This window comes from Lactuca serriola, chromosome 2 (assembly GCF_051521515.1).
Source record: "Lactuca serriola cultivar US96UC23 chromosome 2, Lser_US96UC23_V15, whole genome shotgun sequence".
In the NCBI taxonomy this organism is placed as follows: domain Eukaryota; kingdom Viridiplantae; phylum Streptophyta; class Magnoliopsida; order Asterales; family Asteraceae; genus Lactuca; species Lactuca serriola.
Window position 1 is genome coordinate 200,837,472 of NC_136409.1, and position 72,089 is coordinate 200,909,560.

Here is a 72,089-nt window from a genome sequence, read left to right on the forward strand (position 1 = left end):
TTCAGGAATTCATGATAATGTTGCCTGATATGTGATGCCTGTAGCCTAGGGTCCCTTATGGGATGTTCTCAGTGTTCCTCTAGTGGTGAGGGTTGATAGTTGTTATGCATGTTCCCTAGGGTATTGTGGTAGTACTTCATACAAATATGGGTAGGTGTGGAAGGTAGTATGGGCCCGTACTACTGAAAGCACAGGACCCATACGCGTATCAGGGAAACCATGGTCTCTAGGGTAGGGTTGCGAGAGTTGGATCCCAGGATTTTGGGAAGTGTTTGAGATTGGTAGGGTGTCTTCATTATGGAGATCTCGAGGCATGATGATAGTGGATCCAGATCGGGATCGGGAGCTGGAGAGCGAGTTCCGGGTGGATCAGTGCCGTCGAAGGTTATCGATCGGACGAGCACGAGCGAGCGAGATGCGAGGATTCGTGAGATCCTGCGTGATGGGGTTGTTGCATTGTCCCGGGCTGAGTTGCCGGAGTTGTTTGGGTCGATCCAGACCGCCATGATTAAGTATTTCGAGGAGCGATATGCGGCTCTTGCAGAGACGGTTGCCGCGGCGGCTACAGCGGCTGTAGCAGTGGCAAGGGGAGGAGCTAGTCGGGGTTTTCAGTATCGGGACTTCTATTATACGAAACCTCCCACATTCGATAGGGTTCAGGACCCGATTGTTGCTATGAGATGGTTATCAGACATGGAGGGGTATTTCTCCACGAGTTTATGCCCTGCTGATCAGAGGGTGAGGTGTGCTCTGAACCTGTTGAGGCTAGGAGCGAAGGATTGATGGAGATTGACTACGAGGTCATTTTCCGATGCGCGGAGGGCTGCGGTTTCATGGGATCAATTCAGAGAGATGTTCAGTACTCGCTATGTTCCGCGGGATGAAAAGGAGAGATTGGCTCGGAAGTTCCTTGAGCTGAAGCAGGATTTGGAGTCGGTGACTGAGATCACCAGGATGTTTATTGAGAGGGCGATGTTTTGCCCTGAGTTCGCTTCGGAGCAGGCTCAGATGTCCCGATATCTGAGTATGCTCAAGAGGGATATCAGACAGTTTGTGTCTGCGCAGAGGTGTGAGACCTTGTTGGAATTGCAGGAGGTCGCCATGTGGCGTGAGTTAGTGGTTGAGTTGCAGTTGCGTGAGCTGAGGCAGGCCCCGATGCAGTCGCAGTCGGCGCCGAAACGGTCCAGGACCGTAGACGTTAGAATGGGGGATCGGAGCGGTCACACTTGTGGGAAGTGTGGGAGGGATGGCACTGGAGCTTGTTGGTCCGGTGGTGCATGCCGCAAGTGCGGAAAGAAGGGGCACGGTGCACGAGATTGTCGGCAGTCAATGCCAATTCGGGATTTGAGGATTTGTTATCAGCAGGTTGAACATTTGAGGGTCAACTGTCCACAGCTTTCTGTAGGACCGGTGCAGGCTCTAGCACCGGCCACCTTGAGGAGTTCAGGAGGAGGACAGGATGGAGCGGAGCCCCAAGGGCTCAGGGTCGTGCTTATCGGCTTGCGGCAGAGAGAGACGGAGCAGTGCCGGAGGCAGCTGCGGGTATGAGGCTTTCTTGATGTCTTGATTGCCTTGCGTTGATTGTGGCGTATTGTTCGTGCTGGTATCTTGTGTGGATTTCGATGCGGTATTCGTTATTTCGCGGGTTGGGCATGGTTATGGATTGGTGCTTCAGATTTTCGCTTTGGCATTCGTTGTTCCCTGATGGGTTGGTATGGTTATAGTTTGGTGTTTTGGTGCCGGTAGCCTTGTGCGGTTTTCGATGTGGTATTCATCCTTTGGCAAGTTGTGGGTTTGGTTACGGGTTATTGTTGGGAATTCCGTTGGTTATCGTTCGTGAGAGTTGATAGTGGTAATGCGGCACTGGGTTGAATGTCGGGTAGCATCTGCAGTCGTGGAGTGGATAATTGAGAGACCAGATTCTTTTGAGCGGATTGATCAAGGAGGAGATGTGCTTTGCTGAGGGTTGCTTATGCTTGTGGGAAGCAGTCAGTGGCTAAATGTTCTCTTGTGCAGGATTGTTCTGAAAGGTCGTTAATGACGATCGGTGGCAGTTAGCCAGTGCTTTAGTGGGGGAGAATTAGAGAATTCTCCGGGAGATCGATGAGTATGTGAGGGTGCTTAGCTGTTGGGATTCAGCAGTGTTTGTCAGCTCAGAGTATAGGCCGACGAGAGCGAGTGTCGGGTATGCGGGGCGGGATACAGACCTAGGGCATTTGATTGTGGAGGCCTGAGAGAAGACCGGGATCGAGCTTGAGTAAGTAACCGGGGTTATGCGATCAGGGTATTTGTATTCTTGATGTACGTGATGGGTTGTACTGCATTAATCCCACGAGATTATGTTGTGCATGTTTCTAGAGCTGGAACCGGAAGGTTCCCAGAGTTAGAACCTGAGGGTTCGCAGAGTTTGGGTGTACGGACCCACAGAGATATAGCCTCGAGTGGCTAGTATGTGTTATGAGAGTCGGTCCAGTCATGCTGGAGACTCTGTTGGTATTGCTGGAGCAGTTTGAGATTGCGGATTGTGTATGTTGCAGTGTGATTGCATTGGAAGGTCTGGCCCCGGGTTAGTGATCTTGTTTAGCTGAGACAGTGATTTCTATGAGTGGAGAGAGTGCATGGGAGTGAGAGCCCCTACAATGAGAGCCAGAGTATGTGAATAGCGGTTACGCAAAAAGGGTGGTGTCGCTTTGGGCGAGCACCGTGACACTGGTTGGAGTGGCATTATGGCCAAGAGGGTTCCTTGGAAAAGGAAAAGAGAAAGGTGTGTAACTCCGAAGGGGAGTGCAAGTTCACGAAAGTGAAAGCTGCAGAGCAGAAGTTATGGTTAGAGTATTTCGAGTAGGGCTTTGAGCATCGTGTTCGCGGCAGCGAAGTAGGAACCCATCCGGGTTGGGGATGTCTGCTGAGGCTCAGAAGGGATGCAGGGGGAGAGAGAATCTTAAATTCTCAGTGTGATTCTGATCAGAGTGTAGGGTGGATGTAGTGGTTCATCTTGGGAGATGTTCGAGGATATCATCAGTGTATCGGGTCTTCCAACCTGCGGGTGTTGGGGCTAGTTCAGCATGTGTATGTGATGGCAAGAGGAGAACTTGTGAGAGTTGCTATGAGAGTGAGAATGGATCTCTCAGTCGGTCCGGAATGGACAAAGTGGGTTTTGGATCGGGGATCCGGTGGTTCATGATTTCCTAACCCTTATGGGTCGAGTGATCGTTGAGATTTAGAGCAGAGATGCATCTTGAGTAATTTTCGGTTACAGAGAGTGATGTGCAGTACAGAGATCGGGCTTCAGTTGACAGAGCAGATTCAGCAGATGAGACAGAGGTTATTGACCGCCCAGAGCCGACAGGAAAGTTATGCAGACAGACGCCGGTCCGAGCTTGAGTTTCAGGTCGGTGACTTCGTACTCCTGAAGGCCTCTCCTTGAAGTGGAGTGATTCGATTCAAGAAGAGGGGCAAGTTGGGGCCCCGGTATATTGGGCCTTTTCATGTGATTGCGGGGGTAGGCCTGAGGGTCTACCGGTTGGAGTTGCCCACGGATTTGAGACAAATCCACGATATTTTTTTCATGTGTCACAATTGAGGAAGTATATAGCCGATGAGTCGGCAGTGGTTCCATTAGAAGACATTCAGGTGGATGCAAGCCTGAATTATGCCGAGAAGCCAGTGGTCATCAGAAATCGGAAGATCGAGGCTATGAGGTATAAGGAGATACCTCTAGTATTAGTTCGGTGGCAGCACCGGAAGGGATCGGAAATGACCGGTGAGCTGGAACGTGAGATGCGAGAGCAGCATCCGGAGCTATTTTCAGAGTGAGACTTCGAGGGCGAAGTCTAGTTCTAGTGGGGGAGAGTTGTAACAGCCCGGAATTTCAAATGTTGATATAATTATGATTTTGGGGGTGTTCTAAGAGGGGACTCGGCGAGTTGGAGCCTAGACTCGCCGAGTAGGATCGCAGATCGGGTCGCGGGTTCGCGACTGGACTCGACGAGTCCAGATATGGACTCGGCGAGTCTGCGCTGTTTGGAGAAAACCCTAACCGTTCAGGTTTGGGACGTATAAGAGGCACTTATAGGCCGTCATTGTCCGTCTTTAGTCGACTGAGAAGAACCCTAAACGGCTGTGGGCATCTGGAGCAAGATTGAAGGATATTAGGGCCTTGAAGGAATTGTTGTGCAAGGAGGAGAAGAGTTTTGGCTAAAGGAACAGCAAGGGATTCGAGTTCTGCGGGTTGGGGACACAGAGAGTGCGTTATTCAGGTATTATCTCGGATTCTTTCTGTATTGTTGATGTGTGCATGGATTTAGGGTTTATGGAACCCATTTGGTGATTAAATGAATTAGTACATTGTTACCCAAACGACTATAACCCTGTATTAGGACCTTTAGAGGTCCAGAAGGTCCCATGCTTGTGTATTTCGGGGCAAAACTTATCTCAGGAAGCAGTTTGATCGACTGCATGGCATGGACTCGACGAGTCTGATGAACAGACTCGGCGAGTAGCTTGAAGAATAACTGGGACTCGTCGAGTTGTTCTTCAGACTCGGCGAGTTGAGTCGGGGTGGCCCCGCGATTCTTCCAGGAGGAACTCGTTGAGTAAAAAGGGGATACTCGACGTGTAGAAAGGGAATCTTAAGGAATCGGTGAGTCAAGGGCGAGTGGACTCAGAGTCGTTGAACTCGGCGGGTCTTGGGGTGACTCGGCGAGTTAGGTCGCGAGTTAAGTGAAGTTCTGAGTATGGGGACTCGGCGAGTCATAGGGTTGACTCGGCGAGTAGGGTCAGTCAGGGGTTGACTTTGACCTTGTCTTTGACCAAGGATTGACCAGTGGTTCCAGGGGTATTTTGGTAATTGTTGTTTATCGTTTGAGTTCAGTGCATTGGTGGCTATCCAGAGGTGGAGATCGTATCAGTGATCGGAGCAGCTTGAGCTATCTGTTCAGTCGGCAGTTTCGAGGTGAGTTATCCTCACTATATCGCTAGGGTTTATGGCACCAATGCCAACCCTCTTATCGGATGGAAATCCGGGTAGTTGTCAGTTGTTATATGTTATGGGCCGGAAGGCAATACATGTTATGGGTCGGAAGGCATTACTATGTGGACCGGAAGGTCATGGCCTGGAAAGGCGTATGTATGCATTTAGTATGTTGACTGATTCATAGAGTAATGTTATGATAGTGACCGGCTAGACCGGTATCTTGTTAGAGTAATGCTATGATATGTGATATGTATGCTATATGTGGTAAGTTATTTGTTATATGTGTGCTATGTATGTCATGGGCCGGAAGGCGATTATATTATGGGCCGGAAGGCAATATGTTATGGGCCGGAAGGCGATATGTTGTGTGATGGACCGGAAGGTCGGCGTGGGTAGGACCGGAAGGTTTACCCAGCAGGGACGGAAGTCCCCTGAGACACATGGACCGGAAGGTCAGGGCCTGGAAAGGCGTATATGTGGTTGGTATTCTGGGGGTATCTCACTAAGCTTTCGGGCTTACAGTTGTGGTTTTATGTTTCAGGTTCTCAAGAGTTTGTGGCAAGGCAAAGGCGTGATCGTACCGTTCCACGCGTTGGTGTTTTATGATATGAACCTGGAAAATTACTCTGTTTAATAATGTATTGAAAACCTTTTTGCAACAATGTTAATAAAATGGGTGATTTTGAAAAGTTTTAATTGTTTTGAAATTTTGGATGTTACACATTCCGAGACCCGAAGCTCCGAAGATCCCTAGAGAAAGAGTTTCGAGCCGAAACTCTGCCCGCGAGAAGTCCGGTTTCTGAGAAAACATTCCGGTTTCACCGAAGAATACTACTCTTAGAGCTGTAGTGTTGTTCGATCATCTTCTGATCATGTGAGTGTGTAGTTACTTTCTTCTAACACACACACACACACACACACACACACACATATATATATATATATATATATATATATATATATATGAAGTATTTGCTATGAAATACGTGCTATGTGTTTATACATTGGTTGTTTACTTGAGATGGATGTTGAATTAATGTTCTATACATGTTTTAAAAGATTTAAACTGTATATGTGTTTGCATCTACAAATATGTTAGGTAGAACATGGGTAGATGAAATAGCTGATGTGAGACGAAATAATAAGTGATTTTGAACTCAACGTGTTCATTAGGTATTTTGAACTCTATGTGTTCACTTGGTGTATTTGAACTCTATGTGTTCATTAGGTATTTTTGAACTCTTTGTGTTCACTTGGTATTTTTGAACTCAAGGTGTTCATTAAGTATTTTTGAACTAGAGGTGTTCACTTGGTGTTGTTGAACTAAGTGTGTTCACTAAGTGTTTTAGAACTAAGTATTCACCAAATGTTTTGAATTAAGTGCTCACTAGGAGTATTAGAACTAGGTGTTCGTTAAGTATGTTGAACTAAGTGTTTACCGGTTGTAATTTGAGGACCTTGGCAGTAGTGGACTTTGTGTCAATTCCTTAGGTCAATCCTTAGGAATAAATGAATAAATGATAATTGATTCTTAGGGTAAATCCTTAAGAAATAAAGGAGATAATGAGGATGAGTAATTTGGATTGATTGATTGATGATTGAATATAATAATTATATTATTGTGGGTCGAAAACCCTATATGCTCACCAGGCTCCCAAGCCTGACCCACTCAGTTTTCTTTGCATTACAGGTAATGACACCAGAGTATAAGTTGGTGGACTTGTCGAGAGATTTTGGATAATAGACTAGTAGTTGTAAATAACTGTTGTAAGGTCGAATTGTATTGTTTATGCTTTTGGTCTGTATCGGAACATGACATCCCGAGGTTTTATTATTTAATGAAAATACATTCTCTTTGAGAAATGTTTTGATAAATTTTATCATATTTTGTTTTGGGAACGAATTCTGCAACTCTTTTCTTTAAATGATTACTATGATTTTAAAACAAAACATAAACAAATCGGTCTTTTCTGGCCGTGAAAATTGGGGATGTCATAGATTTCAAGCCCGGTCAAAAGTTCTTACTTTTCAACTCTAGAATGAAGCTTTTTCTGGGTAAACTAAACACACGTTGGTATGGACTATTAGTGGTTAAAGAGATTTTCCCTCATGGAGTCATCGAATTACACAAAGGAGATGGGACAACATTCAAGGTAAATGGCCATCGAGTGAAGCATTATGAGGAAGGAATGCCAAGGGAAGATATGGAAGTTGAGGTAGTGGACTTGGAGGCAACCGCTACAACATAGAATGGGAAGAAGTCCAACTCATGACTCCTCAGAAAGAAGCGCTTACGGGAGGCATCCTGCAATTTGCATTTTTCTTTTTGGTTTGTTTTTCTTTCCTTTTGGTTTATTTTTATTGGATTTTTGCTCATTTATCATGATTTTTCATTGTTACTGTGAGGGCAAGTAACGAACTAGTGTAGGGTATGGAAAAATTTTTGTTTAAAAATTCAGAATTCATTTTGGGTCGACAGTAGCTACGATGTGGCCTAGTAAACCTACGACATTGCTCGCTTATAAAGCCCGTTTTCTAACCAATGTTGGACCTCGACAGTGTGGCCTCGATTTCCCACAACGTGGGGCGTTTTTTACGAGACAATGAATTATAAACCCTAACTGGTCATTTTTTTCTACTTTTACCTCCCACGAACAATCCCATGCCGTTACCTCCTCTCTACAACTGAAAGTATCCATTTTTCTTGAAATTTCTTCAAGTTTTGTTCAATTCATCCAAAAAGGTTAGTAATTTCTTGTTCTAAACTCTTATTTACTACATGATTAATTGTTTTGGATGTTAGATTTCGATATTGAAGTCGATTTTGAAAGTATGAAAAATTAGGGTTTGAATTTATTTAGAAATTGGTTCGATTTAGAAATTTGTTGGGCGTAATTAGTAATTAATAATCTTAACATAGGCCCCAAACAAAAACCTTTTGAGTACATTGGCCGATTCGACAGTAGGAAGTTATAATTTTTTTGATCTCTTCTTGCACTAGGGCGTGGCTTCGATTCCCCACGGCGTTGGCTCTTGAGGGTGGAGAGAGGTGATGGAGGTTAAGGGTGTACAAATCCTAGCCCTCACTTCCTTTAAATAGGGTCACAAACCCTGGAATTATGGTTAATCACTCAGGCGGCTGCCACATCGTGACCATAATCTTGTCATGTCGTGGCATACAAGGAATGATACACGTTTTTACCACCATGGCCACATCATGACGTATCCTTCACCACGTTAAGGCCATCATAAAATCCACATTTTAACTATTTAATTGACCAAAACATAATGAACCATTTACCTGAAATAGGTGTTACACTCACTTTGGGGTCATGTAATTGTGGAAGAAGACACATCAAATCAACAGCCTTGGCAACCCTCTTCATGGCTAACTTGCTAATAAAACTCGCATCTCTAGTAATAGCACCCCCAATAAGCTTCACCCTTAATAACAAAGATCCAATGTCAACAGGGAATAAAACCACACGAAGCTTCCTACCATAACATGAAGGCCAACATAGCTCAACTTTCTTGATATTTAGTTCAAGCATGAAGAAGCAGACTGTAACGTCCAAAAATTCAAGACTAAAAATTTCTTTTAATAAAGTATCACTTAAAGTAAAATCATCATTTCAAAACATAAACAGAGTATTAGTTAAAACACATGTTCATTATCAGAGTAAAACATTCCTAGGCTGACTAATCTATGGTGTGTGCCATGCGATCATCCCGAGCTCCATCATCTGCTACCGGAAGTACCTGAAACCAAAACTGAAAGCCTTAAGCACGAAGCTTAGTGATTTCCCCAGATACCACATACCATACAAACTATTCATAGCCAAGAGCTATACATAACCGACTTATCCATAATTAAATAAGGTGCTATGTGCCAAACATAGTCTTGCCATTATGCCACGGGCCGCGCGTGGTCTTCCTGGTCAAGCCTGGGCCGCTCCCTGGGTCTTACAGACAAGTGCCAAGGGCCACCCCCTGGTCTTACAGACATGTGCCAAGGGCCACCCCCTGGTCTTTTATGCAAGTATCACAAAGACAACCGTACATACTACTCTACTTAGCTAAACATCATACAGTGTGCCAGAAGCCACCTTCTGGTCTTTCTTATATAATAACATACAATGCGCCAGGAGCCAACTCCTGGTCTTTCATACATATTGCCTAGGGCTAACCCCCGGGTCTTCCTATCATCCATAATAACATACTGTGTGCCAGGAGCCACCCCCTGGTCTTTTATGCATATTGCCTAGGGCTAACCCCCGGGTCTTCCTATCATACATAATAACATATTGTGTGCTAGGAGCCACCCCCTGGTCTTTCATGCATATTCTAAATGGGTCGGCATTGGTGCCTTAGACCCATACAAACAGTGAGGAGACTCACCTCGCACTGCTGAACTCTACTGATAACCTCTGGCTGCTGACCGAAAACTCTCTGAAATCCAGCTCCACTCGCTCCCCGAGCTACCAATGTCAAAGCAACACTGAGTCTAACTGACCCCCGAAAGACAACCAAGTCAACTCAGGTCAAAGTCAAAGTCCTGGTCAAAGTCAACCTTCCAGGTCAACCCTACTCGTCGAGTCACCCTACTGACTCGCCGAGTTCATAAGTCCAGAGTCCTTCCACTCGCGACTCTACTCGCCGAGTCAGTCCATGACTCGCCGAGTCTACCGATTTCCGAGTCCTGACCTGCCCAACTCACCGAGTCTCTAATCGACTCACTGATTCGAGTCTAAACTCGAAGGGTTTGGGGGTTTCGCGACTTGACTCGCCGAGTCTAAGAACAGACTCGCCGAGTCCAAGACAATCTTCATCCAACTCTCTGATTTGTTCTTCCAACTCGCCGAGTTCATACCCAACTTCATCCGACTCGACGAGCTGTTCATCCCACTCGTCGAGTTCCTCTTCATCTTCAAGCTACTCGCCGAGTCCACTCAAAGGACTCGCCGAATCCATCCGGTCCTTCATACATGCAGAGGACTTTTGAGTCATGCAGGGACTCAAATCTGTAGATCTACCCTTCCCAAGCCTATTCCTCACGTAAAGTTGCAAACTTTACGTGTAGAGAAAGAGATCTAAGCAAAATACACCATAAACTAGGGTTTAAGGACAAGGGGCTTCAACATTGACTCAAGGGCTGATACTTTATGCTTCTCTAGTCCATAACACACTTGGATCTGAAGTAGCAACTCCAGATCCGACTTCTAACTCGAATGGGTGTCAAACCATGGCTTAAAAGCCCCAAATCTCACAACCATGGAAGATCTAAAGGAGAGAGAGATGACTAATTACCTTCAATATCTCAGAAAGGCTCCACAAACTCCAGATCTATAGTCCCTTCTTGCTCCTCCAAGTTCCTTCTTCCTTCTCCAAGCTTTAATGCACCTTCCAAGGCAACAAATGGCTCAATCAAAGGTTATGACGGCTAGGGTTTGGTATCCAGGGCTGAAGAGGTAGTAAGGGAACCCTAGGAAGAAGATTAGGACATTTATATAGGCTCCAAGTCCCGAATTTAGGGTTTTCCACGCACAGACCAGACTCGTCGAGTCACCTTGGCCTACTCGCCGAGTCGGTCACTTACTCCTCGGCCCGGATCCCGCTCGGACTCGCCGAGTCCCCCTTTGGACTCGCCGCCGAGTCCCCCTTTGGACTCGCCGAGTCGACCCCTAAACTTAGGCTTTTCTTTCCTTTCTTGGCCTTCAAAACTTTGGGTGTTACAACTCTCCCCCACTTAAATTAAACTTCATCCTCGAAGTTTGCCATGGCCCACCGCCTGCGATCCGCCTTCAATAACCACCAATTATCCCAACACCAGCTGCCTACCTTCGCTGGTCTTCCACCTGGTCATTATGACTAATGTATACCTCGCGGTTAAACCTCGGGTCAAACCTGACCCTGAACAACTCAGGAACACAACTTACTCAACCAATAATCCTTCTGGTACTCACCGAGTACTACACTGAACTTATAGGGGTTCACCCCTTCTTTCCTTGTGCAAATTTCTTGCCTTCCCAAGGCAAAGCTCCATATCCAACTATTTCCTCTGACACTGTGAAGGTCCTATCCTTCACCAACTCCATCACCCCCGCTATTCCCAGAATGGGTCATCACCGCCAGTATCCACTGGACATTCCTCTCTGCCAGAACTTGGTGCCGAGCACCCCTCGACCAACTATCTGAATTTCACCACAGACTGCTTACCAGCACTACTGCTGGCTGGAAATTTCTGCTATTCCTTATCTGCCTTCCGGATGAACTGAGACCACCTTGGTCCTTACCAATCTACCGATATCTGGATTACCGGCTCCCACCGGTCGCTAGCCCCAACTCAACTCCTAGTCGCTCCCAGCGACTTTCGAAGAAACTTTACCAATAACCGCTCAATCCACTCTGCCACTAAATCATACGCCTGACACATTCTCTCTAACGAGTAGGGACTGATGAATGCTACGGGCCACCCCGTAGTCTTACAACACTTCTACGCTGCCAGCCAACCAAAGCTACGGGCCGCCCTGCAGTCTTGCTAAACCAGTGCTACGGGCCACACCGTATCCTAACCATACTCACATACGATTGTTGCGGGCCACACCGCAGTCTTGCTAATCTAATGCTACAGACCACACCGCAGTCTTACTAAGCTAATGCTACGGACCGCACCGCACCGCAGTCTTACTAATCTAATGCTACGGGCCACACCGCAGTCTTACTAATCTAATGCTACGGGCAACACCGCAGTCTTACTAATCTAATGCTACGGGCCACACCGCAGTCTTACTAATCTAATGCTATGGGCCACATCGCAGTCTTACTAATCTAATGCTACGGGCCATTCGGTAGTCTGACAACACCTTCCCATACCGACTAGCTGCTAGCGGATGCTACGACTAACCCATAATCGATCATACAGCACAATCGAGTACCCCCAAGTGGTACTCATGCCCCAAATGGAACTCCCAACCGATTCCTATGTAATCCGCGACCAAAAATTTCGAGGATGAGGTCTCACAATTGACAAGTTTTCCCAACTTCCAATTTACACTATCCTCCAATCATACAGTCACCTGAGCCGTCTTTCTTACTGACAGGAGAGTGAAATTTATCCCAGTTTCAAAACCCCTTCCACTCCCATAACCTGATTGTTTCTCCCCCACCTAGCCTCAGCTAAGTCTTTACTGCCTGCGAAAACCCGAAGCTTTCCATTCCTTCCTTCCTTACACGATAGGCATGATAACCACCATCGCCCTATCCCTGCTAGCGATCCGTCTCTAGCCCACTCCAACTACCATATGATCACCGAATACTAGATGAACACCGCCTGCATCCCTGATGCTAAAAAAAATCCTCTAAGCTCTGACTACTGTCCTTACAGTCCGAATAACTGGGCACAAACTCCTTGGTGATAAGCCACTTTCCTTGATGCTTCTGAAAGCCATCCCGAACGCCCAGATTAGAACCATCAAACCCTGATGATGGTGGCTGACCACTTCCCGAACCATTTTCAACCGTAACCGAGATGATATTGGACACTTCGAACCCGAAGTGAAAGATGACCTACACTAGCTACTAATAACTCCTGATATGCAATTAGCATATGACAATCCAAAATACGATCCAAAAACAAGCAGAGAGACAAATCATACATAAAATCGCCTGAGTCCAGGGTAAAAACTTCCCTAATTCACATAGGAATGAAAATAGCCATAGATACGTACCTGCAACATTCCTTTCTGTAATCCAGATCTTCCGCATCTGTCACTGTATGGCACTACTCTCTCGCCCATCCGTAATCCTCATAGTCGCTGGGGCAGGCGCACTCCCTGCTCCTCCCCTCATCGTCGGGCAGTCGGTCCTCTTGTGGCCCACCTGATTGCAGTGAAAACATAATGGGCTTCCCCCCCCCCCCCGGTGGGTAGTCCCTGCTGACGTGACCATCACTGCCACACTTGTAGCAGCCGGAACCCCTGGAACGACACACTCCCTCGTGCGGTTTCCCGCACGTGCTGCACTGACGTCGGCCCTGCCGACCCACTAATCGTTGATCTGAAGTCTTGGGTCTCTTCCCGGGACCATCCAAAGTGAATGTCTGATCTGACTTCCTCTTCGCAATGTGCTCCAGATCGATCTCCCTCTCCCTAGCTCTGGCAATCATAGAGTCCAGGGTCGGGCATGCCGAGAAGCTGACATGCTCCCGAATCTCCGCTCTCAACATGTCATGATAGCGGGTCCTCTGCATCTCATCATCCCCTGCATACTGAGGAACTAATAGGGCCCTCTCCCGAAAGTTGGCGGTAATCTCCGCCACCGACTCTGTCATCTGTCTCATGTCTAGGAATTCTCTGGCCAGCTGCTAAAGCTCCACTGCCGGTGCAAACTCCGCCCTAAACCTGGTCACGAAGTCTGACCAGGTCATAGCCTCGACGACCGAAGCTCCCAATGAGTCTCCAACTGACTCCCACCAATCTCTAGCTCTGTCTCTCAAGCATGCCGCCGCAAAGCGGACCTTCGACCCATCCGGGCAGAAGCTCGTCAACTGTGCAGACTCAATGTCTGCGATCCATCTCCTGGCAGCAACGAGGTTCTTCACCCCGTGAAAATCCGGCGTACCACACCCTCTGAAGTCCTTGAAGGACAGCATGCACGTACTTGCCTGGCCAGACGCCAAATCACTCCTGAAAGCTCGGAGGCGATCCTCCATCAACTCAATGATCCCCTCCTTGATCGACCCGAAAATGACCGGGGTCGCCTCAAGGATGCCTCTCGTAATCTCAGATGCGATGAACTCGCGCAACCCATCATCAACTGGTTCGGATCCCGCGCCCGAACCTGATCCTGACCCGCCCACTGGTCTCTCCCGCAACGTCACCGTGCTGAAAATATAACACAACCACTATCAGAATACTGATCACTGCTGCGAGGCCAAGCACACGCACTACCAGGTTCCCGGTCTTGTCTCGGCCCTTCCCGAATCGAGTACGGATCCTCTACTTTCAGTAGTACGGGCCCATACTACCTTCCACATCTATCCGTACTTTCCTCAAGAACTGCCTTGACTCCACCAGGTCCCTTTCTACTGCTTCTACTTCCAGCACTACCTCATCCTAGGCTGACCCTAGGGAAACCTCTGACTCACTCAAACCAGTCCTCAGCTGTTGAAGGCTTCCTCGCGATGCCAATTAGCCATCACCTGGATACCATCACATGTGACGAGGCTCAGATAATCCTTTGAGTAAAAGACTCGTCCCTACAACGGTTAGACTCAAACGAGAGCTGCGCAATAGGGCCAAGTCCAGCACTCTGAGATTATTCAACCCTGATCACATGTGACGTGGCGTATCCACTTAATGGCTAACTCCCATCACTCAAAATCCCACAATGCACAGAGCAAGCAACATTCAGACAAGGGGAAAATCTAACCACAACATACTCAAGCAATCATACACACATAGCAAAAATCTGAACTAGCATACAACACAAACTCATAACTCAGGCATAACCTAAACAGGCTATCCTACTACTGTCTAATCAGCACTACTATGCAGCTCAAAAGCACAAATAACAGGCACATAAGGCATCATCCCTAGATCCTTAGTCCTATTCTAGCATGCTGTTCTATTAACTGAAAATCAAACATAGACTTGTATGAGTATTTTGGGGTACTTACTTGAGCTCGGCTGATTGCATGCACCACACCTCTTTTCTCTTTTCAAAGTTCTTTTCTTTCTGAATTCTTTTTGCTTTTCTAAAACCGTTTTCTTCCTCAAAACTCTCTTTTACAAAACTGTCTTTTCATTTTGAAAACTCTTATACCAATCCCTCAGTTTGAGTTCAGACATGCTCGAGAGCATGTCCGAATCCCTCAAACCAAGGCTCTGATACCAACTTGTAACGTCCCAAAATTCAAGACTAAAAATTTCTTTTAATAAAGTATCACTTAAAGTAAAATCATCATTTCAAAACATAAACAGAGTATTAGTTTTCAAAACACATGTTCATTATCAGAGTAAAACATTCCCAGGCTGACTAATCTATGGTGTGTGCCATGCGATCATCCCGAGCTCCATCATCCGCTACCGGAAGTACCTGAAACCAAAACTGAAAGTCGTAAGCACGAAGCTTAGTGAGTTCCCCAGATACCACATACCATACAAACTATTCATAGCCAAGAGCTATACATAACCGACTTATCCATAATCAAATAAGGTGCTATGTGCCAAACATAGTCTTGCCATTATGCCACGGGCCGCGCGTGGTCTTCCTGGTCAAGCCTGGGCCGCTCCCTGGGTCTTACAGACAAGTGCCAAGGGCCACCCCCTGGTCTTTTATGCAAGTATCACAAAGACAACTGTACATACTACTCTACTTAGCTAAACATCATACAGTGTGCCAGAAGCCACCTTCTGGTCTTTCTTATATAATAACATACAATGCGCCAGGAGCCAACTCCTGGTCTTTCATACATATTGCCTAGGGCTAACCCCCGGGTCTTCCTATCATCCATAATAACATACTGTGTGCCAGGAGCCACCCCCTGGTCTTTTATGCATATTGCCTAGGGCTAACCCCCGGGTCTTCCTATCATACATAATAACATATTGTGTGCTAGGAGCCACCCCCTGGTCTTTCATGCATATTCTAAATGGGTCGGCATTGGTGCCTTAGACCCATACAAACAGTGAGGAGACTCACCTCGCACTGCTGAACTCTACTGATAACCTCTGGCTGCTGACCGAAAACTCTCTGAACTCCTGCTCCACTCGCTCCCCGAGCTACCAATGTCAAAGCAACACTGAGTCTAACTGACCCCCGAAAGACAACCAAGTTAACTCAGGTCAAAGTCAAAGTCCTGGTCAAAGTCAACCTTCCAGGTCAACCCTACTCGTCGAGTCACCCTACTGACTCGCCGAGTTCATAAGTCCAGAGTCCTTCCACTCGCGACTCTACTCGCCGAGTCAGTCCATGACTCGCCGAGTCTACCGATTTCCGAGTCCTGACCTGCCCAACTCACCGAGTCTCTAATCGACTCACTGATTCGAGTCTAAACTCGAAGGGTTTGGGGGTTTCGCGACTTGACTCGCCGAGTCTAAGAACAGACTCGCCGAGTCCAAGACAATCTTCATCCAACTCGCCGAGTTCATGCCCAACTTCATCCGACTCGACGAGCTGTTCATCCCACTCGTCGAGTTCCTCTTCATCTTCAAGCTACTCGTCGAGTCCACTCAAAGGACTCGCCGAGTCCATCCGGTCCTTCATACATGCATATGACTTTTGAGTCATGCAGGGACTCAAATCTGTAGATCTACCCTTCCCAATCCTATTCCTCACGTAAAGCTGCAAACTTTACGTGTAGAGAAAGAGATCTAATCAAAATACACCATATACTAGGGTTTAAGGCCAAGGGGCTTCAACATTGACTCAAGGGCTGATACTTTATGCTTCTCTAGTCCATAACACACTTGGATCTGAAGTAACAACTCCAGATCCGGCTTCTAACTCGAATGGGTGTCAAACCATGGCTTAAAAGCCCCAAATCTCACAACCATGGAAGATCTAAAGGAGAGAGAGACGACTTATTACCTTCAATATCTCAGAAAGGCTCCACAAACTCTAGATCTATAGTCCTTTCTTGCTCCTCCAAGTTCCTTCTTCCTTCTCCAAGCTTTAATGCACCTTCCAAGGCAACAAATGGCTCAATCAAAGGTTATGACGGCTAGGGTTTGGTATCCAGGGCTGAAGAGGCAGTAAGGGAACCCTAGGAAGAAGATTAGGACATTTATATAGGCTCCAAGTCCCGAATTTAGGGTTTTCCACGCACAGACCAGACTCGCCGAGTCACCTTGGCCTACTCGCCGAGTCGGTCACTTACTCCTCGGCCCGGATCCCGCTCGAACTCGCCGAGTCCCCCTTTGGACTCGCCGAGTCGACCCCTAAACTTAGGGTTTTCTTTCCTTTCTTGGCCTTCAAAACTTTGGGTGTTACACAGACGCTTGTAATTGTCTCTAATTCGATGTACAGGTGGGTACAATACAAAAACACAAAGAAGTGGTCCCAAAGGGTCGCTTTGCTGAACTTCAATAGTAGACCAAATATGCTTATCTCCTAAATACAACCTTACTGCCTGCCCATGTAAGGATTCAACCCACAAAGAAATGGAAGGGAAACTCATCCTAACCTCATGAAGTAAGGCATATCTATCCATTAGATTGAAGGCATTCGATAAATCCACAATAAGCATTGCAAAAGACCCATCATCATGACGTTCACTCAACACCCTATTAACAGTATGCAAAATGGCTTCAAAACCACTCGACACACGTATTTCAAATTGAAAATCATTAAGGTATTGTGTCATTTCTTTACCAACGCTTTTCATAGCAACATTCAAAACCAAACGCCTCCATATAATGCCTATAACACTAGGACATATTCCATTGTAAGGTTTAAGGAATGGAGTAAGAGGTGCATGCACTACAAATTCTGACAAATATGATGAATATCATCCCCCTAGACACATATTAACCACCGCGGTGATGACACGTAAGAGATTTGTGGCTATAACAGAACCCTCCCCACATAAAAGCATCCAAAATGTGCTGAGCTTTCAAGTCGTCTCTCACACACGAAGTTCCTTTAGGAAACTATTTAATGCAACCAAAGACATTGTCAATTTGTACTATAAGTGGAGGCCCATATAAATGGTGCTTGACATGGATGTGGGTGGCTTCTATGGATGCTTATCCTCTAAAGCTTTGATGATACCAGTGTTGTATGAAACAACACCCAATGAGCATAACACTTTCATTGTTGCTGTAAAATGCTCATCAACAATCTTATGGATACATTTCTTGATGTTGGTGTTGCATTTTGTTCTATCCTCCTCTGAAAGTGATCCGCACCTTGGACACTCTTTTTTACTTTATTTATCATTTCCGCTGTGTTTAAATTCAACATAATTTTTAAATTACCAAATTTTATACATTTTATTGAAAGTTGAAAAGTTACAATAATATTTTATATATAATACAAGATTTAGAATAGAAAAAATACATTCGGTAGGAAGTCGAAATTTTTAAAATGGATTATATAACTTCATTTGCCAATTTACATGCATTTAACGGGCGTGGTTATTATAACTAGAAAATGGATTAATTTTAATGATTTTGAAACCATAAGGACCATTAGTATCGATTTTTTACAACTTGAATTAAACTCCTGAAAAATACTAACCATATTACCATACCATAACATTAATTTACTCTTCAAATAATAAGAAAAAAGATTATAAAAAAACATCAAATTAATATTATTCAAAATTAATATGTATTTTGAACTATAAAACCTTAAAAAGACAAGTCTCTACTATATTTTTATAGAGATGATATTAATTAATTACTTCATAATAGTTATAGTACAATGATCAAAATTAATTAATTATTATATAATCTATGCTACCATAAACAATCAGTTCAACTCACATTTTTTCATATAAGCGAAACTAAAAAACTATAGTTAATTAGAGTAAGAAATTTTGTTAGAAACTAAAGTAGACATGTGGAAAAGTTGGTTGTCTTATTGAATTAAGATACCAATAATCTTTTACGACATGTTTAAAAGTTTTAATAACAATAAGGTTAATATTTTACGTGCTTAAAAGTTTTAATCTTTAACTTATTAAATTAAGATAAGCATTAACATAATTGAGAAAAGAATCATAAATAATACTTCATTTACACAAGTTGCAATGAAAAACTGATTTGGTTTGGTTTAAGAATGAGTGCTTCTTAACAACGTCCAATCAACAATATAAGATCAAGTGGTGTCCAAAACGGGTAAGATGGCTCATCGAAAGCCTACTCTTTTTGTGTTCAATTTATTGTGATGATCTATTGCTGAACTCAACAATCTCTATATTACTTTTTTAGGTTTTTGTTTGGTTTGTAAGAGGTGTTGTTTTCTATGTCCCCCAAGATTCAAAAGGGTTTACAATCATAAATAAAACCCTCTTTGTCCTTTTGTTTTAATGGGTATTTTGAAGTTATTTCTTATTCATCGAAAGGATTTTCATTGATATATTATATCACAAGTGTTTTATTATGTCACCAAAGTGTAATACACTGCCCATTGGGTATATATATGCACTCCACATGCCCATTTGCTATCATCTGAAAACAAAAGAAAAGAAACATTGACAATGACCTGTGTAACAACAAAAAATGATCACATCTTATGAGAAACAATTTGGAAATTTTTTAAGTTATGATTGGATCCTATATACATCAAGGTCCCCAAGTAGTTGTTTGAGTTTATATTTTATATTGAGTGATTGGATTTTTAAACCAACAACTAATAGTCTTTTCATACAATAATTGTTATGGCCACTGAAATACAAAATCATATCAAAGGTTGTCATCATAGTCGATTTAAATATCTTTGTAATTGTTTTGTAAAATAATACAAATATAATGATTATTCAATCGTCCCGAAAAAAATTACAAATATAATGAAATATCTTTGCATGCCAAAACGGGATAATAAAGAGTTAAGCCAATAATATTTAAATAGTAAAAAGTTAAAGGTAAAAGTAAAAAGAATGTAACTCTATAGGGGTGAATCGTGAGAGTATCAAATTTCAAAGATTCAGGAAATGACATATTTGCCCATCCTCATAAGTATTAAACTCTAGTTTAGGGTTCCTTTCGACGGCAATATTTACAGAGGGCGAGAGGAAGAGGGTTGTGCGCCGCCGATCTTAGCCGGAACAACCACTACGGTATGCAATTCTCCGTCATCCTACGCCATAAACTTACTTACTCTTTAGTATAATTCAATTTCTAAACTTCCTCCAAAACTTGTGAGCATGCTGGTCAAATTGAAGGACAAATGGTTATGTGCACTATGATTTTTGAAACGATTTTCTAAATTTCAGTTTGGAGTTTTTGTGACAAATGCATATAATCTAACATCGTTTACTATACAATGTCATGTATTATCTTATCATATGGTTGATTCCTTGTTTGAATCGATGAATAATGTATGATGCTTTCGTTTTAAACGTTGCGCAGAATACAAGCTGAATATATAAGGGCATTTTACCGCTTTTGTTCTTAGGCTATGTTAGATTTTGTGGTTACATCTTTAAATCGTTTACATTTCATAGACAACACGTTACAGTATTGGGATCTTTGAGATGGGTTCATAACATGTCTTTTTTGTGCATTTTGGATAATTGAAGGAAATGTTGGTAAAAGGTTAATTTGAACTAGAGATTGTTGTCATGGAACTGGATACCTCACTAATGATATTTGATATAAATAATCTTGTGCATATGTGACAATTAACCCTTCTAATGATTTTTGTTAACTTGATCAATTTTAGTTTAGGATAAACCACTAGAACAAGTTAAAAGAATGGGGCGTGTAGCCAAGACTGTTAAAAAATCATCCGGGGTGGCAATTGAGAGGTATTAAGTAAAATGACTCTGGACTTCCACACAAACAAGAAGATTCTGGAAGAAGTTGCAATCATTCCATCAAACACGACTTAGGAACAAGATTGCAGGATTCTCTACTCATGATAGAGCGAATCCAGAAAGGACCAGTGAGGAGGCATCTCGTGAGCTGCAGGAGGAAGAAAGAAGGCGGCCATTATGGACTTTGTTCCTGATGAATCAGCCATTAAGACTGATCTGATTGAGGTTGATAAGGAGACCATTGAAATGCTTAATGCTCTTGGCATGGGTGATCTTCCTGGTGTTGTGGAGGCATCTGTTGAGCCACAGGCTTTTACCATCTGTTCACTTTTGGTAGGGTGGTGGTTTGCAAAATGTTAAAAACATTATTTGGTTTTATTGGATAATTTTGTTATATGCCTTGTGGGTTTTGATCCAAGGTTCATGTTTTTGAAACGTGTTGCTGAGACTTGGTTTTAATAGTAAGGCCATGAAGCCTTAGTTGGATTTTTTGATAGGCAGAATGGGCATGTGGTTCTTTCATTGTTTGCTTAACTTCTTTGGATTTTTAAAAGGCGTTTATTTTTTACTCAGTTTGATTTGTTAATCAGTGAATAAGATAAAGTCATTGGTTCTATAGTTGAGTATGATGTTAGTTTTATATTTGGGGTTCTATTACTATGCCATGTCAGCTTTTTAAGGTATTAGCCATTTAGTTTGGACTTTGGACTTTCGAATGAACTGGCGTTGAAGGCTTGAAGCTCTAAGGATGTGGTGAAACCATCTCTATTCTACAACATGGATGGCCTAAATCAATTCCATATTCTATTATTTTTCTTTTCATAGGCCAATCCAACTATTTTAATTTTGATTTCCTACTTAATCTAAGTTTTATTTTTCTGCACTCCCAAAACTTGTACACACATGAACAGTAAAGGAAACCGTTTGGAAAATTAAAAACAATGCTTTTCCATGAAAGTAACGTGAACTCATTGTTGCAAAGTGTACGGATCAAGAATGCACAATTGTTGATTTTATGACTAACATATGATAGAAACAGCTATTGACGATGGTATGCTGATTTTGATGTTTTGTTTGAGGCATATTTCTCTCATAATTATGTAATTTACTCAATATAAGCTCATCTTTTTTTTTTTTTTTTTTTTTTTTGCGGATTTTGGACAACTTCTTGAATTACCCCGACATTAAATATGAAACTGAGAACATGTATATAAAGGAAGTACTATGTCGGTTATCCAGGATAATTTTTTTATATCTGATACTACTTTTGTGATAACTACTATGAATATGCTTGCTTTGCGTTAGTTTGCACGAAACTTGGAAGTGATCCTTTGTGATTAATGCCAGAGAGAGAGAGAGAGAGAGAGAGAGAGAGAGAGAGAGAGAGAGAGAGAGAGAGAGAGAGAGAGAGAGAGAGAGAGAGAGAGAGAGAGAGAGAGAGAGAGAGAGAGAGAGAGAGAGAGGGGTCATTTTACATTTCCCAATTTAATTGAAAGTCGATACGTCATAAAATGAGACAGTGTTGCCAGATACCAAAACTTGCATTTCATTGGTACATCCACATGAAAGATTTAAATATAAATTCTGATGAGTTACACAATATTTTTGCATAAACCTAATCTAGAGACGATCTAGAATTCTTATATTTTCTAAAAAAGATGTCGGAAGAGGTAAAGTTCCAGCCATTGGTATAGATCTTGGAACATACTCTTGTGTGGCTGTTTGGCAGCTTTGCCCGCGTTGGAATCATAAACGATCAAGGAAATCGGACAACTCCCTCTTTTGTTGCCTTCAGCGACACTGAACGTTTGGTTGATGATGCTGCCAAGAACCGAGCTGCATACCTTAACCAACACCATCTTCGGTCAGTTACTATATATATATATATATATATATATATATATATATATATATATATATATATATATATATATATATATATATATATATATATATATTTATTTTTTTTTTCAAAAAAAAAAAAAACTTTTACAAATTAGCTTTTGTCATTTATGTATTTAGCTCTAAAGGAGGCATGGTTTTGCTGGCTTACCTACAACAGATGTTAAACGGTTGATTGGAAGAAGAGCAAGTGATGAAATTGTTCAGAAAGACATGAAGTTGTGGCCTTTCAAAGTTGAGGCCGGAAGCGAAGACAAGCCAAAAATTGTAGTCACTTACAGGGTGAAAAGAAGGAATTTTCCGCTGAAGAAATTTCTTCCATGGTTTTAGTGAAGATGAAAACGGTTGCTGAGACATTTCTTGGGTCAGCTGTTGAGAAGGCAGTTATCACTGTTCCAGCTTATTTCAATGATTCTCAACGACAATCAACAAAGGATGCTGCAAAGGTTGCTGGACTTGAAGTTTTGCGCATGATTAATGAGCCAACTGCGGCTGCAATTGCCTATGCTCTTGACAAGAGAGCTTGCGTGGATGGTAAATTGAATGTATTGGTTTTTGACCTGGGTGGGGGAACTTTTGATGTTTCTCTTCTTACCATTGACGGAGGTGGACAAATCATGGTTAAAGCTACAGGTGGTGACACACATTTGGGGGGTGGGGACTTTGATAACAGAATGGTAGATCATTTTGTCCTAGAATTTAAGAGAAAGCACAAAGTGGACATTAGGAGCAACCAAAGGGCTTTAGGTAGGTTGAGGGTTCAATGTGAAAGGGCAAAGAGGATAGTTTCAACATCTATTCAGACTACGATTGACATTGATTGCTTGGTTAATGGTATTGATTTTTCTGCAAAGTTTACTCGGGCAAAGTTTGAGGAGGTTAGTATGGACTTGTTCAGGAAGTGCATGGAACCTGTGGAAATGTGTCTGAAGGATGCGAATATGAACAAGGATAGCATTGATGAAGTGGTTCTTGTTGGTGGATCGACCAGGATCCCCAAGGTACAGCAGCTGTTGCAAAAGTTCTTTAATGGGAAGCTACTTTCGCAGAAGATCAATCCTGATGAGGCTGTTGCACATGGTGCTGGAATTCTAGCAGCACACTTAAGTTGCATGGGTGATGAAGCTGTGCAGAGTCTGGAGCTAATTGACGTTACTCCTTTATCACTTGGCCTTGATGTTAAGGGAGATATTATGGCTGTGTTGATTCCTAGAAATTCACCTATTCCAACCAAGAAGGAAAATACATTCTTTACGGTTTATGACAATCAAACTTCTACGTGTTTTCATGTGTATCAAGGTGAGAGAGACATTGCTTCCCAAAACTATCGTTTGGGAAAACTTAGTCTATCTGGCATTCCAGCCGCGCCTAGAGGGGTTGAGATCAATGTATGCTACGAGATAGATGCTGATGGTATCTTGAATGTCTCTGCCAGAGAAATAACCACGGGCGCAAACAACACAATCAAGATAACTGACAATGGTAGTTTGTCCAAAGCGGAGATTGAAAAGATGATTCAAGATGCTGAACGATATAAGTTTGAGGATGAAGCCCACTTGAAGAAGGCAATGGCTCATAGAGCTCTAGATCACTGTGTTTCCAAGTTAAGAACAAAAATAAAGGATTATAAGGTAAGATTAAGCCTTAGAAAGATGGGGCTTAGTGTAAAAGACTTGGAAGACCTAGAGGACCAGATCGATGAAACAATTGAGTGGCTTGATTTAAACCCTGATGCTGAAGAGTGTGAGTTGGAGGACAAGAAAGCAGAGCTTTACAATATATGCACAGAGAAGAAGTTAAACCGTGCAGTAAAAGCTTCACTTAATAATTTATTTGGTTGTCAGCAAGATTATTCTCACGGTTTATGAACGCTGAAATATCTAAAACTATCAAATACCGATGATTCTGTATTGTTGCTATTTTACTATTACTAATGAATTTAAATGCTTAGCTACAATGTGAGGATTAAATATCTAAGGCAATGTACTAGATAAACTTTTGTTGCTCATTTTCATCCAGCATTAGTCATATATTGATGGCAATCTTTTGTAAATTAATTCTGTTGCTAATTTTGCAATGGATTTTGATCATTGTTGATATTTTTTTTTAATATTCCCACATGATAAGTGAATTCTTCCAAAATTCAAAAAGTTTAAAAGGAACAACTATTTTTATTATTAGGGATAAGATTTTTTAAATCATGTAAACTTCGGTAGTTTGTTATGTTGGTTTCAGGCCCACTATGAAAAGCTTCAGATTACTACGAAAAGAGACGATGAGTTCAGTGGGAATTTTGTTTATATGGATTATCTAACGTTTGGTAGGGGCAATTTTGGGATATATATATATATATATATATATATATATATATATATATATATATATATATATATATATATATATATATATACCCCATAATTCATGAATTGACATCTGAGTAAATACGCTTGGGTCAAGACGAGATGTAAAACAATCGTTTTTACTTTTTCGTAGGTTGATAACCCAAGGGCAATAGAAATCATCTTGCTTGTGATTGATTTTGCTAAACTAATGGTGGAGCTAGATGGAGCGTTAAAAAATTGTTATATATATATATATATATATATATATATATATATATATATATATATATATATATATATATATATATATATATATATAGGCTTGGGTTATTTTTGTTTTTATTAAGTATTGTGTGCCAGAATGCATAAATCTGGACCAATGGATGAAATTAATCAATGGACATGATTTGAGAGTGTAGATATTACAATGGGGTAACATGTAGTATATAATCACACAATTTTAAGCAAAAAGGTATTTTGGACAATTAACTACATTTATAAAAGTAAATTTTTGGATTTTTAGGGATGATTATTTATCCTAATTTAAAAAAATCTGAATCTTTTAATTAATTCAATTTCAAATTTTTACCGATTTTATTCTGTCAGAATATTTTTTGTTAGAATGATGCTCTTTCAGGATTTTATTCTAATAGAATATTATTTTGTTAGAATGATGCTCTTTCAGAATTTTATTCTAATAGAATATTATTGAAGAATAACAAAAGCTTTGAATCAAATGTTGAAAAATAACAAACATTCTAATATATTCTTATACATCCGAACTTAAATACAAAATTCATACATATTCTTATAGACTAAAATCTTTATACATTTTAATATAATTATACATATTCTAAAAGAATATCAAGGTCTTCAACGCCTTCTTACAGCCATTCCTATCACAAATACAACAAAAACTAATAATTGTTAAAAACATATTACTTGCAATTAACTATCACTTAATATATTCTGGTAGAATACATATAATATGACAGAATACATATAATACATTCTGGCAGAATACATCGATTTTATTCTGGTAGAATACATTCTGATAGAATATTATTTTGTTAGAATGATGCTCTTTCAGAATTTTATTCTAATAGAATAAAAAGAACTCACCTCTCATACTTGATTTATCAGATAGATGACCGAATGTATCAATCTCGCCTCCCCAGAAATCGTAAGGAAATAAGATGGCTACTTTATTTAATAACCCGAAACCTAATCTATCAATTGCGTCTTTCTTTCTTTCAGGAAGATCGGGGATGAATTCGATTGATTTCTTCTTTAGCACAGCTAATGGAACTATACAGAGAACCATATCTGCATGATAATCTTGTCCGTTTGTAGAGATTGAGACGCCATTAGATCCATATTTGATGCGTTCGACTGTTTGTTTGTAGAAAATAGGAAGGTTTTCGGATAACGCTCTGATGAACAGATCATTTCCTCCTAGAATGAAGCAATGATCACCACCCATTTCAAACGGATCATCTTGATCCCAGAAAACCATGGAGAGATTTGACATTAATGTTGCGTTTGCGTATTCTAGATTAGCTAAGTGCCAATCTAGGAGCATTTTCTCTTGTGGGTCTTCTGCTACTCTATAAACTTGTCGGAAATCTTCTAGAGTTGTACCTAATGGAACGTCAATGGATTTTGCTTCCTCCATCATTGATTGACGGAGCTTGCAGACTCTATCTAGGAGTTTATTGAAGGAAACTTCAACTTTTGAATCGATTTCAGGGTTTACAGTTCGTCCATTAGGGAGATAAAAAGGGCAAATGTCTCTAACTTTCTGAAGAGGAAACCCTAGTTGTCGAGCTAGAACTCCGAGAGGATTGCCATTGATTCCGGTGAGTACACTGCCACCTAGATCTGTTGCAGCGACACAATCGCCACCTGACATTTTCTTCGTGCAAACACGACCGCCTGGCCGGGATCTGCCTTCTAGAACCACGACTTTAAACCCTAGAAAAATCAATTGCTTTGCTGCTACTAATCCAGAGAGTCCGGCGGGTGTAGACGATCATTTTTAGAGAAAAGGGGGAATCGGTGGTCTAATTTAAGGGATTTGATCCATGAATCAAGGGATTTAATTTTGGTTATTATTTAATTTATATGCAAAATTACATATCTAGCCTTATCTTGAAAATTTAAGAATTAATTTTTTCCTGAATTCCTATTGGTGCATTTATGCACACAATAGTTGTCAAAAACATTTGAACCTATATATATATATATATATATATATATATATATATATATATATATATATATATATATTAGTTGTAAATATGTTTCATGTTATTATACCCCAAACTAAAGAGATTATAACGTGTTTTCTAATGTCCGATATTGGATAACTACATATAATATATTGACAATGTTTGTACCACCATATCAAAATTCTTGGTTCCGCCACTGATAGCAGCGTTTTCTGCTTCTGCATATAAGTATCTAAGACCATTGGTTTTATCATACGCTCTCGAGCTTGTCTTTCATCAGTGGCACTCGATTCCATCATTCCAAGTATCCACATTTAAGGTACGCTATCTTCTTCATAAGTTAGCCATGCCTCGCCTCTCGTCTCCCAAACCACCACGGATGCTTGTTTATTATCTATGAGTAGGAAACCTTAAGTGGTAAAAATATAGAGTAGTAATGCGATATCCACCTGCGAGAAAGTTCTTCGAAAAAGATGTAGGCAATGTAGATAGCTGATCCCATGAACTAAAAAGAAACTCATGGTTAATCTTATTTCAGTCTTTTACACCGAAGTTTCAAGAATGTGATTTGAAGGTTGTTCACGATTTTGTGTCCTACACCAAATTAGTATTTTATTTTATTTGGTTCTTCATGGTGCTACTATTCTTATCTCTGTGCTGGTCCACATTTGAATTCAGATTAGATTTCACACCTAGGGGTGCAAATGAGTCAAGTTATTCGGGATTGAATCGTTAGAAGTTCGACTCTAAACTGATTTTAAACGAGCCTGAGCCGAACTTGAGCTTAATATTAAGCTCGTTTATCAAACGAACTCGAGCTCAAGCCTATGTCAGTAAGCTTGATTAGGCTCGCGAGCCTAAATAAGCATATATATATATATATATATATATATAATATATATATATATATATATATATATATATACAGAGAGAGAGAGAGAGAGTTAGGTTCAAATGTTTTCAACAAATATTGTGTGCACATATGAACCAATCAGAATTTAGCACAAATTAAATATTTAAATAAATCAATAAGGGTAAGTTAGTAATATTGCATGTATATTAAATAAATTCCAAAATTAAAATCAAATTAAATCCCTATAAAATTGCAATCAGTTTTTTTACCCTACAAAATCCATCGGAACAAAAAAGTAATCGACATTTTTGTTTCACGTTCAATCACCGATCGCCGCCACCTACTCCTTCCCCTTCGTTGCCACCTACTTTGTCGCTGACTGCCTTCCTCCTTGTATCCACTGCCCACCTCCGGTCCTCCTAATAGCGATCATAAGGCTTCTAGGTCTTCCTTATCCTTTCCATCGTTTTATCGGAAAAGACATGATGGCCGATATCAAGTATCCGATGAAGCCTAGCACCATCCCATTTTGGTTTGTTTCAGTAAGTTATTCTTCTCCATCTTCCACACACAAATACAACTCCAATGTTGATTTCGCTTATTTCATGTCCCTTCAAGTAGCTATATTCAGTTTTATTTCCAATTACTATCTTCATGGCATTCTATCTTCGTTGAAGAGATGTTTATGATCTTTACCATGTAGTGTTGGGTGATCAAATCTTTCAACTTCATTCTCATTATCCTCAATCGATTGAATCAGATTAATTTTATGTTCATGTGTTTATTAATTACCACAGTGCTTTTGTTCTCTGTTTTTATCACTGGAGATATAACTTAAGCTTTAAAAGGTGCAATTGGTCAATTTTTGGGATACTAATCTGACATGATTTTCACATGAGAAGCTTTAAAAGGTGCAAACGAGTATAAATAAACAAGTAGTTAAATGTTATCAAAAGGTAAAAAAAACCTTTTTTGTCTAACCGTGGGTAATATTAATAACTCCAAGATAAAGTTATGATTGTATTCCTTTTTGCAGGTAAATATAGGTGTGGAGGTTGAGAGTTTAATCATGTATTCTTTTATTCCTTTTTTACAGGTTTGCACCATAATTTGAAGTTTTGAATCTTACTATTATAATTGGCTTTATTTTTTGTATCTATTAATTTTTTTTTTCCAAGAGGTATAATTCATGCGTTTCTTTGAATAATCATGACTAATTTTCTAACATATTTTCTCAATTTATTATTGTTGATTAAGATTGGTTTAATTAGTTTTAGGTGTGAGAAGAAGTGCACGGAAAATATTTGTGGAAATGCCTGAAAGAGATTCTGACCATCTGGCATGCATTACATTAGAATTACTAAAGTTTTTTATTCAGGTATCATAATTTTCGACATGCCTAACTAAAAGAATGGTCATGACACTACTAGAAAAACAGCCTTTTACGACGCGCAAAACACGACGCTCTTTGATTTATGTTACGCATTAGAGAGTGACATTAAAAAAATATCATCTCTTCAAAAATTTTAAGGATAGTGGAAATGCATTTGTGCGTGCCCTGAAATAAGTGTTAGAAAAGAAAAAAATACAAACACGGAGGGCGCTTATCTTAAACGTGTGACCTCTTCAAATGTCGCTTTATATTTTTGCTTAAACGCGCGTTTTTAAAGGGGGAAAACGAAATCGTGAAATTCTAAAATTTTGAAGATCCCCGCTTCTACCCTCTCTCATCAATATAACCCTTCATTCACTCCTTCCTTCTCTCTGTAAACCCTAATCGCTACCGCCACCGCCACCGCCACCACCATTGAACCTTAAAATCTGAATCCAGACTTCACTTTAATTCACTCAATCCGGCCCTTAAATTTTAGCAAACCCACCAGAACCCTAAGTCATGCCTTTCATGCTTTCACATCCTTCCTTCCCTAGTCGTATGTTATTCTAAATCCTTATTTCTTTTCTCTATCACGAACCCGCCTCTATCGCATCGCTCTGCTCACCGTCGTCGTCTTAGGCTCTTACGCCTCCATCGTGGTCTCTGTGCTCATCGTATCATCATACATGCCATCTATTCTCGTCGTTCTTCTCCTTAACCCTACGCAGGTAAATATCATCAGTACTCCCTCTTATCGTCGTTCTGCTCCTTGACCCTACGCAGAGCGTGGCTATTACCTTCTTGTCCAACGACCCATCAACCCAAATCCTGACATGGCTATCCTATGGCGATTCACCGCCCAATGCCGACGACTATGGCGACGGTTGGAATTCAAGCTTTTGACCTAATACACTTCATCTGAGAACGACAAGGACGATTCGATGAATTCAATCAGACGGTCAATTGTTCACTTCTCGAGGTGTGTTACGATCTCTATCTTTTATTAGTTTTGTTTGTAAATTTTGGTATGATGCTCGTTTCTTCAATCTCTTAGCGACATGGCTTTTAACATGTCATCATCATAACTGGATCTGGATCAGTAAACAATAGAGTACATGAAATTGAAATTGAAATTGGTATTATCTAGCTGAATGGATATCGACTTGACTCCAAATTGGAGTCAATCGAAGGATTATTTGGTAATGTGCTCATTCTTTTATTTTCAACAGAGACGAGTTTTGTTGAAGAGACTGATGCCTGCTGCTTTTTAGATTCACTTCCATTTTTCTTTCATTTTACAACATCTTTTATATGTGAGGTGATATTGCCACGACTCTTTTTTTTAATCCACGAATTTTAAACCATATTGACTATTTTGCCTCTCATTTATATGGCCTTCTCCGTCTCTCACTCTTCCACCTAAATAGCTATCTTCCTTTTTTGTACAAACCATCTAAAATGGGGAATTGGAACGGTATAGCCTATTACTAGAAATGCATTAGGAAAAGAGCATATTTAGGTGAAAATGATGGTCACAGGTGATAGGATTCTGTTGGAGATTGTGGTTCAAGGGGATCTCTAGCACTGTGAGATGAGGAATGAGTTCATTTGGTGTAATGGTTTATCAAAAATGAAGCGTATGCATCCTTTGAATAAATTAATTGCATTCTAAAGATAGATGATGAAGGGCACAACTGTCAATTTACTTTAAAAATCCATGGATGTATAAAAAGATGTGGAATTATCAGCTCCCCTTATATATATATATATATATATATATATATATATATATATATATATATATATATTAGAATTTCTTTTTATCATAGCATTGTAAATAATAAATATACAATCTTTTTATGTACAGACATTCTAGGCCTTGTCTGAGTACCTCCAACTTCTGGATAGCTTATCAGTGCTATCAGCTATACAAGAGATGAGTCGTGGTGTGGAGGTAAGATTACTAAGATACCCTTCATATACATTCATCATTATCCTATATTACTTTGCCAGCTGGACATATACGTGTACATCATCTATACTGATACAGTCATCACAAACGTACATTACAGATATGGCTTGGAAGAACTCTACAGAAGTTGGATTCACTTTTATTGGGTAGGATGTTGAACACAACAGGGGAGGATGTTGAACACAACCCTATGGCTGTTGAAGTTGATAAATCTGATATTTCTGGTCTTACATGGATGAAAGTTCCATGGACTAATCAGCTTGCTGTTAGAATCAAAGATGGTTTGAAGTACAAGTTCACTGGTTTTCGTGATCAGGTAGCTTTTCATGGTGATTCATGCATGTATCTTTATTACATATCAAACATCTTTTTCCTTATCATAGTGTTCTATTTTATTATATTACAGGATGTTATTAGCCTGACCAACTTTATCCAGAACTCCTGTGGGTTAACAACAGAAGAGAAACAGCTTTCTATTAGTGGGAAAAACTGGGGAGAAGTTGATTTAAATGGTTGATGAGACCTTTATCCTTATCTTGTTTTGTAAAATCTCCAAATTAGTATATTGTGGAGCAACACACATTTAGTAATATTGAGATGTAAATGAAACTAGTTAACATGTTATTCATACTAGTATCTTCCTTTCTGAAACTTTTCAGGCAATATGCTGTCTTTTCTTGTTGGTTCAAAGCAAGCATTTGAAGTCTCCTTAGCTGATGTCTCCCAAACACAGCTACAAGGAAAGAATGATGTCATATTTGAATTCCATGTGGATGACACAACTGGTGCAAATGAGGTTCCTCTTTGTTAATTACTTTCAAATTTCTTCCTCATGGTATATGACAGTTTTGATTTTTAACTATCTTTTTTTTTCTTTTTAATTTGATGCAGAAAGATTCTTTGATGGAGATAAGCTTTCAATTCAAACCTTCTTATGTTTTTTCCTCTCATCTATCTTTTAATGCTGTTCAGATTGTAACTAATCTTTGCAAATTGATACATACCATGTTATGAAAACTGAAATGTTTATAACCAAATCATATTGAAACTAGTAATTTATTTTCCAATCTAATCTTCTCATTCCTTTACTCCATCTCCCTACAACTTTCTAACATGCTTTCTGAACAATCCAGAATCCAGGTCAGCTTAAAGTTCATCTAGGTGGTATATTATGGAAGAAACAAGGAGGTGGTAAGGCTGTTGAAGTTGATAAATCTGATATTTCTGGTCTTACATGGATGAAAGTTCCACGGACTAATCAGCTTGCTGTTAGAATCAAAGATGGTTGAAGTACAAGTTTACTGGTTTTCGTGATCAGGTAGCTTTTCATGTTGATTCATGCATGTATCTTTATTACATATCAGACATCTTTGTCCTTATCAAGTTATCATAGTGTTCTATTTTATTATGTTGCAGGATGTTATTAGCCTGACCAACTTTTTCCAGAACTCCTGTGGGTTAACAACAGAAGAGAAACAACCCATGACTTTTTCTGATGATATCACAACAATCCTGAGCAGTATCAATCTTAATGGATCCATACAACCCATTACTTTTTCTGATGATATCACAACAATCTAAGAACACTTGATATTTTACAGGGTATTGTTCTTGATTCTTATACTCAATAAAAAAAGAATTTCATATGATAAAAGATTACATTGATTTGTTAATGAATCAACTTATTGGAACTATTCCCTTCTCATATGAGTTTTCTTGCCCTAGGCTATTATGAAGAAACTAGTGGAACTTAGTGGACAAGGAATGACAAGATGAGCCACATCTGGATAGGTGTCGGTGCCAGCTTGGAGCATCTAGAAGGAAAAACACTTCTAGGTATGCTGACCTTGAATGACGCTTGAGCCCCTATCTTTAATCTTGTTTTGTCTTTTGAACCAGGGTTAGAAAGTTATAATAGAAACTAACTTGCCGTTTTTTATAGTTTTGAAGTTTAGACTAGAAGTTAATAAAGGTCATGTGAATAACCTTCAACCAAAACAAATGAAATTTCTTCTGTTTGTTTTTTAGTTAATTTGGTAGCTTACTAATTGGGGAAATACTCAAATAACATGATGCCAACGTATGATATATATTTTTATAGGAAAATGAACCATTTATGTTATTATTGAGGGTCATATTTTGTCATTTGTAGATAAAAATGTCATTATTTATTTAAATATTATGTTTCTACATGTTTATAGGTAATTCAAAGAAAATTAGTAACTGTGCTTACACTATCCACCTTGATCAATGGCAACATTGGGCCTTGATCAATGTCTTACACATGGACTATCCAAATCCAATGCTTCCTGTTGCATCTTCAACAATAGATGTTACTGGTATGGTAAAGTCATTATTCTTTATAACAACTTGAAGGATTGTTTTGTAAAATTACTCAACTTTTTGTTGTATTATATATTTATACTTTTATTATGCTTACTAGTTTGGCAACATTGTTGATCCTAGACAGCACTTATTTTGTAGTTATGTTTTTTTGCAGGCAATATAGATACTGTGACTAACTTCATAGATTTAGAGTCCTTGAGTGGTGTTATTAAGGAAGAGTGGAGACAAGTCAGACACACATTTAAAAAAATCAGCACATATCTTGTTTACAGTGAGGCACACATTAGGTTATTAGAACTATTAGTTTGTAAATTTTTTTTACGTCTGTTGATTTATTTTATCTTTCCATGCAACAACTATTTGTATGACATTAACTTTTGTGCAATGTATGGTATTTTTTGTATATGGTATTTTATTTTCTATTATGAGACTTGAAATGCAAATTTAATTATAAAATCAATAAATCTATAAATAATTTTTTTTAAAAAAAAAATTTAAAATTACGATACGCAAAAATGTGTGTCGTCTTCATTTATGACATGGTCTTTCTTGATAGGGGCTTCCTTGATACGCATTGCGTGTCATAAACACGTGCGTCGTAAGGTTACGACACGCAAATGCGTGTCATCTTTCTTTATGACAGGGCCTTCCTTGATACGCATTGCGTGTCATAACCGCGCGTCGTCTATAGACGACGCGCAAAAGCGCGTCGTCTCTCTTTATGACAGGGCCTTCCTTGACGCGCATTTGCGCGTCGTCTGAGCGTTTTACGACGTGCAATGAGCGTCGTAAAAGATTGTTTTTCTAGTAGTGTGAAATAAATTTATGTTACTTGCTAATTTACTATGTTGTATGTATTCAGGTATCATAGTTTTTTATTCAGGTATCATAATTTCTGCCAGAATATTGATCACACTCAAAGTTTAAGAATGTTGTTTTTTAAAAATTACACTTGTTATTCTTTCAGAATGTTGACATTATTCAAGAATGTTCTTTTTGTATCAGAATCATAGATATAGTTATTTGATATATTATTAGTTCAAGAATCGATTTTGTATATTGTTTCATAATGTATTTATTCATGTTTTTTTTTTTATTTATGTATTCTTAAAAGATGTCATAAACTGTTAATATAACAGAATGTCATTATAACAGAATCACATTCTGACAGAATAAAATAAGTTATAATCGGTTACGATTACAAATTCAATTGGAATTGAAATTAAATTATTATTATTTTTTTAAATCAGAATTATCCCTTCAAATTCGAAAATTTCCTTTTTTAAATATAGTTAATTGTCTAAAATACCCTTTTAATTCAATTTTAGAGATATTATGGTACATGATACTCCATTGTAATATCATAGACCCTCAAAATCATAGTCATTCATTATTTTCATCTATTGGTCCAAAATTCTCGTTACATGCACACAATAGTTACCTAAAAAGAATAACCTAACTATATATATATATATATATATATATATATATATATATATATATATATATATATATATATATATGAGTTAGGTTCATATACATCCAACAAATATTGTGTGTATGTAAGGACCAATCACAATTTAAGAAAAAAATAAAATATTAATTAATATGGATATAGTTAACTATAGAAAATAATTAAAGCATTTAATTTCCCCTTAAATGAGGGATGTCGGTTACATATTAACAAGCGAAATAAAGTCCTCCTTCATTATTTATATTGCAAATCAATATTCAATCGGAAAAAGGATACTCATGGTTAAAACTCATACGATAATTATCAAGTATGTCTCATATATATATTTTTTTCCTTTATTAATTGTTTATATAAAAAAGATTTTTATATTTCACTAACTTCAATTGATAAAAGTTACATGAGCCTAAACCATTTTGCCTTTACATAAGTAAGAAAAAAACAAAAGGAATTTAAGAATTAAAATAATAATTTTAGGGATTTTGTTTCTCAGTGTGGTATTTTTTTGTATATTATTTAAGAATCTAATCACATTCTTGTAGAATATGTTTAGTTTCTTTTTCTTTTGCACATCTATAATATTGATTTATAATTTGTTTTTAATGCTGAAAGAATGGAGTGTGGAGTGAGAACTAACTTTTGAACGAATGGGGTGTATTCTTTAAGAATATTACTTCTCAACAAATAGTATTCTTTAAGAATGAATAAATAAAAAAACTACTAAATGCAATCGTCTTCTTTACAAATGAAAGAATGAAAATTCTTTAAGAATGAAAGAATCAAAATACAAGTTCATATTTGTTGAATGAAGCCGTATTCTCAAAAAGTCAGATTTATTTTAAATTTATCGAATAAGATGTTATATTTGGTTTAACTTTTATTAATTAATTCTATATAGTTTCCTAAAATGTAAACAAATCTTAAATTCTCTCTCTTTACAATATTTCATTTTTTCCGTTACAATTAATTAGATATAATTATCCGATACATGCTAGTCTATGTTAACAATATGTACCTTAAAATCACAACCATTTATTCTTTTAATCTAGTGGTCTAGATTTGGTCACACATTCACACAATACTTATGATTCACATTTAATCCTAACCCTATATATATATATATATATATATATATATATATATATATATATATATATATATATATATATATAGGGAATTTGAGATTTAGGGTATTAGTAAACAAACTTGTTAACGTGCTCGAACCGAGTTTAAGCTTATTTAGGCACGTTAGACAAAAAACGAGCCGAGCTCCAGCCCGAACCGAGCTTGTATAACTATTTACGAGGAAATGAGGAAATGAAGAAGGTAAGTTATCAAAGCATACTATAGAGTGATAGTAGGGAGATCGTGAGTATCTCGGGGTGCAAGACCCTGAATGATATGACTTCTAGAGATTAAGAACGAGATATGGACTTGGAGCACATTGGTGAGAAGGAATCAAATTAGTTGCTTATATTGAGGGGTCTCGGGAGGAGACCCTAGATTTAGGATCAACTTTTGAGAGACCAGCATGGTTAGATTTAGTATAGCACTTGTGGGAAAACTGCACAAGGGAGCCTTTCGTTCCAAGGGTTTGAGTAAGTGTGACTCTGGGTTATCCTCTATCTGTTTTTGAAATATACTTCCAAGAGATTTCATGCCAATTGCATACCGAGAATTATTAGCAGATAGCGAAAGATCATATCCCAAACCGCGGGATTGGGAAAGTACAACGTCATCTTGGTTTATTCCAAGACTGAGGAGCGGCACGAGAAGCACCTGAGGGAGGTGCTAGAGACTTTGAGGAGGGAGAGTCTTTTGCAGGGTACTCCAAATGTGAGTTCTGGTTGCACGAGGTGAAATTTCTTGGGCACCTTGTCAATCAGAAAGGTATTCTAGTCGTTCCGGCTAAGATAGAGGCCGTGATGCAGTGGGAGATTTCGAGGTCTCCAATTGAGATTCGGAGTTTCCTGGATCTAGCGGGTTATTACCGGAGATTTATTCGGATTCTTGAAAGCGGTGTGATCTTTTGGACTTACTAGTATTGAAACACTAGCAACGGTAAACGTGGTTTTCAGCAGATTGGGCATAGAATGGTAAGAAGGATCGAGAATCCTTCCAGTATTGTGTGCCGTAAGGCGTTAGTTAAATCAAAGTGGGGGAGAATCATCCAAGAATTCAGAAGTAGGAGCAGTTTTGAAACTGGGATGAGTTTCGCATCCTTGTTTGGAAGGAAAACAGCCCAAGTGACTGTATGGTTTGAGGATAGTGTGAGATGGAAGTTCGGAAAAAACTTGCCAATAAGGAGATCGTGTTCCCGTAATGTTTGCTAGCAAGCCTTAGGGAATCAGGTTGGGGATTCTAGTAAGGACATGAGTTTAGCTGAGTGCGGGTCAAGCGTGTGTTCGATCTAGTATTAGAGTGTTGTAAGTTTGCGGGTGTAGCTATAGCATTCACTTGCAACCAGATAGTATTAGAGTGTTGTAAGTCCGCGGGTGTAGCTGTAGCATTCACTAGCAGCCAGATAGTATTAGAGTGTTGTAAGTCTGCGGGTGTAGCTGTAGCATTCACTAGCATCCAAATAGTATTAGAGTGTTGTAAGTCTGTGGGAGTAACCGTAGCATTCACTAGCATCCAGATATTGATAGAGCGTTGTAGTCTGTGGGTGTACCCGTAGCATTCACTGGGTTGGTAGATAGCGTGAGTGCGTTGTTAGGATGCGGAAAGAACAGTAGTACCCACCAGTTCGGGTGTAGCAGTGAGTATATGGAAATATACGAATTGGATTTCGGAATTACCCATACGGATTATACCTGGTAAAGCCAGTGGTAAGACTATGGAAGCGTCGCTACAACTATAAGAGCAAGGAAGCAATGGACTGCTTAAGGTCATTTATGACATAAGGCTACCAATGGTCATGTAGCAATCACTTTTAGACTTGGGTTTGGTGACGTCAGGATTCGATGCATGGAACCAATCAGTTAGACCAGAAGGCCGTTAAAGCCATAGTAACAAGATAATTAGTAGCAAATAGTTCCAGAGAAGGATTTTGTTTAGAAGTCGTGTGAGGCGACTAAGTAGGGAGTCCTTTGGCTCTGCAGTCGGTTTGGAACCCGGTAATTTAGATGATTGGCGAAAATTAAGACCAGGTAGGTCTCGGTAGATGTTGGGAAGCAGCCATGTGGCAACATACGGTTTCGGACAGTTCAGTGTTCGGGTAGTTCAGTGTTTCAGGCAGTTCAGTGTTTTCAGGCAGATCACTGTTTCAGATAGTTTTAGGTCTCCAACAATAATGGTATTTGAGGACCTCATGTATGATAAGCATAACAGATTGCTAAGTAATGCTTAGTCACCCACCGCGGGGTTCATCAATAATGATTCAGTAAGAGTGGTCTGTCAGGGATTCAGACCATCTCAAGACATCAGAATTCAGATGAAGTAGATGTGATCTTGTCGCGAGGGATTAGTTTGCCTGCAGATGTTAGGGTTTTGTGATGATTGGTCACAACTACCCTGAGAACGCTAGGGTGCGCCTAGGATGGTGACCATGTTACTAGAGTGGTTTGGCGTATAAGAGATGATAAGGAATGATTTCGACGAGTTTTGGAAGCGGTTCCATGACGAGATGGGGACTCGTCTCCTTTTCAGCACCGCTTTCCACCCTCAGACAGACGGATAGAGCGAGAGGACGATTCAGACTCTCGAGGACATGCTTCGGGTATGTGTCCTAGATTTTGGTGGCAGTTGGGATACGTACCTTCTATTAGCGGAATTTTCGTATAACGACAGTTACCACTCCTGTATAGACCGACCTCCATTTGAGATGCTCTACGGGAGGAAGTGTATGACCCCAATTAATTCTGGGCGAGGTCGTTCAGAGATTCATGGGGAGCACAGAGGTGGTGCTTAGGACCACAAAGTTGATACAGCAGGTTCGTAACCGGATCCAAACTGCTCAGAGTCGGCAGAAGAGTTACACCAATAGGAGGCGTTCTGACTTGGAGTTTCAGGTAGGTGATATGGTCCTCCTGAAAGTGCCACACTAGAAGGGTGTCATCAGGCTCTGGAAGAGGGGAAAGCTAGGCCCCAGGTTCGTTGGACCCTTTAGGGTTTTAGCCCGGGTAGTTCGGGTTGCGCATCGGTTAGATCTTCCAGCAGAGCTTAGCCAGATCCACAACACTTTCCATGTGTCTCAGTTACGGAAGTGTTTGGTGGATGAGTCCGCAGTTGTACCGTTGGAGGATATTCAGGTTGACAGCAGCCTGAATTACATCGAGAGACCCGTTGCGATCTTGGATCGGAAGACGAAGACCTTGAGGAACAAGGTGATTCAGCTAGTGAAGGTGTAGTGGCAATACCGGAAGGGTTCGAAGTGGACATGGGAGACCGAGGAGGATATGAGGGATCATTACCCGAAGATATTTTCAGATTCAGTAGCAGCAGACTTCGAGAACGAAGTCTAAGATAAGTGGGGGAGAGTTGTAACACCCTGTTCCTGGTATGCATTTAAAGTATTATTTTCCTTCTTATTTCAGAAGCTACTTGATGAGTCAGCAGCCCTAACTCGTCGGGCAGCAGCGGGTCAGCACGTGAAGTTGGCATGGCGACTCGACAAGTCCATATTTCGGACTCGGCGAGTTCACCAGTATGGATGAAGCCCTAATTTTCAGGGTGTGTACCCTATTTAAACACCATTATAGCCCCAAACCAGCCTCCTTCACCTCTTAGAGACTTATTCCCGAAACCCTAGCCTCCTTGAAGTGTGTGTGAGTGATCTTTTCCCTTGTGAAGGAATCTTGGTGCATTGTTGAGCAAGAAGAGAAAAGAGAAGGTAGAAGAACTCAAGGAAGAAGAAGTAGATCCAGATTATACTCCTCTTTGGCCATCCTTTCTGGTAATAAAGCTTTCATCTTGGTTATTGTATTTCTAGATCTAGTTTGTCCCCAAATTGATGGTTTTGAGCTCAAAAACCCCAAATACCTAGTGATGAATCTTTGTAATCAAGCCATACCTCGGATCTAGCCTCTCTTGAGTTCCAGGAGGTCAAGAAGGCCATCTTTTGGCAGCCATGGCTTTGTTCTAGTCAAGTAACCTCCCATAATAGCCAAGTTTGAGTGTGATTGATTCATTGCATCATAGATACACGTAAAGATTGCAACTTTACATGTTCAGATATTCAAAGAAACCCAAATCTATGAATTTGATGCACTAAAACTGATTAGAATCGACTGAATAGAAACTGCATGCAAAGGACTCGGCGAGTCGTTCTTCTGACTCAGAGAGTCGGATCGCGAGTCTTAGATTCCGTGTTCTGTAGTATCAAGTCTGTTTAGTGAGTGGAGTAAAGACTTAGTGAGTTGAGACATGAATCTGAGTGTAGAGGGACTCGGCGAGTCTACGCCCTGACTCGGGCAGTCCAAGGCAATCTCATTAGCTATACGAATAGACTCGATGAGTTGTTCATACAACTCGGCGAGTCACAGATTGGACGTGTTCTTACATTGAAGGTGAACTCGACAAGTTGATCATACAACTCGGCGAGTCGGATGAAGGTTGGCAGGATATCAGTAAAGAAGGAGAACTCGTCGAGTTTTGGTTAAACTTGACGAGTAGAGTCAGGAAGGGGAGTAGAAGGAAAGATAGGGACTCGACGAGTTGGCGGCACAACTTGGCGAGTCAGGTCAACGGATTGTTGACTTTGAACAGGGGTAAAATAGTCATTTTACCCTAAGATTAGTTATCAGTGTTTGATTAAGTGTCTTTTGGGAATTGTAGCCGGGGAGTTATCGGAGCAGCAGTCATACAGTTCCCGAGCAGTATTTCAGCAGCCAACCTTACGAGGTGAGTTTTACTCCCAGTAGGAACGGGTTTGCGACCACAATGTCGGCCCGTTTAGTTAGCAGTAGTTCCGGACTTCAGTCCGATGCAGTAGTTCAGTATGCTTGGTGTCTTTGTGATACAAGCATGGTATGTGCTATGTGTTCCAGACTATGGTCCGATGCAGTATGCAGTACATGTGTTCATATTATATGCTATGATTATGTTATGCTATGTTTTGTCAGTTCCGAACTTCGGGCCGATGCAGTTCTGGACTTCGGTCGATGTAGTGGGCAAGGCCCTAGTCAGTTCCAGACTTCGGTCCGATGCAGTTCCAGACTTCCAGTACGATGCAGTGGGCAAGGCCCTAGTCAGTTCCGGACTTCGGTCCGATGCAGTTCAGGACTTCGGCCCGATGCAGTGGGCAAGGCCCTAGTCAGTTCAAGACTCAGGTCCGATGCAGTGGGCAAGGCCCAATATGTGCTTTATATTTTATTGTATGGTATGTGGTAATTTGGGGAGACTCATTAAGCTTCGTGCTTACAGTTTCAGTTTTGGTTTCAGGTATTCAGTTTTCAAAAGAGGAGCTTGGGAAGATTGCAGTGCACACACCATCTGTTCATCCTGGGATGTTTATACTCTAATATTTTGATAATTGTTCCAATACTTTGAGATACACTGTTTATGATTTTTATATTATGTTCGATGACTATGGTTTTAATATTAAATTAAAACGAAATTTTTAGACTGTATTTTTGGAATGTTACGAGTTGGTATCAGAGCCTTGGTTTGAGGGATTCGGGCGCACTCCCAAGTGTGTCTGAACTCAAACTAAGGAAGTGGTATAAAGTTTTCAAAAGAAAAGAGTTTTAGAAAAGCGAAAAGAAACTTAAAAAGAAAAGAGTTTTAGAAAAGCAAAAAGGAATTTTTAGAAAGAAAAGAACATTGAAAAGAGAAAAAGGGTGTGGTGCATGCAATCAGCCGAGCTCAAGTAAGTACTCTCAAATTATCCATACAAGTTTATGTTATGTTATGATTATCAGCTTTATTAGAACAACATGCTAGATTAGGACTAAGGATCTAGGAAGGATGCCTTATGTGCCTGCTATATGTGTTTCAGCTCTTTTAAAACTACATGCTAGTACAGAATTGTCAGTATGATAGCCAAAGTAGTATATGCTTCATTATGTGTACTCGATGCTCGAATGCTGCTTGCTTTGTGCTTTTAGGAGTCTTAGTTATCTTTCACTAACAAGTAAATGAATATGTTACGTTACATATTGTGAGGACTAAATAATTTCAGAAGGTTAGGTCTAGCTCTATTGCGCAGCTCTTGTCTGAGTCCAACCGTTGTAGGGTAGGATCTCTCATTCGAAGAATTACCTAGTCTTAGTGATATGTAATAGTATTCACGAGCTAGTTAGGGGAGGTAGCGGGGACTTCTTGTGCAACTGATAGCGGAGAGTGGGTTGGTGATTACCCTAGGTCAAGCCTAGGAGGAGAGTAGCAGAGAGCAGTGGTAGTAAAAGGGACTTGGTGGAGTCAAGACAGTTCTTGAGGAAAGTACGAATAGATGTGGAAGGTAGTATGGGCCCGTACTACAGAAAGCAGAGGATCCTTACTCGAATCAAGGAAGACTGAGATAAGACAAGGGAACTTGTAGTGTGTGTAGATCCCTCGAGTTTTGGTAAGTATTCTTATGTTAGTGATGGTATATTGCAGAGTATAGTGATGCTATGTGGTAGACCAGATGGTAGTTCTGGTGTCGACGAGGGATCAAGCGCGGACTCTGTAGCTGGTCAGCTCGATGATCATATGAGGGAGTTCATTCCATCTGAGATTATGCGCAGTATCATTGACCAAACTCCTGTGATCCTCGATATGATAAAGGAGGGCATTATAGAGATTTGTGATGAGAGGCCGAGTGCTTTCTGCACTGAGGTTGCAGACATGATAGGGAATCGTAGGTTGATGTTTCGGGAATTCGGAGTTTGTGAAGCTTCAGATTGTCATGGGGGTTAGGGACCCTATTGTTAGCAGCAGATGGTTGACAGATGTCGCCAAAAATTTTCGTACCAGACGTCTCGAAAGGAGACAAGATCCGACTTGCTTCCTGTCTCCTGAGGGACAGAGCACGATATTGATAGGAAGAGGTTGGTAGAAGGTTGGGTGATGATGCGGTTGATGCTATGTGATGGGATGACTTTTAGAACAAATTCTGGGCAGAGAGTGTGCCCAGGAGATTGAGGCGCAACAACTGGTGCAAGAGTTGTTAGATCTCCACTAGATGACTGAGACTGTGGCAGAGCTCACTGCCAAGTCTCGGGAAAGTGATTATATGGTACCACAGTATGTAGCAGATGAGGTAATGAAGAAGGTAAGTTATCAAAACATACTATAGAGTGATAGTAGGGAGACCGTGAGTATCTCGGGGTGCAAGACCCTGAATGATATGACTTCTAGAGCTTAAGAACGAGATATGGACTTGGAGCACATTGGTGAGAAGGAATCAAATTAGTTGCTTATATTGAGGGGTCTCAGGAGGACACCCTAGATTTTGGATCAGCTTTTGAGAGACCAGCAAGGTTAGATTTAGTATAACACTTGTGGGAAAACTGCACAAGGGAGCCTTTCGTTCCAAGGGTTTGAGTAAGTGTGACTCTGGGTTATCCTCTATCTGTTTTTGAAATATACTTCCAAGAGATTTCATGCCAATTGCATACCGAGAATTATTAGCGGATAGCGAAAGATCATATCCCAAATCGCGGGATTGGGAGAGTACAGCGTCATCTTGGTTTATTCCAAGACTGAGGAGCAGCACGAGAAGCACCTGAGGGAGGTGCTAGAGACTTTGAGGAGGGAGAGTCTTTTGCAGGGTACTCCAAATGTGAGTTCTGGTTGCACGAGGTGAAATTTCTTGGGCACCTTGTCAATCAGAAAGGTATTCTAGTCGTTCCGGCCAAGATAGAGGCCGTGATGCAGTGGGAGATTTCGAGGTCTCCAATTGAGATTCGGAGTTTCCTGGATCTAGCGGATTATTACCGGAGATTTATTCGGGTTCTTGAAAGCGGTGTGATCTTTTGGACTTACTAGTATTGAAACACTAGCAACGGTAAACGTGGTTTTCAGCAGATTGGACATAGAATGGTAAGAAGGATCGAGAATCCTTCCAGTATTGTGTGCCGTAAGGCGTTAGTTAAATCAAAGTGGGGGAGAATCTTCCAAGGATTCAGAAGTAGGAGCAGTTTTGAAACTGGGATGAGTTTCGCATCCTTGTTTGGAAAGAAAACAGCCCAAGCGACTGTATGGTTTGAGGATAGTGTGAGATGGAAGTTCGGAAAAAACTTGCCAATAAGGAGATCGTGTTCCCGTAATGTTTGCTAGCAAGCCTTAGGGAATCAGGTTGGGGATTCCAGTCAGGACATTATTTCAGTTGAGTGTGGGTCAAGCGTGTGTTTGATCTATTATTAGAGTGTTGTAAGTATTCAGGTGTAACCGTAGCATTCACTAGCAGCCATATAGTACTAGAGTGTTGTAAGTCTGCGGGTGTAGTTGTAGCATTCACAAGCAGCCAGATAGTATTAGAGTGTTGTAAGTCTGCGGGTGTAGCCGTAGCATTCACTAGCAACCAGATAGTATTAGAGTGTTGTAAGTCTGCAGGTGTAGCTGTAGCATTCACTAGCAGCCAGATAGTATTAGAGTGTTGTAAGTCTGCGGGTGTAGCTGTAGCATTCACTAGCATCCAGATAGTATTAGAGTGTTGTAAGTCTGTGGGAGTAGCCATAGCATTCACTAGCAGCCAAATAGTGATAGAGCGTTGTAAGTCTGTGAGTGTAGCCGTAACATTCACCGTGTTGGTAGATAGCGTGAGTGTGTTGTTAGGACGCTGAAAGAACAGTAGTACTCACCAGTTCGAGCGTAGCAGTGAGGATATGGAAATCCATGGATTGGATTTCGGAATTACCCAGATGGATTAGACCTGGTTAAGCCAGTGGTAAGATTGTGGAAGTGCCACTACAACTATAAGAGCAAGGATATTGAGTATGAACATATCCTAGAGGTTGCACCATATAACCTTCTTCTTGGAGGGTGCTATGTAGGAAGGCATTGTTATCGTCTAACTTACTCAGGGGCCAATTTTAGGTTAAGTTAATGGAGAGGATGAGACGAATGGTTATGGGTTTAGTGACAGGTCTGAATGTGTCAAAGCAATCCTTCCCATGTTGTCGATGAAAGTCTTTTGCAACCAAGCGTGCTTTGTATTTTTCAATTGAGCCATTAGGATATCTTTTGACACGGAACACCCATTTGCAACCGATAGGATTTTTAGAGGTGTTAGGAACAAGTTCCCAAGTCCCATTTTGAATTAATGCATCAAACTCATCATCCATCGCCGAGCGTCATTTCGGGTCCTTTAACGCTTGAGTGTGCGGGTTCAGTTCAAGGGAATAAGGGATTTGATGGAGAGTTATTTGGTTGATAAATTTAGAGTTAATGTATTTGGGATTTTGATTGCGAGTTTTGGTTGGGAGGGATGGAAGTGGTAATGGAGTGGGAGTTTGAGTAGGAGATGGTGAGGGAATTGAGGTTGTGTTTATGGATAGAGTATTTTGGGGGTGGTGAAGCAGATTGTATGAGAGAATGAGTAGGTGATGTAGGCATTGGTGAATGTGGGTTATATGGTGTTGTGGGAATAGGTGGTTCATGTGAGGTTGTAGTCTATTTTGAACGACAAGAGTAAGTATAAAGTGGATTGGATTTGGGTTGGTAAGGTAGGTTGGTTTGTGTAGGGGTCATAGAAGGGCGTGTTGCGGGTTCAATATGGATGTCTAATGTGGGAGTAATAGGTAATTGGGTGGTTGTGCTTAACATATTTGAGGTGGGTGACAAATGAATTGGATTTAGGGATGAGTTATTCGTAGATATGGAAATGGTTGATGTGAAAAAAGGAGTCAACAGTAGGATGTGGGTCATTTGAGGTAGCATCTTTGAATGGAAATTCTATCTCAACGAATTGGGTCATTTGGGGATCATAGGATTTATAGGTGTCACACCCTGCCCAACCATTGGCGGAAACACCAAGCAATGTGATGATGGTACATAGATTACCCAAATCACAGAGAACAACAACTTCTATAAATCATGCCTATTACATGAAATAAACCTTATCTATCCATGAACTGTATTTCCTTCCTTACATGATCCATCCTCTTCCTAGGAATACATGTATTTTGAAAACATCAATAAGATGTTGGTGAGTTCATATGTTTTGTTTATAACGAATAAAATCTTTAGAAAACTTTTGGGATCATAGGATTATCATTCATATTCCTAAGTTTTCTATAACTTTTCTTTTTGGAATAATCTCTTTTAAAACATCTTACTTTGTTATTTGAGAATCTCGACCTCTTAAGTATTTTATGATGTTTTGTTTATCCTAGATCTATCTTATATTAGGATATCTTAACATTTTAACTACTTGAAGGCGTCCCTCTTGGTAGTCACTACCCTTAAGGTTATTAATCGCATTACCATGAGTCCCTATAATAGACGATGTAGACTTATAATAACCCAGAAGACGTTTCATTGGGCGTCGTAATATTAACTGATCTAAGAAAGGTATCTTGTCGGGATTGGAGCTAGCAATCACAGGTGGGCGTGCCAAACCCCGTATAGATCTATACATATCTTTACAGCTCTCTTTAAGATTAACGATATAGGTCGGGGTAGCCGAATTTAATCAAAGTTAAATGATTAATAATTTAAGCTCACTAACACTTTAACCTTGGGTATTTTATCTTATCTTTGAATATTTTATAAAAACTCTTGATAATTATCACTATATACTTTTATTATATATGATAATTATTATTTAAATAAGTTATAGCCCGTAGAAACCACAGTTGACAAAGTAAAATAAAATATAGTGTATAAAAATAATAATTATTAATCCTAGATTTGCATATATTTATTTTTATAAAAAATATTCATATGTTAATCATAACTATATCATTGTTATTTTAAATTAATATAATAATGTTGTATAAGGAAATATAAAATTAAATAAATTGATAAAAATAAAGACAATCAATCATAAAAATAACATTGTTTTATCTAAAATTAATATAATCATGTTGTATAGAAAATTTCAAAATTAAACAAATTGAAAAATAACATTGTTTTATTTAAAATTGGAAAGTTCATCGTTAATTAAAAGACAGATAGTTCGTCAGGTTAATCACTGATATTGAATCAACAGTAATATCTTTGACGATATTATATAAAATATAGGTAAAACGTGTATTTAACTAAACATTTAGATAATATAACTTAAATTTTAAACTTCTTTTATAAATGAAAACAAAAATTATGTTGGAACTTTGAAACTCTAACCTAACAAAAATAAGAATCATTTGTATAATCTGAATACTAAAAGATAATAAATGTAATTAAAAACATCTTTTTCAAAATGGAAAAAGACAAGTTTAAGTTATACTTAAACTAAGAATTATAATACTTAGTTTTTTTTTTGACAAATTTAAGTCATTCCAATCTTATTAGAGCTTGAAACCAACAATATTTAAAAAATTAGTATGCACGAAACATAACAAAAAGTTAGAAACAAAACTTAGAACCTAAACTTATTCATTTATATAACTTGATCCAAAGATTATAAATAAAAGTATACTACCGACTATATGACAACTTAATTTTAGGAACAAATTAAAATGACATGGCATAAAAACTTGAGAAAAAAAATAGGAAGTACACTTCGTATGAGTGTGAAAAAATAGCAATTATTTATGCATTTAAAGCTTAGTTAACAAAATCTAGATACAAAATAATAGAAGTACATTGTTATTTCTAGATAGAGACCTTGTCAGGAATCTTTGCAATCCAATGAGTCAGACAACCTTGTAGTTGAAAAACTTTTATGTAAAGCTACCACTATCCACCAAAATAGATCCTAGAGTCACATATTTATAATTTTCTTATCATTTTAACTATAGAGAAGTTCGTATAATCATTTATTAATTAAATACTTCAATTACTTAAGTTCCAAAAAATACATATGATTTATATATTTATCAAATTTATAGGTAATATAAAGTTTAGCTTGTATGCAAGATAAAGCTTTTCAGAAATTAAAATGATCATGTTATATAACTTGAGTGACTACATACCTGCATCACATTTAGACAAAATATGTTCAGAATTAACATATATTTTACTCATTCAAAAAAAATTACAAAATTAAGAGAAAAAACAATAAAACTAACCGTGCCGAAATCAAGAGAAGGAAGAAGGAACATAACTTATCTCAAATGCAAGAGCTCCAAAATCTTCTTTGATTTTAGGTCCACAGGATTGATACTTAATATAAAAAAAATTAGCTAAATAATTAGGTATTTTCCTTGTTTAAAATAACCTGTTTGCAGTGTTCTTTGTCTTAAAGTCTTTAGCTTCTTGGTTTTTTTTTCTTTTTCTATTAGACCATTTGTTGTTTATCTTCTGCTTTTTCGACTCAGGAACCGGATGTCATCCCTTAGTTATTTCATCCATTTCTTTAAACTACATGAAGATTCATAAGCTTTAATCTCTTAAGAAAACTACCCAAGATATGTTCATTAACTCAGACAACAATAAAGATTAATCATTGAGTAGTTATAATATAACAATCGACAAAATCACATTGACAATCAAAAGAGATGGTTGAAGAAATGGTTGTTATTTTAACAAAAGAGATGATAATTTTACCATTTATTCAGCCATTTATTTGTTAAAAAATAATCTTACATATTTATGACATTCAAATCCTTCTTAGGTGTTCCATCAAACACTTTGTAGGCATCATAAAAAATAAGCAGATTTGGTTGGCTCCCTAAAGAAGAAAATCATAATGTAATTCAGTAAAAGAATATACAAATGGGTAAAATTAAACAAAAGTACTAAAATCATTAAGACGATTATTAACAGACTTCAAAAAACCAATTCAAAATCAAGAGGAAAATAAAAACTTTTAGTAAATCACATTCATTCAAGACAACTATTAACAAATTTCGAAAAACCAATTCAAAATCAAGGGGCATCAAATCCATGGACTTACCTGAGATATTAAAGTTGTATGGAGATGAAAGTTGGTATTTTGTGTGACATCCCCAAAATCTCGGCCAGAAAAGACTGATTTTCATTTATGCTTTTAAAATAATTTCAGAGTAAATCCTTTTGATTTGAAAGAGTTGCGGAATTTGTTCCCAAAAACAAAACGTGATAAAACAATGTTTACCAAAGCATTTCATAAAAGAAATGTATTTTCATTATATAATCAAAACTCGGGGTGTCATGTTCCGATACATACCAATAAGCATAAACGATAACATTACAAGTCATTCAACAAATATATACATATACAGACTTGTAAACAAAACAACTTGATGGTTCATACATCTTATGCCCTTGCGCCACTTCCTGTAATACAAATAAAACTGAGTGGGTCAGGCTTGGGAGCCTGGTGAGCATATAGAGTTTTCAACCCACAATAAATAATTATATTTAATATCCACCAACCAACAATAACCCAATTACCTATTCCCATTATTCTCTCTTTACGTCCCTAAGACAACTAACATAAGGGACCTAGTCTAAGAATATTTCATCGGAGCGACTACACATGCTTCGGGGGTTCCTCAACAATATAAGTCAAATAAGGCAACCATGAGGGGGATGGAGCACAGCGAATGAACACCCAAGTTCATTAACATCTACAGGTGGCGAGCCTGCTAGTGTTCCACAATACTATCTAGAAAAGTCTGTGGTCGTCATCTAAACTCCGCTAGATGACTAATCAAACAACAATGAGGCCTCTCATCTGTTTATTACACACCAACTATCTACCCATGTTCTACCCAACATATTAGTAGATAAAAATATACATTTTTATACATTGTTTAAAAACCTATATAACATGCTTTAATCAATATATATTCCACATAACAGATGAGGCACACACACATAACACGTATTTCATAGAGAATAAATCATATCTATGAGATAGAAGAAAGTGAATACACATTCACACACATAACCACAAAATTATACACATAATACGTATTCCGTATAAAATACTTCATAATTATGCGTTAGAAGAAAGTAACTACACACTCACCTGATCAGAAGATGATCGGGCAGCACCACGGCTTGCAGATGTAGTAATCCTCAGCAGATCTGGAAGATCTCTACAAAAATCGAACTTCTCGCGGGCAGAGCTTCGGCTCGGGAATCGCAGTTCTCGGGATCTTCGGGACCTCGGGACTTGCTTCGAGGTTCGGGAATGATACCAGGGCTTCGAGGTACTTCTGGCACGCAAAACGAGGCAAAGACTAGAGAGAGAAGGAAGAAATTGCAAAAGAACTAAGGCTGCCTTCGGATCCTATTTATAGAGGCTGGACCTCGGGGTTACGCGGGGCGTACGCCTCGGATCGCCATTGTTTACGTATCCGAAGTACTCGAGTGCGAATGTCGTCATGCCTCGGTGTACGCGGGGCGTACTTCGGATGAGTCCGATGACTCGTCTTCGGATAATGCCGGATTTAATAATTAAATTTAATTATTAATTATTTACTAAACTTTGAAAATTCATATCTCTCTCATACGAACTCCGTTTTCGACGTTCTTTATATCCACGCGAAGGTGAGACTACGCTCTACAACTTTCGTTTAGACTTCATCGGCTAATTTTGACTTTATTTTTATTATTTATTTATAATATGCCGGGACAGAAAATTTCGTTATAAATTCATAACTTCTTCGTTTGACGTCCGTTCTCGCCTAACTTTTTATCGCTTCGATACCAACAACGAGATCTTCGATTCTTGTTTAGATTGCTTCGGCTAAAAACCGCTCGATCTCAAATCGAGTATTTCGGGCTGCATACCGCTAAGTTGAAACTTCAATAAATCATAACTTCCTCATACGAAGTCAGATTTGGGCGTTCTATATATATTCGGAAACCTCGTTTCAACTACTACAACATTATCCAAAGATATCAAGTTTATTTTACACTTAAATTTTGACGCTTATTTTTATTCTTGATTAATCAAACCACATAATTAAGCAATTAAGCACAAAACACATAATACTCAAATAATACACTCTTATTATTTCAAAACGGTTACAAAGGTTAACCTAGACTATTACATTGCTAAAAATGGCAAGCCCGGAAACACAGGCGTTACAATTCTCTCCACCTTAGAATGATTCCGTCCTCGGAATCACACATCAACAAACAAATGCGGATAGCGACCCATCATGTCACTCTCCGTCTCCTAGGTGAGATTCGGCCCATTCGTGTGTTTCCATTGGACAAGCACTAACCCAACCATCTTGTATCGCAACTTCTTAGTCTTTCGGTCAACAATTGCCTCTGGTTCTTCAGTCAACCTCTTGTTTTCATCAATCCTCAATTCAGAAATTGGAATTATGTCAGGAATTTCTCCCGTGAACTTCCTCAAATAACACACATGAAAAGTGTTGTGAATTCCATTCAGTTCTTCGGGTAATTCGAGCTTGTAAGCTTGGTTCCCAACCCTCTGAAGAACTTTAAACGGTCCAATAAACCTTGGACTTAATTTTCCCCTTTTACCAAATCTTATAAGTCCCTTCCACGGTGAGACTTTAAGCAAAACCGAATCTCCAACCTCAAAATTCATCGGTCTTTGCTTTTTGTCAGCATAGCTCTTTTGACGATCTTGAGCTGCTAAGATTCTTTCTCTAATTATTTTCAACTTTTCAACAGTTTGATGAACCATCTCTGGTCCCATAAACTGTTTTTCCCCAGCCTCAAGCCAACAAGATGGCGTACGACACTTCTGTCCATACAAAGCTTGATAAGGTGCCATCTTAATGCTCAAGTGGAAACTATTATTGTAGGAAAATTCTACCAATGGTAAATGTTCATCCCAATTACCTAGGAATTCCAAGGTACATGCTCTTAGCATATCTTCAAGTGTTTGTATTGTTCTTTCACTCTGACCATCAGTCTGCGGATGGTAAGTTGTACTTAAACATAACTTGGTACCCATTTCCTCTTGTAGACTTTTCCAAAACCTTGAGGTGAAACGGCTATCACGATCCGACACAATCGTTAACGGAACACCGTGAAGCCTCACAATTTCCTTCACATAAGAATTCGCAAGCTTTTCCATAGACCATTTCTCATTGGCTGCTATGAAATGCGTACTCTTAGTGAATCGATCAACGACCACCCAAATCATGTCGTGACCATTCTTTGTTCTGGGCAGTTTAGTGACAAAATCCATAGCAATGTCTTCCCACTTACCCATAGGCACAGGGAATGGTTCTAAACTCCCGTACGGTTTCTGATGGTATGTCTTTACTCTCGCACAAGTCACACACTCAGCCACATACTTTGCAACATCAAGCTTCATCGTCGGCCACTAGTAGTAGGGTTTCAGGTCCCTATACATTTTAGCGCTACCGGGATGAATCGAGTACATGGTCTTGTGAGCTTCTTCCATCAGAAGATCTCTGATTCCTCCTGTCTTAGGTATCCAAATTCGATCTTGGAACACCTTCAGTCCATGACTGTTTACACCGAACACCAACGTTTTGCCCAAACGTTCTTCCTTTCGGTCATTCTTCTCAGAAGCTTCGCTTTGAGCTTTCTTTATACTTTCCACAATAGTCGAGACAACTTCAATTCTCAACGCTCTTGGCCTTTTCCTTTCAAGATTGACTTTCCGACTGAGAGCATCAGCAACAACATTAGCGTTACCAGGGTGGTAAAGTATCTCATAATCGTAGTCCTTCAGTAGTACGGGCCCATACTACCTTCCACATCTATCCGTACTTTCCTCAAGAACTGCCTCGACTCCACCAAGTCACCCTACTGCTACTGATCTCTGCTACTACCTTCCTAGGCTTTCCCTAGGGAACTTCTGACTCCACCCAAACCAGTCCTCAGCTGCTGAAGGCCTCCTTGTAATGCCAATTAGCCACCACCTGAATACCATCACATGCAACGAGGCTCGGATAATCCTTTGAGTAAAAGTCTCGTCCCTACAACGGTTAGACTCAAACAAGAGCTGCGCAGTAGGGCCAAATCCAGCACTCTGAGATTATTCAACCCTGATCACATGTGATGTGACGTATTCACCTAATGGCTAACTCCCATCACTCAGAGTCCCACAAAGCACAAAGCAAGCAGCATTCGGATAAAGGAAACATACTCAGGCAAAACTATTCTCATGACAAGAAACTGTACTAGCATACAATGCTAAACTCATACTATCAGGCATAACCTACACAGGCTATCCTACTACTGTCTACTCATTACTAGCATGAAATTCTTATCAAGCTGAAACACATAAAGCAGGCACATAAGGCATCATCCTAGATCCTTAGTCCTATTCTAGCATGCTGTTCTACTGAAACTAAAGCTGAAACTGAAACTAAAACTGGAACTGATAATCATAACATAACTTGTATGGGTAATTTGGGAGTACTTACTTGAGCTCGGCTGATTGCATGCACCACACCCTTTTCTCTTTTCAAAACTCTTTTTGCTTTTTCTAAAACTCTTTTCTTTATACTTTTCTAAAATTGTTTTCTTTTCTCAAAATCCTTTTGTAACCATGGTTTTTCTTCGAAAACTCTATACCACTTCCTTAGTTTGAGTCCAGACACACTCTCAAGTATGTCTGAATCCCTCAAACCAAGGCTCTGATAGCAACTTGTAACGACCCAAAAATACGACCCAAAAATTTCGTTTTAAAATAGTAATAAAACCATGTTCATCAATCGTCATATAAGAATCATAAAGAATGTATCTCAAAATATCTTAACAATTGTCAAATATATCAGAGTATAAACATCCCAGGCTGAACAAATGGTGTGTGCACTGCAATCTTTCCGAGCTCCTCTTTTGAAAACTGAGTACCTGAAACCAAAACTGAAAACCGTAAGCACGAAGCTTAGTGAGCTCCCCCAAACTACCACATACCAAACAATAACATATCAAGCACATACTGGGGCCTTGCCCCCTCCATCGAACTGAAGTCCGAAGCTGACTGACTGGGACCTTGTCCCCTACATCGGACCGAAGTCCGAAACTGACTGTCTGGGACCTTGTCCCCTCCATCGGACCGAAGTCCGAAGCTAAATGACTGGGGCCTTGCCCCCTCCATCGGACCGAAGTCCGAAGCTGACTGTCTGGGACCTTGTCCCCTCTATCGGACCTAAGTCCGAAGCTAACTGACTGGGGCCTTGCCCCCTCCATCGGACCGAAGCCCGAAGCTGACTGTCTGGGACCTTGTCCCCTCCATCGGACCGAAGTCCGAAGCTAACTGACTGGGGCCTTGCCCCTCCATCGGACCGAAGTCCGAAGCTGACTGAACACAGCATATCATAACATATCAACTGGCATAAACTCACATATACTGCATACTACCTCGGGCCGTAGCCCGGAACACATAACACATAAATCCTGTCTGAACCACGAAGGCATCAAACATACTAACTACTGCATCAGATCAAAATCTGAAAAACTACTGCTAGCTAAACGGGCCGGCATTGTGGCCTTAGACCCGTTCCTACTGGAAGGAAACTCACCTCACACTGCTGAAGTCCCGTAGACACAATCCCACACTGCTGAAGTCCCGCAGACTCCACCCCAGCTGCTGGTTGACAGATTCCCGAACTGTCAACACCAAATAACACCCAATTAATAATTGGGTTCTAACACATAACTAAAAAAATACATGCTTTGGATAATTACTACATTACCCCTAGCTTGGCTTACCCAAGCCCAAGGCCCAAACCATAGGCCCAAAGTCAACTAGGAACTCAAAGCCCAACACATGGCCCAATTTTCCAAATTAGGCCTAAGCCCCTTACATGGGCCTTACCCTAGGCCCATTAAATATTCTAGTCTAATTGCTTGACTTTGGATGGCCCATTAATAACCCGATCATCAAGGCCCAAAAAGGAAGGCCCAACAATAAACCCAAGTGAAATTAGGGTTTCACATAAAATGATGATTAGGGTTAAGTTTCCTACTTAACCCGTTAAGCACTTAATCCATTAAGTCCATTATCGCTTAGATTACTCTTTGCCGAAGTTTATTATTTAATATTTCAAGTTATTAATAATTCCTGTGCGTGAATCCGATAAATTCTCAAAATTAGGGTTTCATTGCATTAGGGTTTTCCAATCCAAATATTAGCCCATTTATCAGTTTGTTGGCCTTTTATGTCAATTAGGGCTTTATTGGGCCTATTAAGCCCACTAGGATAATATTAAAGCCCATTAGAGTCCATTAAGATTTATTGGGCCCATTTGAGCTTACAAGGCCCATTAGGGTTTCAAGCACCCCTCCCAAACGAATCAACTCACAAGGTAGACACACCGCCACCCAACACGACGGCCGGTGGCGGCAGCCACCACCCTATGGTGGTGGTTTTCAAGTTCTTTCATTATTCCGACACTATTACAGATTACAATACAAATCCCGAATCACGCACACCCTCACTAACATACACTTACACACGCACAGCCACCCAAATGGTGGCCGGCGGTGGTGCAAGGCGGCAACCTTGTGATTTCCGGCTAGACAATTAACCCACAATACATATGAACACCAAAAAATTGACTGCAATTAAGTCACACATGAAATACGCACACCAAGCATCATCTAACAGCGGTGGCTGATGGCAGCAAGGTTGGCGGCCATAGCAACGACGCCTTGGAGTGGCGGCAATGACGACGATCTGAACAAACCCCAAGGAGCAGCGATTGGAACCGGTACACCTCGTCGGAATACCCTCGCAACACCAACATCGAACCAAGGTCGCTCACCAGTGGCTTAATCTTCAACGGTTGCAGAGAAGCGGTGGCAAGAACTCCGTCGATCACCTCCCACACATCAACGCTTCTCATTCCGCCTATAGCCTCCATCGGAAACGACCACTACGGCCATCACTTCTGGTACACCCAACAGTTTTCGATATCTCGGGACATGGCAAGCGTCGTTGGGCGATTGGCGACCTCACCGAGGATGGTTGCGACTTGAACAGCAAAGGGGAATGGCACCAAAGATCGGAGGAGAGGGGGCCGCTGGATGGAGGTATCGATGAGAGGGTGTAGGCTGAAGAACCCGACGATGGCGGCTGCACTCTCCCTTGGTTCTAGGGTTTCATAACGCGTTTATATACCTGTCACCCACAAACAGTTAGTCATGATGGCAGGATTGGTCCCTCCCATCCAATTTCCTTTCAATATTGGCCATATATTACACTTTAAACCCCACTTCTGAAATCCTTTACATTTTAAGTCCGGCTTTTACCAAGTAGCCCTTCTCTCAACATTTATTTTCAAATGAAATCCAGAAATTACTATCTAGCCCTTCTTCCATAATTCCCTTTTCATAGTAATTTCAAATAATTACCATGGAGCCCCTAGCTTCATAAATAATTATAAACTAAGTCTGAAAATTACACTTTTAACTCCCGACTCCTAAAATTCTTCACAAATTAGTCTGGAACTTATATTTATTAATTTATTTAAATAAACGAGGCGTTACAACTCTCCCCCATTTAAATTAGATTTCATCCTCGAAATCATTCCTTTCACTTCAAACCACTCTAGTAACTTGCTCACCATCCTGGGCGCACCCTAGCCTTTCTAGGGTAACTGTAACCAACCCTCGCGATAAGATCACATCTAATCCGGCTGATATCTGCTGCCTTGAGATGGTCTGATTCCCTGACAGACCACTCATACCAAAATTATTATCGATGAAACCAGCCTGCTTCTCTTTCAACTGACTACTCAACTTCTGCTAGCTTGAAAATTCCCACTACCAAACAGGTTCACAAACCTAATTATCCCTGTAGATCACTTATACTTGGCCAATGCTCAGCTAGTTCCGCTGTGTGTGACTTGTCACGTCCCAATAAACCAACTATCCTGTCTGTACTTGCAACTTAGGGCATAATTACTACCATTGCCCAAAAGCTGTAACTGCCTGAAACACTGAACTGTCTGAACACTGAATTGCCACATGGCTGCTTCCCAACATCTACCGAGACCTACCTGGTCTCAATTTTCCGCCAATCATCTGAACTATCGGGTTCTAGCCCAAACTGCAGAGCCAAAGGACTCCCTACTTAGCCGCCTCGCACGACTTCTGAACGAAATCCTTCTATGGATCTAGCTGCTACTAGTTATCTCGTCACTGTAGCCCTAACGGCCTTCTGCTCTAACTGATTGGTTCCATGCGTCGAATCCTGACGTCACCAAACCCAAAGCTGAGCGCGATTGCTACCTCACCAATTGTAGCCTTATGTTACAAATGACCTTAAGCAGTCCACTGTTTCCTTGCTCTCATCTCTATAGTGGCGCTTCTACAATCTTATCACTGGCTTAACCAGGTCTCATCCGTTTGGGGCAATTCCGAAATCCAATCCGTGGATTTCCATTTCCTCACTACTATACCCGAACTGGTGGGCACTACTGATCTTTCTGCGTCCTAACAACGCACTCACGCTATCTACCAACCTAGTGAAGGCTGCGGCTACACCCACAGACTCACATCACTCTAGTACTATCTGCTAATCTTGTGAATGCTACGGCTACACCCGCAAACTTACAACACTCTAATATTATCTGACTGCTAGTGAATGCTACGGCTACACCCGCAGACTTACAACACTCTAATACTGGATCGAACACGGGCTTGCCCCGCACTCAGCTGAACTCGTGTCCTGACTGGAATCCCAAACCTGATTCCCTAAGGCTTGCTAGTAACATCACGAGAACGCGATCTCCTTATTGGCAAGCTTTTCCGAACTTCCATTTCACACTATCTTCAAACCATACAACCGCTTGGGTTATCTTCCTTCCCAATAAAGATGCGAAACTTATCCTAGTCTCAAAACTGCCTCGCTTCTGAATCCTTGGGTGATTCTCCCCCACTTTGATTCAGCTAATGCCCTACAATACACAAAACTGGAAGAATTCCCAATCCTCCTCGCCACCCATGACCAATCTGCTAGAAACCACACTTACCATTGCTAGTGTTTCAACACTAGCTAATCCAAAAGATCACACAACTTCTAAAAATCCGAATAAATCTCCGGTAATAACATGCTAAACCAGGAAGCTCCGAATCTCAGTTGGAGACCTCGGAATTCTCCTCTGCATCACGGCCTCTATCTTGGCCGGATCGACTAGAATATCTTTCTGATTGACAAGGTGCCCAAGAAATTGCACCCCGCGCAACCAGAACTCACAATTAGAGAACCTTGCAAAAATTCTCTCCCTCCTCAAAATCTCTAGCACCTCCCTCAGGTGCTTCTCGTGCTGCTCCTCAGTCTTGGAATAAACCAAGATGACATTGTACTTCCCAATCCCGCAAGTGTTGCACCAAATATGGTCCTGCTGGTCTCTCAAAAGCTAATCTAAAATCTATGGTCTCCTCCTGAGACCCCTCACTATAAGCAACTGATTTGGTTCCCTCTACCAATATGCTCTAAGTCAATATCCCGCTCTCGAGCTCTAGAAGTCATATCATTGAGGGTCTTGCACCCCGAGATACTCACAATCTCCCTGCTATCCTTCTACAATATGTTTGATAACTTTCCTTCTTCATTTCCTCATCAGCTGCATACTATGGTACCATATAAGCTCTTTCCCGAGACTTGGCAGTGATCTCTGCCACAGTCTCAGTCTTCTGGTGGAGATCTAACAACTCTTGCGCCAACTGCTGCGTCTCAATCGCCTGGGGACATACTGCTCAGAATCTGGTCTGGAAGTCATTGCATGACATAGCATCAATCACGTCATCACTCAACTCACTACCAACCTCTTCCTATCAATCTCGTGCTCTATCCCTCAGGAAACAGGAAGTAAGTCAGATCTTGTCTCCTTTCGAGACAACGTCTGGTACGAAAAGTGTTGGCAACATCTGCCAACCATCTGCCGCTAACAATGGGGTCCCTAACCCCCATGACAATCTGGAGCCTCACAAACTGTGAATTCCTGAAACATCAACGTACGGGTCTCTATCATGACTGCTATCTCAGTGCAGAATGCACTTGGCCTCTCATCACAAATCTCCATAATGCCCTCCTTGATCACACTGAGGATCACAGGAGTTTGGTCAGTGATACTGCGTAAAATTCTCAATGAAATGAACTCTCTCATCTGATCATCAATCTGCCCGGCTCCAGAGTCCGAGCCTGATCCCCTGTCGACACCAGATCTACCATCTGGTCTACCACGTAGCGTCACTATACTCGGCAACATGCCATCACTAACATCACAATACTCACCCAATATCGAGGGATCTCACACACTACAAGTTCCCTGGATTCATCTCAGCCTTCCTTGATTTGAGTACGGATCCTCTGCTTTCAGTAGTACGGGCCCATACTACCTTCCACATCTATCCGTACTTTCCTCAAGAACTGCCTCGACTCTACCAAGTCACCCTACTGCTACTGATCTCTACTACTACCTTCCTAGGCTTTCCCTAGGGAACTTCTGACTCCACCCAAACCAGTCCTCAGCTGCTGAAGGCCTCCTTGTAATGCCAATTAGCCACCACCTGAATACCATCACATGCAACGAGGCTCGGATAATCCTTTGAGTAAAAGTCTCGTCCCTACAACGGTTAGACTCAAACAAGAGCTGCGCAGTAGGGCCAAATCCAGCACTCTGAGATTATTCAACCCTGATCACATGTGATGTGACGTATTCACCTAATGGCTAACTCCCATCACTCAGAGTCCCACAAAGCACAAAGCAAGCAGCATTCAGATAAAGGAAACATACTCAGGCAAAACTATTCTCATGACAAGAAACTGTACTAGCATACAATGCTAAACTCATACTATCAGGCATAACCTACACAGGCTATCCTACCACTGTCTACTCATTACTAGCATGAAATTCTTATCAAGCTGAAACACATAACGCAGGCACATAAGGCATCATCCTAGATCCTTAGTCCTATTCTAGCATGCTGTTCTACTGAAACTGAAGCTGAAACTGAAACTAAAACTGGAACTGATAATCATAACATAACTTGTATGGGTAATTTGGGAGTACTTACTTGAGCTCGGCTGATTGGATGCACCACACCCTTTTCTCTTTTCAAAACTCTTTTTGCTTTTTCTAAAACTCTTTTCTTTATACTTTTCTAAAATTGTTTTCTTTTCTCAAAATCCTTTTATAACCATGGTTTTTCTTTGAAAACTCTATACCACTTCCTTAGTTTGAGTCCAGACACACTCTCAAGTATGTCTGAATCCCTCAAACCAAGGCTCTGATACCAACTTGTAACGACCCAAAAATACGACCCGAAAATTTCGTTTTAAAATAGTAATAAAACCATGTTCATCAATCATCATATAAGAATCATAAAGAATGTATCTCAAAATATCTTAACAATTGTCAAATATATCAGAGTATAAACATCCCAGGCTGAACAAATGGTGTGTGCACTGCAATCTTTCCGAGCTCCTCTTTTGAAAACTGAGTACCTGAAACCAAAACTGAAAACCGTAAGCACGAAGCTTAGTGAGCTCCCCCAAACTACCACATACCAAACAATAACATATCAAGCACATACTGGGGCCTTGCCCCCTCCATCGAACTGAAGCCCGAAGCTGACTGACTGGGACCTTGTCCCCTACATCGGACCGAAGTCCGAAACTGACTGTCTGGGACCTTGTCCCCTCCATCGGACCGAAGTTCGAAGCTAAATGACTGGGGCCTTGCCCCCTCCATCGGACCGAAGTCCGAAGCTGACTGTCTGGGACCTTGTCCCCTCCATCGGACCTAAGTCCGAAGCTAACTGACTGGGGCCTTGCCCCCTCCATCGGACCGAAGCCCGAAGCTGACTGTCTGGGACCTTGTCCCCTCCATCGGACCGAAGTCCGAAGCTAACTGACTGGGGCCTTGCCCCTCCATCGGACCGAAGTCCGAAGCTGACTGAACACAGCATATCATAACATATCAACTGGCATAAACTCACATATACTGCATACTACCTCGGGCCGTAGCCCGGAACACATAACACATAAATCCTGTCTGAACCACGAAGGCATCAAACATACTAACTACTGCATCAGATCAAAATCTGAAAAACTACTGCTAGCTAAACGGGCCGGCATTGTGGCCTTAGACCCGTTCCTACTGGAAGGAAACTCACCTCACACTGCTGAAGTCCCGTAGACACAATCCCACACTGCTGAAGTCCCGCAGACTCCACCCCAGCTGCTGGTTGACAGATTCCCGAACTGTCAACACCAAATAACACCCAATTAATAATTGGGTTCTAACACATAACTAAAAAAATACATGCTTTGGATAATTACTACATTACCCCTAGCTTGGCTTACCCAAGCCCAAGTCCCAAACCATAGGCCCAAAGTCAACTAGGAACTCAAAGCCCAACACATGGCCCAATTTTCCAAATTAGGCCTAAGCCCCTTACATGGGCCTTACCCTAGGCCCATTAAATATTCTAGTCTAATTGCTTGACTTTGGATGGCCCATTAATAACCCGATCATCAAGGCCCAAAAAGGAAGGCCCAACAATAAACCCAAGTGAAATTAGGGTTTCACATAAAATGATGATTAGGGTTAAGTTTCCTACTTAACCCGTTAAGCACTTAATCCATTAAGTCCATTATCGCTTAGATTACTCTTTGCCGAAGTTTATTATTTAATATTTCAAGTTACTAATAATTCCTGTGCGTGAATCCCGATAAATTCTCAAAATTAGGGTTTCATTGCATTAGGGTTTTCCAATCCAAATATTAGCCCATTTATCAGTTTGTTGGCCTTTTATGTTAATTAGGGCTTTATTGGGCCTATTAAGCCCACTAGGATAATATTAAAGCCCATTAGAGTCCATTAAGATTTATTGGGCCCATTTGAGCTTACAAGGCCCATTAGGGTTTCAAGCACCCCTCCCAAACGAATCAACTCACAAGGTAGACACACCGCCACCCAACACGACGGCCGGTGGCGGCAGCCACCACCCTATGGTGGTGGTTTTCAAGTTCTTTCATTATTCCGACACTATTACAGATTACAATACAAATCCCGAATCACGCACACCCTCACTAACATACACTTACACACGCACAGCCACCCAAATGGTGGCCGGCGGTGGTGCAAGGCGGCAGCCTTGTGATTTCCGGCTAGACAATTAACCCACAATACATATGAACACCAAACAATTGATTGCAATTAAGTCACACATGAAATACGCACACCAAGCATCATCTAACAGCGGTGGCTGATGGCAGCAAGGTTGGCGGCCATAGCAACGACGCCTTGGAGTGGCGGCAATGACGACGATCTGAACAAACCCCAAGGAGCAGCGATTGGAACCGGTACACCTCGTCGGAATACCCTCGCAACACCAACATCGAACCAAGGTCGCTCACCAGTGGCTTAATCTTCAACGGTTGCAGAGAAGCGGTGGCAAGAACTCCGTCGATCACCTCCCACACATCAACGCTTCTCATTCCGCCTATAGCCTCCATCGGAAACGACCACTACGGCCATCACTTCTGGTACACCCAACAGTTTTCGATATCTCGGGACATGGCAAGCGTCGTTGGGCGATTGGCGACCTCACCGGGGATGGTTGCGACTTGAACAGCAAAGGGGAATGGCACCAAAGATCGGAGGAGAGGGGGCCGCTGGATGGAGGTATCGATGAGAGGGTGTAGGCTGAAGAACCCGACGATGGCGGCTGCACTCTCCCTTGGTTCTAGGGTTTCATAACGCGTTTATATACCTGTCACCCACAAACAATTAGTCATGATGGCAGGATTGGTCCCTCCCATCCAATTTCCTTTCAATATTGGCCATATATTACACTTTAAACCCCACTTCTGAAATCCTTTACATTTTAAGTCCGACTTTTACCAAGTAGCCCTTCTCTCAACATTTATTTTCAAATGAAATCCAGAAATTACTATCTAGCCCTTCTTCCATAATTCCCTTTTCATAGTAATTTCAAATAATTACCATGGAGCCCCTAGCTTCATAAATAATTATAAACTAAGTCTGAAAATTACACTTTTAACCCCCGACTCCTAAAATTCTTCACAAATTAGTCTGGAACTTATATTTATTAATTTATTTAAATAAACGAGGCGTTACAACTCTCCCCCACTTAAATTAGATTTCGTCCTCGAATTCATTCCTTTCACTTCAAACCACTCTAGTAACTTGCTCACCATCCTGGGCGCACCCTAGCCTTTCTAGGGTAACTGTAACCAACCCTCGCGATAAGATCACATCTAATCCGACTGATATCTGCTGCCTTGAGATGGTCTGATTCCCTGACAGACCACTCATACCAAAATTATTATCGATGAAACCAGCCTGCTTCTCTCTCAACTGACTACTCAACTTCTGCTAGCTTGAAAATTCCCACTACCAAACAGGTTCACAAACCTAATTATCCCTGTAGATCACTTATACTTGGCCAATGCTCAGCTAGTTCCGCTGTGTGTGACTTGTCACGTCCCAATAAACCAACTATCCTGTCTGTACTTGCAACTTAGGGCATAATTACTACCATTTCCCAAAAGCTGTAACTGCCTGAAACACTGAACTGTCTGAACACTGAATTGCCACATGGCTGCTTCCCAACATCTACCGAGACCTACCTGGTCTCAATTTTCCGCCAATCATCTGAACTATCGGGTTCTAGCCCAAACTGCAGAGCCAAAGGACTCCCTACTTAGCCGCCTCGCACGACTTCTGAACGAAATCCTTCTATGGATCTAGCTGCTACTAGTTATCTCGTCACTGTAGCCCTAACGGCCTTCTGCTCTAACTGATTGGTTCCATGCGTCGAATCCTGACGTCACCAAACCCAAAGCTGAACACGATTGCTACCTCACTAATTGTAGCCTTATGTTACAAATGACCTTAAGCAGTCCACTGTTTCCTTGCTCTCATCTCTATAGTGGCGCTTCTACAATCTTATCACTGGCTTAACCAGGTCTCATCCGTTTGGGGAAATTCCGAAATCCAATCCGTGGATTTCCATTTCCTCACTACTATACCCGAACTGGTGGGCACTACTGATCTTTCTGTGTCCTAACAACGCACTCACGCTATCTACCAACCTAGTGAAGGCTGCGGCTACACCCACAGACTCACATCACTCTAGTACTATCTGCTAATCTTGTGAATGCTACGGCTACACCCGCAAACTTACAACACTCTAATATTATCTGACTGCTAGTGAATGCTACGGCTACACCCGCAGACTTACAACACTCTAATACTGGATCGAACACGGGCTTGCCCTGCACTCAGCTGAACTCGTGTCCTGACTGGAATCCCAAACCTGATTCCCTAAGGCTTGCTAGTAACATCACGAGAACGCGATCTCCTTATTGGCAAGCTTTTCCGAACTTCCATCTCACACTATCTTCAAACCATACAACCGCTAGGGCTATCTTCCTTCCCAATAAAGATGCGAAACTTATCCTAGTCTCAAAACTGCCTCGCTTCTGAATCCTTGGGTGATTCTCCCCCACTTTGATTCAGCTAATGCCCTACAATACACAAAACTGGAAGAATTCCCAATCCTCCTCGCCACCCATGACTAATCTGCTAGAAACCACACTTACCATTGCTAGTGTTTCAACACTAGCTAATCCAAAAGATCACACAACTTCTAAAAATCCGAATAAATCTCCGGTAATAACATGCTAAACCAGGAAGCTCCGAATCTCAGTTGGAGACCTCGGAATTCTCCTCTGCATCACGACCTCTATCTTGGCCGGATCGACTAGAATATCTTTCTGATTGACAAGGTGCCCAAGAAATTGCACCCCGCGCAACCAGAACTCACAATTAGAGAACCTTGCAAAAATTCTCTCCCTCCTCAAAATCTCTAGCACCTCCCTCAGGTGCTTCTCGTGCTGCTCCTCAGTCTTGGAATAAACCAAGATAACATTGTACTTCCCAATCCTGCAAGTGTTGCACCAAATATGGTCCTGCTGGTCTCTCGAAAGCTAATCTAAAATCTACGGTCTCCTCCTGAGACCCCTCACTATAAGCAACTGATTTGGTTCCCTCTACCAATATGCTCTAAGTCAATATCCCGCTCTCGAGCTCTAGAAGTCATATCATTCAGGGTCTTGCACCCCGAGATACTCACAATCTCCCTGCTATCCTTCTACAATATGTTTGATAACTTTCCTTCTTCATTTCCTCATCAGCTGCATACTATGGTACCATATAAGCTCTTTCCCGAGACTTGGCAGTGATCTCTGCCACAGTCTCAGTCTTCTGGTGGAGATCTAACAACTCTTGCGCCAACTGCTGCGTCTCAATCGCCTGGGGACATACTGCTCAGAATCTGGTCTGGAAGTCATCGCATGACATAGCATCAATCACGTCATCACTCAACTCACTACCAACCTCTTCCTATCAATCTCGTGCTCTATCCCTCAGGAAACAGGAAGTAAGTCAGATCTTGTCTCCTTTCGACACAACGTCTGGTACGAAAAGTGTTGGCAACATCTGCCAACCATCTGCCGCTAACAATGGGGTCCCTAACCCCCATGACAATCTGGAGCCTCACAAACTGTGAATTCCCGAAACATCAACATACGGGTCTCTATCATGACTGCTATCTCAGTGCAGAGTGCACTCGGCCTCTCATCACAAATCTCCATAATGCCCTCCTTGATCACACTGAGGATCACAGGAGTTTGGTCAGTGATACTGCGTAAAATTCTCAATGAAATGAACTCTCTCATCTGATCATCAATCTGCCCGGCTCCAGAGTCCGAGCCTGATCCCCTGTCGACACCAGATCTACCATCTGGTCTACCACGTAGCGTCACTATACTTGGCAACATGCCATCACTAACATCACAATACTCACCCAATCTCGAGGGATCTCACACACTACAAGTTCCCTGGATTCATCTCAGCCTTCCTTGATTCGAGTACGGATCCTCTGCTTTCAGTAGTACGGGCCCATACTACCTTCCACATCTATCCGTACTTTCCTCAAGAACTGCCTCGACTCTACCAAGTCACCCTACTGCTACTGATCTCTACTACTACCTTCCTAGGCTTTCCCTAGGGAACTTCTGACTCCACCCAAACCAGTCCTCAGCTGCTGAAGGCCTCCTTGTAATGCCAATTAGCCACCACCTGAATACCATCACATGCAACGAGGCTCGGATAATCCTTTGAGTAAAAGTCTCGTCCCTACAACGGTTAGACTCAAACAAGAGCTGCGCAGTAGGGCCAAATCCAGCACTCTGAGATTATTCAACCCTGATCACATGTGATGTGACGTATTCACCTAATGGCTAACTCCCATCACTCAGAGTCCCACAAAGCACAAAGCAAGCAGCATTCGGATAAAGGAAACATACTCAGGAAAAACTATTCTCATGACAAGAAACTGTACTAGCATACAATGCTAAACTCATACTATCAGGCATAACCTACACAGGCTATCCTACCACTGTCTACTCATTACTAGCATGAAATTCTTATCAAGCTGAAACACATAACGCAGGCACATAAGGCATCATCCTAGATCCTTAGTCCTATTCTAGCATGCTGTTCTACTGAAACTGAAGCTGAAACTGAAACTAAAACTGGAACTGATAATCATAACATAACGCACTGCAATCTTTCCGAGCTCCTCTTTTGAAAACTGAGTACCTGAAACCAAAACTGAAAACCGTAAGCACGAAGCTTAGTGAGCTCCCCCAAACTACCACATACCAAACAATAACATATCAAGCACATACTGGGGCCTTGCCCCCTCCATCGAACCGAAGTCCGAAGCTGACTGACTGGGACCTTGTCCCCTACATCGGACCGAAGTCCGAAACTGACTGTCTGGGACCTTGTCCCCTCCATCGGACCGAAGTCCGAAGCTAAATGACTGGGGCCTTGCCCCCTCCATCGGACCGAAGTCCGAAGCTGACTGTCTGGGACCTTGTCCCCTTCATCGGACCTAAGTCCGAAGCTAACTGACTGGGGCCTTGCCCCCTCCATCGGACCGAAGCCCGAAGCTGACTGTCTGGGACCTTGTCCCCTCCATCGGACCGAAGTCCGAAGCTAACTGACTGGGGCCTTGCCCCTCCATCGGACCGAAGTCTGAAGCTGACTGAACACAACATATCATAACATATCAACTGGCATAAACTCACATATACTGCATACTACCTCGGGTCGTAGCCCGGAACACATAACACATAAATCCTGTCTGAGCCACGAAGGCATCAAACATACTAACTACTGCATCAGATCAAAATCTGAAAAACTACTGCTTGCTAAACGGGCCGGCATTGTGGCCTTAGACCCGTTCCTACTGGAAGGAAACTCACCTCACACTGCTGAAGTCCCGTAGACACAATCCCACACTGCTGAAGTCCCGCAGACTCCACCCCAGCTGCTGGTTGACAGATTCCCGAACTGTCAACACCAAATAACACCCACTTAATAATTGGGTTCTAACACATAACTAAAAAAATACATGCTTTGGATAATTACTACATTACCCCTAGCTTGGCTTACCCAAACCCAAGGCTCAAACCATAGGCCCAAAGTCAACTAGGAACTCAAAGCCCAACACATGACCCAATTTTCCAAATTAGGCCTAAGCCCCTTACATGGGCCTTACCCTAGGCCCATTAAATATTCTAGTCTAATTGCTTGACTTTGGATGGCCCATTAATAACCCGATCATCAAGGCCCAAAAAGGAAGGCCCAACAATAAACCCAAGTGAAATTAGGGTTTCACATAAAATGATGATTAGGGTTAAGTTTCCTACTTAACCCATTAAGCACTTAATCCATTAAGTCCATTATCGCTTAGATTACTCTTTGCCGAAGTTTATTATTTAATATTTTAAGTTATTAATAATTCCTGTGCGTGAATCCTGATAAATTCTCAAAATTAGGGTTTCATTGCATTAGGGTTTTCCAATCCAAATATTAGCCCATTTATCAGTTTGTTGGCCTTTTATGTCAATTAGGGCTTTATTGGGCCTATTAAGCCCACTAGGATAATATTAAAGCCCATTAGAGTCCATTAAGATTTATTGGGCCCATTTGAGCTTACAAGGCCCATTAGGGTTTCAAGCACCCCTCCCAAACGAATCAACTCACAAGGTAGACACACCGCCACCCAACACGACGGCCGGTGGCGGCAGGAGGCGGCAGCCACCACCCTATGGTGGTGGTTTTCAAGTTCTTTCATTATTCCGACACTATTACAGATTACAATACAAATCCCGAATCACGCACACCCTCACTAACATACACATACACACGCACAGCCACCCAAATGGTGGCCGGCGGTGGTGCAAGGCGGCAGCCTTGTGATTTCCGGCTAGACAATTAACCCACAATACATATGAACACCAAACAATTGACTGCAATTAAGTCACACATGAAATACGCACACCAAGCATCATCTAACAGCGGTGGCTGATGGCAGCAAGGTTGGCGGCCATAGCAACGACGCCTTGGAGTGGCGGCAATGACGACGATCTGAACAAACCCCAAGGAGTAACGATTGGAACCGGTACACCTCGTCGGAATACCCTCGCAACACCAACATCGAACCAAGGTCGCTCACCAGTGGCTTAATCTTCAACGGTTGCAGAGAAGCGGCGGCAAGAACTCCGTCGATCACCTCCCACACATCAACGCTTCTCATTCCGCCTATAGCCTCCATCGGAAACGACCACTACGGCCATCACTTCTGGTACACCCAACAGTTTTCGATATCTCGGGACATGGCAAGCGTCGTTGGGAGATTGGCGACCTCACCGGGGATGGTTGCGACTTGAACAGCAAAGGGGAATGGCACCAAAGATCGGAGGAGAGGGGGCCGCTGGATGGAGGTATCGATGAGAGGGTGTAGGCTGAAGAACCCGACGATGGCGGCTGCACTCTCCCTTGGGTCTAGGGTTTCATAACGCGTTTATATACCTGTCACCCACAAACAATTAGTCATGATGGCAGGATTGGTCCCTCCCATCCAATTTCCTTTCAATATTGGCCATATATTACACTTTAAACCCCACTTCTGAAATCCTTTACATTTTAAGTCCGGCTTTTACCAAGTAGCCCTTCTCTCAACATTTATTTTCAAATGAAATCCAGAAATTACTATCTAGCCCTTCTTCCATAATTCCCTTTTCATAGTAATTTCAAATAATTACCATGGAGCCCCTAGCTTCATAAATAATTATAAACTAAGTCTGAAAATTACACTTTTAACCCCCGACTCCTAAAATTCTTCACAAATTAGTCTGGAACTTATATTTATTAATTTATTTAAATAAACGAGGCGTTACATAGCCTCTCGAATGCTTCTTTATGTTGATCACTCCAAGCATAAGTAGCTCCTTTGTGGGTCAAAGCTGTTAATGGAGTAGCAATCGAAGAAAAATCTTGGATAAACCTTCAGTAATATCTGGCTAATCCTAAAAAGCTTCGGATCTCTGTGGGACTTTTCGGTTGTTCCCACTTCATCACAGCTTCGATCTTTGTGGATCAACCATTATCCCTTCTTGGTTGACCACGTGACCCAAGAATTGGACTTCACGAATCCAAAAATCACATTTGGAGAACTTCGCATACAGCTTCTCCTTTTTCAAGACTTCTAACACTTCTCGCAAGTGTCTGCCATGCTCCTCCTGGCTTTTCGAGTAAATCAGAATGTCATCTATGAACACTATCACGGATTTATCAAGGAACGGATTACAAACCCTATTCATTAAATCCATGAATGTTGCTGGAGCATTGGTCAGTCCAAACGACATAACCAAGAAGTCATAGTGTCCATATCTAGTTCTGAATGCAGTCTTCTCGATATCTTGCTCTCTTACTTTTAGCTGATGATATCCTGACCTAAGATCGATCTTCGAGAAATAGCTCGAACCTTGCAATTGATCAAATAGGTCATCAATCCTCGGCAACGGATATCTATTCTTTATTGTTGCCTTGTTCAGCTCTCTGTAATCGATGCACATTCTCATACTTCCATCTTTCTTCTTCACAAATAAGACCAGAGCTCCCCAGGGTGATGAACTAGGTCTAATGAAACCTTTGTCCAATAACTCCTGAAGTTGCATCATCATCTCCTTCATCTCCGTCGGTGCTAATCGGTAAGGTGCTTTTGCAATTGGCGTGGTTCCTGGCAACAAGTCAATACGAAATTCCACTTGTCGATCAGGCGGTAATCCAAGAAGATCTTCGGGAAATACTTCCCGATAATCACACACCACTGGAATACTTTGCATCACCTTCTTTTCCTTCTTAGCATCAATCACGAATGCTAAATATGATGTACATCCCTTGGTCAAACACTTCCTGGCTTTCATTAGAGAAATGATTCCAGAATTTACTCGGCGTTTGTCCCCATACACCATAAACGAATCTTTCCCTGGCGGGTTTACTTTAACTATCTTCTTCCTGCATAAAATTTCAGCATCATTAGCGCCAAGCCAATCTATTCCCAAAACGATGTCGAAACCGTTAAGCTCGATAGGCAATAATTCCTCATGAAACTTATTCCCATTAAGGTCGATTAAGATGTTTTTCATATGATGGCTAACAGGTACAAACTTGCCACTAGCAACTTCGACTAATAAAGCATCATCTAGTTTATCAATAGGCAAAGCTAGTTTTCTACCAAACTCATGCAAAATAAAGGAGTAGTTGGCTCCAGAATCAAACAAAATTTGAGCAGGTAATTCGTTTACGAGAAAGGTACCTGAAACGACATCAACTTCATCTTTAGCAGCTTCCAGTGTCATCTGGAAGGCTCTCGCCTTTGGCTTTGGTGGAATGTTGGACCTAGCTGCCTCCTTCTTCTTCGGACAGTTTCTCAAAATGTGCCACTCTTCATTAAAACCAAAACACATCCTTTTGTTGTTCAGACACTCATTGGCGAAATGACCAATCTTTCCACACTTGTAGCAGGTGACATCCTCACTACACTTCCCAAAGTGCTTTTTCTTACACTTATCACACCATTTCGCTTCGCCTCCTTTTCCTCCAAACTTTTTCGAATCAGATTTCGAAAATTTGCTTCTCTTACCGAAACCAGATGTTCCCTCAAACTTTCTCTTCTCACCAACCTCAACCTTGTCGGTGGTTCTCCCCTTAATCATGTTCTCAACAGACTTGGCAGCCCAAATAGCTGCCTCTAGAGTATGTGCCTAACGTACTGGCACCTCGTACTCCCATGGGAGTCCCTTCGCATACTGGTCCACCTTTGTCAGCTCATCTGGAACGATGCGCAAAGCAAACTCCATCTTATCTGTAAAGTTATTAGTGTATTCATCAACTGACATGCTGCCTTTCGTCAATGTCAGAAACTTGTTCTCTAGTTCGAACAAATTTTGAGCCGAGCAGAACTTGCGTTTGAACTGCACCAAGAATTCTTCCCATGACAACTACAGTGGCTCATTAGGGCTTAAAGTCTTCCCTAGAGTGTTCCACCAGCGAACGGCTCCACCTCAGAACTGACGCACTGCATAGATAGTCTGCAACTTGCCTCTGCAGCCACAAGTCATGAAAGCCAATTCCATTTCTGAGATCCAATCCGTAACTCCAATCGGATCCTCCTTTCCATTGAAGGTCAATGGTTTGCAAGTTAGAAAGTCCTTGTACTTGCATCCCATTCCATCATTCCTTCCATCATGGTCGTTTTGTCTATCTATCGGTGGGTTGGCTTGATCAACAGACCCATTGAAGTTTCCACCTTCCGAGTGCCCTTCATTTAATTCAGGCTCTTCCATAGGAATTGACAGTTCTTCACGATTCTGTTGAAGCAACCGCCTAGTTTCATCCATCTGACGATCCAACATTGTTTGAATCATCATTTACACACCAGCCATGGTTATTGGCTCAGGTGCTGCTGCTACGACATGTATTTGTTCAATCACTGGTGGTTGATTCCTGTTTTCATCAGCATTTACAACTCCACTTCTTGTTCTCACCATTTTTTATCTACACACCGAATAAGGTGAAATTAGATCCTCAATCACGATAGATGTGACATCCCCAAAATCTCGGCCAGAAAAGACCGATTTTCATTTATGCTTTTAAAATAATTTCAGAGTAAATCCTTTGATTTGAAAGAATTGCGGAATTTGTTCCCAAAAACAAAACATGATAAAACAATGTTTACCAAAGCATTTCATAAAAGAAATGTATTTTTCATTATATAATCAAAACTCGGGGTGTCATGTTCCGATACAGACCAATAA

At 41.0% G+C, this 72,089-nt stretch overlaps 1 protein-coding gene and 1 pseudogene across 1 annotated transcript; one reads left to right on the forward strand and one right to left on the reverse strand.

Annotated features, from left to right (window-relative positions):
- Nucleotides 1–22,523: 22,523 nt before the first annotated feature.
- On the forward strand, nt 22,524–24,328 carry LOC145090721 (heat shock cognate 70 kDa protein-like; annotated as a pseudogene).
- A 1,471-nt stretch (nt 24,329–25,799) lies between these two features.
- On the reverse strand, nt 25,800–26,612 carry LOC145089953 (lysine-specific histone demethylase 1 homolog 1-like). Its single transcript, XM_079028329.1, has one exon. It carries the CDS (start codon nt 26,610–26,612, stop codon nt 25,800–25,802), a length of 813 nt encoding a protein of 270 aa, XP_078884455.1.
- Nucleotides 26,613–72,089: the final 45,477 nt, after the last annotated feature.

What these genes read in the sequence shown, in the direction of transcription:
- LOC145089953 (XM_079028329.1), bottom strand. Translation starts at nt 26,612, where the DNA reads ATGTCAGGTGGCGATTGTGTCGCTGCAACAGATCTAGGTGGCAGTGTA.